At 31.9% G+C, this 70,528-nt stretch overlaps 9 protein-coding genes and 3 long non-coding RNA genes across 22 annotated transcripts in view; 6 read left to right on the plus strand and 6 right to left on the minus strand.

Annotated features, from left to right (window-relative positions):
• Window positions 1–152, plus strand: part of LOC108547379 (zinc finger protein 227) — a 9,279-nt gene extending 9,127 nt beyond the window's left edge. Inside the window, exon 7 of the mRNA XM_017899881.1 lies at window positions 1–152. This exon is cut by the window's left edge and continues 320 nt beyond it. Coding sequence (XP_017755370.1) covers window positions 1–152 — 152 coding nt within the window.
• A 2,196-nt stretch (window positions 153–2,348) lies between these two features.
• On the plus strand, window positions 2,349–4,363 carry LOC108547398 (estrogen sulfotransferase). The gene is made up of 6 exons (XM_017899901.1): window positions 2,349–2,556; window positions 2,807–2,906; window positions 3,391–3,586; window positions 3,665–3,791; window positions 3,875–3,969; window positions 4,055–4,363. Exons 1-6 carry the CDS (start codon window positions 2,349–2,351, stop codon window positions 4,361–4,363), a joined length of 1,035 nt encoding a protein of 344 aa, XP_017755390.1.
• Window positions 4,364–4,614: 251 nt separating this feature from the next.
• LOC108547370 (GTPase Era, mitochondrial) lies at window positions 4,615–5,816 on the minus strand. Its single transcript, XM_017899865.1, has 3 exons — window positions 5,589–5,816; window positions 5,079–5,513; window positions 4,615–4,983 (listed from the first exon to the last, which is right to left on the minus strand). Exons 1-3 carry the CDS (start codon window positions 5,814–5,816, stop codon window positions 4,615–4,617), a joined length of 1,032 nt encoding a protein of 343 aa, XP_017755354.1.
• Window positions 5,817–6,499: 683 nt separating this feature from the next.
• LOC108547397 (uncharacterized) lies at window positions 6,500–8,096 on the plus strand. Its single transcript, XM_017899899.1, has 4 exons — window positions 6,500–6,909; window positions 7,095–7,299; window positions 7,507–7,702; window positions 7,803–8,096. Exons 1-4 carry the CDS (start codon window positions 6,819–6,821, stop codon window positions 8,094–8,096), a joined length of 786 nt encoding a protein of 261 aa, XP_017755388.1. The 5' UTR covers window positions 6,500–6,818.
• Window positions 8,097–10,279: 2,183 nt separating this feature from the next.
• Window positions 10,280–13,712, minus strand: LOC108547382 (protein HID1). Its single transcript, XM_017899884.1, has 12 exons — window positions 13,565–13,712; window positions 12,969–13,328; window positions 12,838–12,891; window positions 12,543–12,766; window positions 12,209–12,450; window positions 11,891–12,121; window positions 11,684–11,809; window positions 11,372–11,628; window positions 11,048–11,291; window positions 10,834–10,973; window positions 10,585–10,751; window positions 10,280–10,502 (listed from the first exon to the last, which is right to left on the minus strand). Exons 1-12 carry the CDS (start codon window positions 13,628–13,630, stop codon window positions 10,280–10,282), a joined length of 2,334 nt encoding a protein of 777 aa, XP_017755373.1. The 5' UTR covers window positions 13,631–13,712.
• Window positions 13,713–14,030: 318 nt separating this feature from the next.
• On the minus strand, window positions 14,031–15,534 carry Mettl2 (methyltransferase-like protein). Its single transcript, XM_017899902.1, has 6 exons — window positions 15,425–15,534; window positions 15,076–15,228; window positions 14,683–14,997; window positions 14,496–14,609; window positions 14,250–14,422; window positions 14,031–14,164 (listed from the first exon to the last, which is right to left on the minus strand). The coding sequence occupies exons 1-6, from the start codon at window positions 15,532–15,534 to the stop codon at window positions 14,031–14,033; spliced, it is 999 nt and encodes a 332-aa protein (XP_017755391.1).
• An 8,624-nt stretch (window positions 15,535–24,158) lies between these two features.
• On the plus strand, window positions 24,159–60,600 carry shep (RNA binding motif single stranded interacting protein alan shepard). Of its 7 annotated transcripts, none has more exons than XM_017899920.1 (11): window positions 24,159–24,726; window positions 51,782–52,234; window positions 53,571–53,785; window positions 53,921–53,979; window positions 54,098–54,243; window positions 58,311–58,468; window positions 58,588–58,741; window positions 58,820–59,008; window positions 59,258–59,350; window positions 59,450–59,610; window positions 59,703–60,600. In XM_017899920.1, exons 1-10 carry the CDS (start codon window positions 24,670–24,672, stop codon window positions 59,594–59,596), a joined length of 1,671 nt encoding a protein of 556 aa, XP_017755409.1. In that variant the 5' UTR covers window positions 24,159–24,669; the 3' UTR covers window positions 59,597–59,610; window positions 59,703–60,600. The 7 variants fall into 7 exon arrangements, with proteins under 7 accessions (XP_017755409.1, XP_017755406.1, XP_017755408.1 ...); XM_017899917.1 differs by having other exon boundaries at window positions 24,161–24,726; window positions 58,820–59,014; XM_017899919.1 differs by having other exon boundaries at window positions 24,161–24,726; window positions 58,317–58,468; window positions 58,820–59,014.
• Window positions 40,344–41,388, minus strand: LOC108547413 (uncharacterized). The gene is made up of 4 exons (XR_001890201.1): window positions 41,283–41,388; window positions 40,988–41,150; window positions 40,850–40,917; window positions 40,344–40,657 (listed from the first exon to the last, which is right to left on the minus strand). It is a non-coding gene; the product is annotated as an uncharacterized LOC108547413 (long non-coding RNA).
• On the minus strand, window positions 42,358–48,045 carry LOC108547412 (uncharacterized). Of its 2 annotated transcripts, XR_001890199.1 has the most exons (6): window positions 47,928–48,045; window positions 47,629–47,858; window positions 47,457–47,511; window positions 47,239–47,306; window positions 42,581–42,963; window positions 42,358–42,512 (listed from the first exon to the last, which is right to left on the minus strand). It is a non-coding gene; the product is annotated as an uncharacterized LOC108547412 (long non-coding RNA). The 2 variants fall into 2 exon arrangements; XR_001890200.1 differs by lacking the exons at window positions 42,358–42,512; window positions 42,581–42,963 and adding an exon at window positions 45,774–46,027.
• Window positions 48,344–48,985, plus strand: LOC108547414 (uncharacterized). The gene is made up of 3 exons (XR_001890202.1): window positions 48,344–48,403; window positions 48,500–48,616; window positions 48,683–48,985. It is a non-coding gene; the product is annotated as an uncharacterized LOC108547414 (long non-coding RNA).
• Window positions 60,601–65,926: 5,326 nt separating the features above from the next.
• On the minus strand, window positions 65,927–67,910 carry LOC108547386 (ribosome biogenesis protein WDR12 homolog). The gene is made up of 9 exons (XM_017899887.1): window positions 67,843–67,910; window positions 67,620–67,705; window positions 67,331–67,541; window positions 67,111–67,251; window positions 66,848–67,023; window positions 66,705–66,775; window positions 66,380–66,626; window positions 66,177–66,309; window positions 65,927–66,107 (listed from the first exon to the last, which is right to left on the minus strand). Exons 1-9 carry the CDS (start codon window positions 67,908–67,910, stop codon window positions 65,969–65,971), a joined length of 1,272 nt encoding a protein of 423 aa, XP_017755376.1. The 3' UTR covers window positions 65,927–65,968.
• Window positions 67,911–69,409: 1,499 nt separating this feature from the next.
• The window catches only part of IA-2 (tyrosine phosphatase IA-2), a 14,417-nt gene continuing 13,298 nt past the window's right edge, over window positions 69,410–70,528 (plus strand). For 3 of the 4 annotated variants that reach the window (XM_017899871.1, XM_017899874.1, XM_017899873.1), the window contains exons 1-2: window positions 69,410–69,556; window positions 70,251–70,528. The exon at window positions 70,251–70,528 is cut by the window's right edge and continues 54 nt beyond it. The gene's annotated coding sequence lies outside the window, so the exon portion shown is untranslated. Of the gene's footprint in view, window positions 69,561–70,250 lie in introns of all 4 variants that reach the window. The other variant, XM_017899872.1, reaches the window with a different exon arrangement.

Genomic DNA, 70,528 nt, shown 5'->3' on the forward strand with positions numbered 1-70,528 from the left:
CGTGGAATTCTGATAACATATACAATGAAAAAGAAGCTACAAGATCTGCTGAAGTTAATATAATTAAGTTTCCAAATGTCAATGATAGATTAGTTTCAGATACTGAAAATATATCAGTTCTTGAAAACGTTTTAGAACCAGAAAGCTATTAACAGATTTCGATAAGTGCATGAATGAACTTAATTGATTTGGAACAATCTTAATTAAGTATCTTAAAAATCAATGACAACAAATTATGAAATTAAAAAATTTGTTGAAATCGTTACATGATTAATGAAGTTCATTAATTGAAAGTACTTAAAGTTCAATGAATACAAAAACAATTTTATAATTGATGCATTTAAATAATCATTCCTACATTTTATTAAGCTAAGATTTTAATTAGAATTTAAGGCTTAATATTAGACGATATTTTTATAACGAAAACATATATTATATCTTTTCACGTTCAATTATAAATTAGATTGTATAAAAATCGATTTGTACGGACGGTAACTTTAATTGTTTATATCTAAAACAATATTTAATTTTGTTCGTCGTTATTTCATTTTTCGTGCATTTCGATTTTTTTCTAAAGAGTTACTTACCTCGTCTTGATGAAAATTTAAATTCTACGACCAAAGAAAACTTTACTATTATAAACCTGTTATTTTTTTATTTAACAGAGCAGTGTTTCATCAAGGTGAAACGGGATACTCTTACGCTTATTCACTCATAAATAAAGAGATAAGACTGATAATCGATATATATTTAAATTTGTAACTAGATGTTTCTATTTAAAGCAGTTAGGCCTCAAAAGTTTATTCATTCATATGGGAAAAATCTTTAAAATTTTTGTCGTGATTAGTAGTCCTATGGTAACAAATTTTTATATTGTTCAATTTTTTAAATCAAAATGATAAGTGAAACAAAATATTTGCCATTTAAATCAAATGAAGTATTAAAAAGAAAAAGATAAAAATGTTGTATTCTTCATTTAACACATCCAATACATCCTAAAAATTTAATTTATGAAAATTACTTGTATAAATTCCGATATTTAAATACTGTTTAAATAATGTGTTTAGTAGAGTTTATCTTAATTTAAATATTTATAATTGAATTTTCAAACTAAAATTTATTATTTAATTTATTATTAGAGAGCAAACTAATAAGAAAAGAAGAAAGAGGACGATTGACTTGAGTGAAAGTCTGTTAACCTGAATTCCTGTTAAATTCTTTTTCAGGTTTCATTCAACCGCAACATTGCTTTCGTCAGTTGTACGTTCTATTTCGTCGCGTAAACATCTTTATTAGAGAACATATAATTTTTTAATTTTGTAATGCGTTAACAGAAACCCATATTTATTTATTTTTTAGTAAGTAATCACACTTAATTATGAATTAGAAATAAATATGTCTTTTTTTAAATAAACAACACTAATTTATTTTAAACTTCGACATTAACATGCAATTTTTAGAATATTTGATTTAAATTAAATAAACAAAATTATTTCGGATTCTTTTGTAATATGTCATGAAAATTTTCAGTTTTTTAATCAATTTTAATTATTTATAATAATTTAGAAAAACTTTTCAAGAGATATAGATATTCATGTTTCCTCTAGTCAATATATCGATTAATTGAAGTTGATCTACAGACTGACAGTTCGATATTTAAAAGAAAAAATACAAAACGTAACTCTTTTTTCGCGCGCTTTGACTAATGGAAGAATTGAATCATAGAATTATTGATGTTTAAATTCATTATTATACAAATAAGAACTTCTTTATTACTTGAATTAAAAACAGAATAAAAAATTATTTTATATTCTAATTTTTTTTCGATATTTGAATCATTAATGGTTTCCACAGAGAAATTTACCTATGAATCACCACATAATATTTGTGAAGGTGCAAATATTAATTTTATTAACAAAAATTATGTAACAAAATGAGAATAACAATACAGAATACAAAATATTGTTATTTTACAGTTCAACTTTTTACATGTTACGTTAACATATTCTTTTATATTTTTAACGGTGCTTCTTTATATTTAATAATTCGTTCTCTAATATAATTAAAGTTGCGTTTTCTTCTTTATAATTTCTATGTCATTTTTATCTTTACATTGTGTTAAATTAATTAATTATAATTAATTATAGGTACAAGGAAGTATCGTATAACAATAATCGTATAATCTTTAATAATAATAGTTATTGATGTTCTGAGGATTGATTGATGTTCTATGCGATACAGAATTAATTATTAATTACATATGATTCTCTATTATTTACCGTAAACCTATTAGTCATTCCTTATATTTTTATTGACTTATAATTTATTGCAACAGGAAATACGCAAAGATGACCCTTGAACCACCAAAATATGAATACTTAAATGAAGAAGATACGAAAAAAATGTTAAAAATATTTAAGGGTGAAAGAACAGGTTGGGTGCTCGTAGGTCCTAAAAAATGGTTTTTTCCACATAAATATACAAAAGAAGGTAAAGGATTTTATAACTTTAAAGCAAGACCAGATGACACTTGGGTTTTATCTTATCCAAGATCAGGTGAGTAATGTGCTTTTAAACTTTTGATGTAACCATAATGTAATTGTTATTCTTAATTCAATTTAAAAATAAAATATCAAGAATAAGAAATTTAAATGCTTGTTTGCGCATGACAATGTAAACGATACAACTCGATTATTTCGGTTATCGATATTTTTATAAATACAAATATTAAGATAAAGTATAATGCAACTAGTTACTTGTTTTTAAAATAACTTTAAAAATTTTGCATCCTCTCGCTCCTTCTTAGGTACAACGTGGACTCAAGAATTAATCTGGTTATTGTCAAATAACTTAGATTTCAAAAGAGCAAGGACAGTACTCTTATCGGAGCGATTTCCATTCCTCGAGTTAGTATAATTAAATATTATATTTGGGCTAAACTAAATTAATTAAATATCACAAATCATAAGATATATTAAAACTCAATTTTTATTGATAATATAATAACTTTAAAAGTTTGTTATATATTTTTGTGGAACGATAGTTCATAAAATAACAATGCTAATACTTATATAATTTTTAAAAGCTAATAGTTATATGAGTATGTCACCCGTGAAAAATTATAGTTTATTCGCAATTAATGTACGATATTTCATAATCAACATTGCGTGCAAACGACTTACAACTATACAATTAGTAAGAGATATAGAACATAACAACTTATCTTATGTTTTCCAATAAAAAATCTTGAGCAAAAAAATTATAAAACTATAATGTTTTCATGATTAAAATTTAAAATTACACAGAGATAAATTAATATATAGTAGATATTGTAAAACTATATTTTTACATAACAAAAATTATTAATATAGCTACAAATATAATCTCTAGATTTAGTATGTTTAATCACCCAGAACTAACACATGAAATGTTAAAAATAAATGAGGGAAATAAAGACAAAGAAGAATTGTGTAAAAAAATTGCAGAATCAGGGTATGAAGTTATAGCAAAAATGCCTTCTAAAAGATTTATAAAATCACATTTTCCATTTAGTTTGTTACCTGATATTCTGAAAAGTGGTTGCAAGGTAAAATTATACTTATAAAAATGAGTTGTATCATTTATTGTTAATATAATTCTAATAAATCATATTGTTTCATAAAAGATAGTATATGTTGCAAGAAATCCAAAAGATGTTGCTGTTTCTTGGTATTATTTAAATAAAGCAATCAAAACTCAAGGATATACAGGTGATTTTGCAACATTTTGGGATTATTTTCAAAATAATCTTAGTAAGTATTACATAAATTTCAAATTATTAATATGAAACATTTTTATATACAAAATACAACTTATATTACACAAAATTTGTTAGCACCTTGGAGTCCTTATTGGGAACATCTGAAAGAAGCATGGTTACATAGAAATCATCCAAATGTTTTATTTATGTTTTATGAAGAAATGCAATATGTAAGTCAAAATGAATATTTTATAAAATGAAATATTTTAAAAAGATTACTTTGTGTTCGGAACTTCTCTTATTTGTATATCGTAGGATTTTCCGAAAGCAATTCAAAAAGTTTCAAAATTTCTTGGAAAAACTTATACTCAAAAACAGATAGAAGAAATAACAGACTATTTAAATATTAAAAATTTCCGAAATAATCCAATGGTGAATTCTTCAGAATTAAAGGAATGTGGTATTATAACACCAGGAACATATGTTAGAAAAGGTCAATGTGGAGGATGGAAGGAAATATTCACTAAAGAACTTAATATTAAAGCTGATAAATGGATAAAAGACAATTTAAGAGGAACTGATTTTGATTTTCCACATTTTACCATTAATAATAACCACAATTGATATAGTGTGTAGCTACATATATTATACAACTAATCCATTTAATATTATTTTTTAGTAGCTTTTTAAAACTTAAAACATTGTATGAAATGAAATAAAAAGTATTGTGTTTATTATAAGTATTTTTATATTAAAGGAAATAACATTCTTTATATTATATTAGAATATAAATAAATAAATTTATTGCATGAAGTTTATTACAGTTTATAAAGTAATACGATATATAAAAGAAAAAAATAAGTATTATTGTAAAATTATAGTTTTATTGAATTAGTTTTTGTACAAACATTTATACGAACAATCACAGTAGTTCTAAATGCATGACGTAATTCTTTTTCTACATAATATGATAAGCATTTAATTTTAGCAGCTTTTGCTTTCAGTAAAGATTTTACAAAACGTTGTTTAGGGCAATTTAATGTTACATAGGCATTGATAGTACCATCATCACCTATAGTGAAATGTTCTATTTCTATTTTTACTTTGTATGGCATATCATGTGGAAGTATATCTAATAATTTAGCTCTAACTGTTTGTTCTGTTATAGTTTCAATTTGTTGATCAGTATAATATTCCTCTTCATATTTCCAATCTTTAATTTTACTTGAATCAAGCAGATAATTCTACAACATATATTTAAATGCAGATATAAATATTAAAATATAACATATAATAATCATTAATAACTAATAGTATTACAATATTCATTATATATTACCCGAAGATCATTTACACCATCTCCAGTAAGTGCAGATACCATAAAAATATCATTAAATTTTGGGTAATTTTTATTATTTATTATCATCCTTGTAAGATTGAGTAATGATTCCTTTTTCTTCAATTTATCTACTTTATTAAAAATCATCAATAGTTGTGTATCTTCTCTTTTATTATTTATATAATCAAGGATAAAATTATCAATTTTATGTCTAGTATAGATATTAGTTACATCTTGTATTATTCCAATAATATCTGCTTCATTGACTGCAGTTTCAGGATCTTTTTTGAATGTTTTTGATAGTTCATATTTTTTTATTTCGTGAGAATTTACTAATCCAGGAGTATCTATAAATACAATTTGTGTATCTCCTTCTGTATATATTGCTTTTGCTTTATGTAACGTAGTATGTACTTTTGAAGATGTAGGACAAACCTATTAATCAAAAACTTCTTTTTAATTAGAACTATTAAATAAAAACATTGTTTTTAAATAAACAAAAATATATACAGATCTGTGTATAAGTTTATTTATTAATGTACTCTTCCCAGCATTTGGTAAACCTAATATTGCAACATTCAACAGTTTTTTATTTTTTTCGTGTAATTTTGTCTCATCGTTAAATTGTGATGTAACACTTTCTTGATTGTTAGCATTTAGAATAACAGAGTAGAAAAAGGATCGTTTTAAAAAATATACATTATTGTGCACCACATACTTTCTAATTGAGAATATCATTGTGAATACCTATATTGTTTAATAGAATCATTAACAGCATTAACATTAATAACAAATAAAAAAGTTGATAGGTTAAATTAACGTAAATATAAACTTGTAAAAGTTAATTTGCTAGCGATATTAATTTATCGGTTTACAAAAATATTATTTTTACGTTATACAAATATTACTATTATTCAAACATTACTTTATCAAAAATATTTTAAATGTAATTTAGCAGTAATATGTCAATATAAAAAAGTAAGTTGTCGATTGATTATACAGTTAAATCATATATACGTAGTATTTGTTCACAAAAATCTTTATTAACTTGAAATTTTAAACAATAAATATATATAAAACACGTGGTATTTCTTTTTATTTTTACAAAGGATATAATTATTTATTATTTATATAATACAAATCTTTTATGTTCATATGACACCATATAAAAAAATAAAAATTAAAAGATAATAAGAAGCAAAACTACAAATGGATTATAAAATAATAAATTTTTCATGTAATAAAAGAAATCGTTCATTTTGAATCATTTTATTTCAAAAGATTATTTTTTTATATCAAACTTTAATCATGCATTAAATATATACCTACACGCTTCATTGGGGTTGGTATACCTGATTTTAAATTGACAATGACAAAAATCAAGCTGCAATTCAGTCATGTATTGACGTATATTATGCGAATAAGGATTGTTGTTAGGTGTACGTTAAATTTGTGTATAATGTTTATTAAATGTAATTGAACTTTTTAATCGAATGAAATAGAAATTTATTATTATTAAATATTTCAAGCATTTTCTTTATAAATGATGAGTATTAGAAATGCGTTGATGCGATGCATCGATTTAAAATGTACTGGCAATGGTACTTGAAGTAGAACCACTCGCAAGCTTGTTGTGAAGACATTTATGAAAGTGATAAAGGAAACAAAATTTTGTATAGTAATTGATTTTCAAAAAATTCCATAAATAGCAATAGATCTCTAAAATTATTCAAACAGAGCATGCATTTCTGGATTAATAAACCGGCGGGCAGGTATTACGGTTTTACTGGCCGCCGATACCCCGCCACACCTTTACCAAAGACACGCTTCAGTAAGATAATTCAATATATTTTCAAATTCTTCTCTTTGTTTGATATTCAAATAAATTTATTATCTAGTACTGACAAATATTTTTAAAGATTTTTTTAAATCTAAAAAAACACTAAACTATTTATTTTAATAAGTAAATTAGAGAAATGTTTAACGATTTATTGCTTATATTTATTATGTTTACAGATCAATGTAGATACAATGCAGATTTGAGACAAATGGTTACTTCACTTCATCGATTCCAAAATTTGAATGCTATGGGAAATATAGCTAGTTCTAGTAATATGAATAGTTGCAGAGTGATAAGAACAACAATAAGACCAAACAATGAAATACAAAACAATTTTCCAGTTGGCTCTACTCAACATTCCCAGCTAAACAACATCTCCAAGTAATTAAAGAAAAAGGTCTACTAAGAGGATTCTAAGGAACATGTTCTTCTTATATACAGGGTGACTCACTTATACATGTCTATCACCAGAAAGTATTTATAAATGACTCGCCCTTAATGATGGATTGTTGCAAATAAGGATATGGATGTTCAAGTTAGTGTAATGAAAATAACAATCAGAATATCAATCCTTTTTTATGTTTACAGCAATGTAACAACTGCTGGAAATAATCAATTAATATTGTCAAATACTACACCAAATGTAACAAATAGAAGTCTTCTAGATTTTTCTGAATTTAATGATGCAGAACTTGCAAGTTATAAATTACGATGTGGTGTTTGGATAACATTTGTATTTGCAACAGGATTTGTTGCTGCTGCAAGATTTTATTTTGGTGATAGAGTAAGCTGAAACTAAAGCATTTTTTATAAAATGAATATTTTAACTTTTTTATATAACATTTAAATCCTTTTATAACTAATACTGAACATTTTCTCACTAGGATCAAAGTATAGAAATATTTGTATTTTGGGGTCTATTAACATTATCATTATTTGCATGTTTATTCTCTATTTTGTATTGTCGAAATCAACGCAACAATCATCAAGAGCATCAAATTCAAGAAGAGCATATTGCATCTGTAACTGCTACAACTACAATGGCCAATGAAAATATTAGATCTATTTCTACAGTAAGACAGAATCCACCACCACCTTATCATATTGCTATTTTGATTCCACCAAATAATTCATCAGATGAAGCTCCACCACCGTCTTACGACAAGGTTATGCGATAAATTAATATTATTAGATTAATATAAAGTTGTATAAAATTCTATCACTATTTTTTCATATACTACATTTTTTAAACATGAAATGCCAATACTCGATATCATTGCGTGATGATATTATTACTAATTATAAGTATTTCATCATCGAGCTTTTGATTTGTGCAAACAAAGAAATGAGACAAAGTTAATGAAGGTATTAACACCTTTTCTAGGCTAGGTAAACTTTACATCTGTGATACAAATAGTGAGGTAATATCAGTGTCGCTCTTGATAACATTTGCACTTCAAAGAAAGCATAAGAATACTATTGTGGGCATTATATAATATCTGAGCCAAAAAATAAACGTGATGTCCGCGATACTTTATGTTCACTGCAACACAAATATGTATTTTCCTTTTATATACTTGAATAAATGCTTACAGTTTATTTAAGAAAAAAACAAATGTATAAAATAATTTACTATGTGGAAAAAAAAAAATTTTCTTCCATAAAATATTAGCTAAAACTATTAATTACAAAATATTAATAATAAGAGAAAGCGATATATTACAATTCAACTGTATTTCATACAAAGTTAATATATATATTTATTTACAATATAAAATGACTTTATGCAATAAAATAAAATTAAAATTTGAAATTGTAGACAAAAGAAGGTTGATATAAAAACTTTTGATTTTTTCCACAGTCTATCAAATTTAAAATAAATTTGAAATCTTTTATCATGAATTAAAATACACTAATTATATAGTATAGTAATTAATAAAAACATAGGTTAAGCACTATATGTGTTTTATAATACTTAATTGTATACTTGTACATAATATAAATAAATGTATACATACATACACGATACGCATAGATTTTTATGTTCAAATTTTTGGCTATGATGGAAACTGAACTAATATATAATTTTATATATTTTTTTTCTGTTAATATTGAGATTGTTTACATATGTAAATGATATTTCATAATAATTTTGTTTTGTATTTGAAACAAATTTATATAATATATTATATAGAATATTATATCTAATACTTATAACTAACAATAATTTGTAAGCTATACTTTTACATATCAAAATGTAATTTAAATCAAGGAATATTTTATTCAATTGTTTGTTTTATTAACTCTTCAATTTGATATACTAAACACATTACAAATTACTAAGCTACACTACACTTGTATAGTTTTATCATGAATATAATTATTATGTATAGGTGTTCATTTTTTATGCATAACATGGTTCAGTATCAAGTTATTAAGATATTCATATTACATATTAAAAGATATATAACTAAGATTGTGTAATTGCACCAGTATATAAATAATGTATATGTACAGAAATATAAAAAGCATAAAAATCTTGGACTTTTAAATAATGTTATTCTTTTTATATGGTTTTATGTATATCTACATTATGAAAGTAAAATATTTTTATGAAAAATAGTAGCATTAATAAATTAATTTGTTAAATATTTAAAGTTGAAATAAAACAAAAATTTATACATATATATATTTACTAAAAAAGAAATTACTTTTCTAATTAACTGTGTTGGTAAATAAACAAATTCGTTTCTTTTTTTATGTAAAAATATGATATAGTTGGTTTATCTCAAAATAAGAAGTTATAATGGATAATATTCATAAATTTAAATGTTTTATTATGCATTAAGAAGCATGAATTATTAAGTTGTCTTCCAAGAATATAACTGCTACTATACAGATGTACAAAACCAGTATTTTACTCTTAGTAAATATGTTCTGATACGCTCAACGATAAGAAACAAATAAGTAAATAGTACTTTTTTAATAAAAGAAAAATGTTTTAAGAAAAAAAAAAAAAAATATTACTAATTAAGTGAATATGAATTCGATTTAACAATTTTTTTATTAGTAAAAATCCAGAATTGTAATACTACATTATCATAGTTAATCTCATAATTAATACTTGTAAAATCAGTTTTGTAATTCTGTGAAACAGATTTGTAAGAAAGACTACACTTGTAAAAATGTTATTCATTACTTAATGAAATAATAAAGCTTTTTATTACCCAGTGCAACTTATAATAAGAACAGATTACTGAGATTTCTTTTTTCATAAGATGGAATGATAGTTCTTGTAAGAATAATATAGAAATTTCAGTGTTAAAGCTAATAATAATTTGCTTGGTAATGTGTACCGCGTTTAAACTCTTTGGATTTCAAATAACTTTACATCAGTATCATACCAAATCGGTGGTTCGACATTTCTTAGGTATATTACGCCCCACATATATGTTCTGAACCATGCAGTTGTTCCAGCATTTGCTTGGTATCTCCTGATAAGGATAGGGTGTGGTACTGGTAATAAGCCAACTAATGTACCATGTTGTAAAAATTTCAAAATTTCGCTTTCATCTGTAAGACCCCTAAAAAATTTTAAAAAGATAATTATATCTTTATAATTAGAATAAACTATACAAATCAAGCATATTAACAAATTATACTCACTTATCAATGCATATTTTTTCTACTTGAGGTACAAGAACTTGAAGCAATCGCATAATAGTTTGCAGTGGAAGTTTACTTTTCCATTGATATACCCATTCACTGGAAGGGACCCACTGATTTACATTATTAGGAGAATTCATATGTTCTGCCACCCTAATTCCTCCTTTCTATTTAACCAATAAAGTAATGCATAGATAATTTATAAATGTAAAAAAAATTCAATAATTATTTACACCATAATAGTCTTACTGGTATAACAGAGTTTTTAGTAGAATTCATTAAATCTTCTGTAGCGCTCACATTGTTTTGATGATTAGATTTTCCTACATCAATATTTACTGAAGGACTCAATGGATGTGCAGACTCTTTTTCAGTCATTTTTTCAATACCTTTGGAAAAATTAATCGTAAAGAAGAGCTGTAACTTCGACTTTTAAATAACATATAAAATAACAAAAATTTACCAGGGGTTTCTAATAAAGTTGCTTTCAATGTTCCAGGTTCTGCAGGTTGCGCTGGATGCGAACCTTCCATTGCTGCTTCATTAACATTTTCATTAGATGTACTAGCAGGTACATGTCGACGTTGTCTTTTACTGAGAGATTTCGCGATCGTGTTACAGTCACTTGGTAAATTTGCTAATGTGTGAAAAACTTGCCTTTTGCGTATTATGGTATAAACCAAGTTACTGTTTCCATCAAATTGATACTAATAACATACATAGTTTTTCAAATTTTCTTTCTTTCCTAAATTTAAAAAATTCTCTTTTCAATGTATATAAAAGTTACCTGAATGATATTATTAAAGATTTCCAAAAGAACAAATACTAAATGATGATTGGTAGGTGCTGAAAATAAAAACCATGGAGTGCTAAATGCTTCGAGTAAATGTAGCAATTTAGTACTAGCCACCATTGATAAAGTTTTAAGGTACGGAGATACATTGACTAGAATTGTTAGTAAACAATCAAATAATGGCTGCAATCTTTGGTGCCCAGTTGTGATTATTTTGTGAAAAACAGTGACTAACAAGTCAGCATGTGTACCTACAAATATTTAATAGTTAGATATTATTTTAAAATGGGATTAATATTACAATACCTGTAAAAACAGGAATGTCCATAGGTACTGTAGCTGTATATGGTTTATTTAGTCTAACGCCAAAGTTACGTTCTCCACTCAACAAAAGTAAAATAAATACACCAATATGCATCAATCCAACACGAGCTACAAAATTATGCTGTATTATTATACATAATAAGATTATTTGTTTTTATTTAGTAAATTTTATACGTTATAAAAATTTACATTGATCTGCTCGTGAATCATTTAAATGGTACAATATGGGTACCAATACTTCAAGAACATCTGAACTTTTTAGTACATAATATAAAAACTTTTTATTGTAGTCACACATTTTCCAAAAAAACACCAATAATTCTTGGTGAAAATGTACTTTCTTAGTTGAATTTGGTAAGTAAGTTTGCATTAATGGATTGTTTAATAATCTGGTGATACCTTTCAACACAAACTGAAAATCTAAAAGTAAGTTTTTTAGAAATTATGCTTTTATTCAAATATTTATTTAAAATGTATCCAATTAAATACAACGGCAAAATTTTATACCTTCATCGCGATGAATCCGACTTAAATAATTAATGAACAAATTATCTCCAATACTTCCTTCTTCTAACGGAGTACCACCACTAGTATCATGATCTAGTGTTACTATAAGGATTTGTAATGCAACATCAACTAGTGGTTCTAATGAATCAGTAAATAATAAGTGATTATATGGTACTCCAAGTCCAACAGGATCATATGCACATACTGTATTTAACAATGATGTGAACATAGGTAAAACATGTCTGTATTAAAACAAAAACATTTTTACTAAAATATAAATATTTTTACTAAAGTATAATAGTAGTTAATATTAGAAAAAACAATTTTGATTTACCTGTTTTCAGAACTGGTTAAATGCTGGATCCAACGGTTTGGAGTAATTGAAAGATCTAGAGGGGGATTATACATAGTTTCACTAAAGCAAGTGAGTAATAATTTTAGTAATTCGGTTCTATTTGAATCTAAAATTGGATATCTGGGTGGTGAATGTGCAAATCCTACACCTGCTTCCCAAATATATTCACAGCTATCTATAGATTGTAGTTCTTCTGCTTTATCCTAAATAATTTCAAATACGTCTATAATAACTTTTTGCAATTGCCAAAATTGTTATATAAAAGAATACTTACAGGACCAGATTTTCTGTTTGCAGCTATTGTAAAGTCAGGACAAAATAGCAAGTCCTAAAATACAGATATGAATTATAATAATGTAACATGCTTAAAAATTTTTTTTTTTTTCTAAATCTCACACATCTTACACAGAGTGCATTGAGTAAAGAATGAGCCAATGGTACACTTTCTTCATCTTCTTTACCAGGTAAACTAGACCAAAAAAATCCTTTCCAATCCGGATCTTCAAAGATATAAGGTAATAATCGTGTTAATAAACGGCAACAATTCAAAACTGTTTGTTGTTCTCTCTGTGTTCTACAACTGTTATCAACTGCTTTCACTAACTTCTCCACTGCTTTATAACATAACGTAGCTAAATTAGAAGGTGCTTCTTCCCTTAATATACGAATTTCAGGTGCAGGAATTAAAGTAAAGATATCTTGTACATTAGTCACATTTTCAGACCAAAATTGATCCCAAAAATTATCATCTGAAGCATCGATTATCTATAATTAAAAGCAGAGTTTGTCTTTTAACCTAAACGATAAATCGTAATTATTTAAAAACTTTCATAAAATTATGGGAGACGTAAAATTGAAATTATTTGATAAAAAATGATATATGAATATTAATTTAAGTCACAAATGATGTAAATAGTAAAAAAAATTGTATCTGTCTCGATGTACCGAAATGTCAAACATATCATATGCTGTTACATGAAATAATAAACATCAGTTTTTACCTGTGTCTTTGATGTCAGTTGTACAACTGCTTTCCGAAAATTTAGTTTTGTGTCAGCATTTCCCATGTTGTTTTATTTTTTGTTAATTTAAATTGAAAAGTTTAGTGGTAAAATATAAAAACGACTTGTTTCCTTTTACACCAGAATGACGTCGGTCATCGCCATGTTTATGTCGTAATAGGCAGTGTTACCAATAGAAGTTTTTTCTTTATTATTTTAATTGTAATTTTATTATTGTGATGATTTAATTAACATAAAGATTATAGAAAAAAATGTGACATATTTTTTAATAAAAATGTTATTTAATTTTAATATTTACAAATCACAAATTATTAATATAAGTATAATTAATAGCCTAATAAGACTTTATTTTATTATCATATTCACATAAAAAGCATTAAAAACTAAAATATTTTGTTTCGGAATTCTATAACTATTCTTATATAACAATATATTAAAGAAAAATTTATTTTCTATATTTTCCTTGTATCCATACTCTGTACATTTTAAGTTGCTTCCCCCTATTAATTTGTAATCTTCTATCTACAAGATTTTGTTTTTCTGTAAAACCACAACTTGTAAATAATGTTCTAACTTCTTCTGTAAATAGATATTTTATTTATTTATTCTTTAAAATAAATTAAATTCACTAATATAAAAATAAGAAAAGTATTAAATAAAATACCTTGTGTAAAAAAATATACTCTTGTTCCATCTCCTCGAACATAAAAATTTTTTGCAAGGCAACTACCTTTCTTAAATCTTAATTGAGCTAAGTCATATCTACCATAATCTCGAAATAAAACTAATCCACCAAATTTTAAATATTTGTAAATTTGTCGAATAACATGCTTTATCCTGCAAGAATATAATATTTCATTACATTTGTATCTTTAATTGTAAAAACATATATATTTAATATAATATTTACTTTTCAGGATGTATAGCTGAAAGAACAAATACCAACACTATAATATCCAAACTTTCTGGTTCAAAAGGTGTTTCCCAATCATTTTGAGTTACATCAAGAACAAATGCTTCACACCTTTGAAATAAATATAAATGTCTTATCTATTACTGTTTTAGCATATTATGTCAAAATATAATAAGTTTTATACCTGGATATATCATAACTAGGATTTTGTTTCAAGATATCTATTGCTTTTGTAGAAAAATCACAACAATATACAAATAAGTTTGGATCTGTATTATACAAAAGTATTGGAAATACTGTGTTTCCTACACCACAACCAATTTCTAGAATTTTATTTCCATTATTACTGGGTAAATCAAGGATTTTTATATGTGTTTCTTGAACATTTTCATTTGTGCTTTCAGTCATAGACCTCAAAGGCTGTTTAATATTTTGATTTATAATAACTACAGCTAGCTCTGGGAATTCTGTAAATAACCAATGTCTATCTTTGAAAAATCTGCAACATTGAAAGTAACATTTTTTTCTTATATGCATTTAAAGTAGTTACAAAATTCATAATTGATGTGTTATGTACTTATTTTCGTGTATTCCATAAAACTTGTCCCAATATTTATCAGCCTTACATTCATATTCTTCAATTTTTTCTTCTGATAAAATTATAGTTGAATTTTCATTTACTTTTTGTTGTGCTAAGTTCTGTTGCTCCTCATCCCATATAACATTGTCCCTTTAAATTGTAAAATAATAGATAAGTAAATATATTAAAATTTGATATAACGAATGAATTATTTCTTTAATTAAAACTGATGTTTTTAATCCATAACAATAATTTCATTCAAAAGGTTATATTTTATAGGTTAAGGTTTTATAACCCTAGTATTATAATTGTGTCCATTAAATATTAAAATAAAGTATATATATACCAAGCGTTATGTTGAAATACATTATCACCGCTCGAAAGAATTCTGCTACCAAATTGTGGTCTTTTAGTATTTGTTTCATTTTGCTCTGAGTTTGATACATTTTCCGCCATCTTTATATCACGTGCTTCTAAGAAACACGTATAAGGACACATACAGTATTATTAAAGGCGAGTGATATGTTAGACAAATCATAACAAAAATAAATTGATAAAATAATAATAAAAATGATAATATAACTAAATACATTATTATATAATATTTAAAAACTTTACGAGAAAACAATGCAATTAATTTATAAAATACTAGAGTTATTATTTGAAATATATAATGTTAGTATAAACAAAATGGTTATTTTTATGACACATTTTTTTTAAGTATTTAAAACTTCTTTTTTCACAAATCGTGATAAATATTCTAAATATCTTAAGTATAATAGTACCCTTGCAGATCAACGACCTAGGAGACAGATATAGGTTGAGGGCACGTGGTATGCGGAAACAGGATGGGTGTGACGCAGAGGGTGCAGGTTGAGGGTGGTATGTTGCGTCATTGGATGATTGGTACCACAGGGACGACCGTACGATTACATTTACCTTTTTCCATCTGGAGACCAATATCATTAAAAAGATATAATAACTATATGTATTATTCGTGACATTCCTTGATACGAATATGTAACATATCAAGTAATGATATATAGGTATTAACAGTTGTAAGTACTGAAACAATACAATTCTTTATACGATCTAATATCAAATGGATGTCAAATCTTTTATAACATTTTTCATTGTCACTATTAAAACAAGCAATATTTTTCGAACTATTAAAATTAATAAATAAATTAGATATGTTAAAGCGTGTATAATTACATAAAAACTCTTTCTCACAGGGTATGATAAGTTATTTGTATTTCCAATAATATATTTTAAAAGATTGAACTAATTTTGTCTGTTAAAAGGAAAATTAATTTATATGATAAAAATATGATATATAATCACTAAAAGACAATAATTTGAAAGTAAGTATTCCGTGGCAACATGTTGCTAAGGGCTACAGGCTTCTTCTTCCGCTACTGCATGATGCTTCATGGTTCGTCGTGGGTGGCTACCGTGATGTCCTAATCCCACCAAGTCCCTAGGGGTGAGATCGATACATCCATTTCTCTTTTCCTCATGTTTTCACGGGGGTTAGTACTCATTGATTTCAACCGACTTAAAAGAAACTTGAGAAAGATGAAATCGAACCTTTCCCTTACAGACTTCTTTTTTTAAAGGTATGAAAAAAAAGAAATAAAAATATACTAAGAAATTAGTATATAACATAACATTTGAAGATATTAATGTCAAAAAGAATATTTTTTCATAAAATATAAGTTATAAAAAGGTACTTTCAATCAATAGGTTTAATGTTTATTCTAGAGAGAAGTGGTAATTTAAAACAATAAAATGACAACAAATCATATATATTTATCCCCTACTCTTCAAATAAAACACTATCATTACACAGGTATAGTATAAAAAAGAAGAAAAAGAAAAAAAAAAAGAAATAATTTTTATTTTATACAACCATGTTTTTAATTACAAAATCCAAAACATAAATCGAAAGTTAGTAGAATGACAAAGAATATAAGTTTCTCATTTTTTCTTAGTTTCTTTTTCAGCCATGCTCACAAGTATCGCGTTCGATATATTTAACGCGTACATTAAACTTGAAAGCGCCATTCGAGTTGAGAAATTTGCACGAATGAAGGGTACCGCGTTGACGAGACAAGAATGAGAGAAATATATACTCATATATACATACATATACAAAATACAGGCACATGTATACACATGCGTGCAGACACATAGGTACACGCACAGATCATGCATGCTATACGCATACACATACATATATATACATTTCTATACGCATACAAATGCGTACACATGAATGCGTGGATCACGCATATATACACACACACGTGCACACACGCACACAATAAATGCATACATGCATAAACATATATATCCTACATATACACATACATACATACGCATAAACATATATATTCATACATATACACGTACATACATATGCATGCATTCATATACGTGCACGCACACTACCACGTATACATATATGTGTACATATTAGAGTAGAAAGGGATACAGAGAAAGGATGAGAAGAGGTTGTGAGAAAGAGGGAGGCAGAAAAAGAATGCGACAGAAAAAGATAAAAATGGGGATGGGGCAGGGAGAGATGCAGAGATCGGACAGAGATCGGACAGAGATCGGACAGAGATCGAGTGAACAGAGAAACAGGGAAAAAGGGGGAGAGAAAAAGGGATAGAGAACGTGAAAGGGAGAGAAGGAAGAGTGAGTAGAGAACTCTGTGCACCGCAGCGCTACGGGGTGGTTGCCCTCGTCTGCGCTTTGTGGGAAATGCCCGCTCAATAACGCGTAGGTCCTCGTCTGCCCCTTCTCACCCTCGGAGGCATCACAGCAAGGGCCACTGCCCCAAAAGGAACGGCCACCCATCGAACAACCCTTATCCTATATCTCCCTCCTACCCATAAGACACTTCTTGAATCTCCCTCCTTTTCGTCCTGTGCTTCTTCCTCTTCTTTTGACCATCTTATACGTAGAAAAAGATCGAATCCTCGCCCTTGCATCTCGATCTCTCACCGTTACCCAGGATACAGGAGGAAGTGGTGAACATCACTGCACCGATTAATCTTGTGATCAAACTTATGATCTTTAAATATGAGGCTTGACTTCTGGAGATTAATCAAGCTGAAGATCATAAAGAATACTTAACTTTTCATATTATCAATAATATTACTATAATTATTAATACAGTACATAATATCTACTTTAATCAGAATGAAAGAGTTGTATTGTATATACATATGTACTAAATAGGAATTAAAAAAGAGAAATGGAATACCTCGGAAATTGGATGTAAATAAATAATCATTTGTCCTATTGTACCTTTTTGTACAACATATTTTTATAGTTAATATTAACAAAAGTTTCTTTATAGTGTTCTCTTCTGGAACAAGAGAAGATTAAAGTAATGAGATAAATTAAATTTGGAATGAAGAGAAAATAGAGATTGGACTACTTTTAAACTATGTAAGCTGATGGGGGTATCCATCGGGATGTAAAAAAATCCTCAGTTAAGTATACCAATGGAAGCAGCTCTCTATTTATTTTATTATGCATTTCTTTTTAATTAACTTTTATGTATTATATAAATAAAACATGTAAAGATGTTTAATTGAATTCTTGCATTTAAGCTTTTGGGGGAAAGTGATCGATATCTGCCCAGTATTCCGAGTTACCTCACCCTCATTCCAGGCATGGTGGAACCCCCAAAGATCGTTCGGGCAATGACCTCGAGATTATATATTCTGCCAGTATAGGGTGGTACAGGGTTATTCCCCCTGAATTTATCCGCCATGCTGTGTCTTTTTATCAAATACTATTGAATCCTTGGCGTAGCATGAAAAAGAATTTAAATATTCATTAAAAATGGAAGAAAATAAAACAAAGGCATTAAATAAGAAGTATATGTTCACACAGGTAAAAAAAGATTGGAAAATTGGAAGCTGCTTAGAATAAAGATTTTATGAATTCAGTTTTATATTACTCTTAAGAGTTTGAATTCTAACAAAAACTAACATTGGATTTGAACAATCCATCCCGATATTCCTTGCATCTTCCAACATCGAAGAATACAAAATAGCCGGTATCGTTAACTGATTTATTTCATCGAATTACTTGATGACCCTTCTCGTAAAGGATCAGCCTGCATAATAATTCAACGTTAAAGAGAGTAAATTGGCATCAGTTATAGTTTTCGTAGCGGATGGCATTTATAAGCCATGTTTGCTACATCTACCACCTACCGGATCAATAAGTACTCTTCTTGTTTCATAGAAACTGTTTCCTGCTGTATGATCTCTCAGTATTGTGATGATATATGGCATTTCGTTAAAGCGACGTATCATTCAGTATTGATACATTTTCGTTGATTTCAATGTGACATTCTGAAAACTGAAAATTACGTTATCTTTTCTCAAAATGACGCATCTGTTCTTAAATTATAGAGTAAATCGTGTGATGAATTCCTTGTAAGCATGTATTTCGGATAAGCATAACGGGAATAAAATTCAGGAAGGAACTAACCAGACAAATCGATTGTATGTTATTTCGTTGGAAATACCAAAGCTCAGGAGACTATGGTCTATCGCATATAATTTCTACTTCGCGAATTTAATTTAAATACAATCAGTGATTCAAAGTTCATTCATAACATTATAAAAATCGTTTTGTTTTTATAAAAAGATGATCTCTTCATTACCTTTAATTTTATTCTCAAATTGTTGGGAACGTTAACTTATACAGCAATTAAGGAATTATTATTTTCCATTCTTCTTGTGTCTCTTATTCGGAATGGTGTCGACTGTATATTTATAGAGGAATATCTGAAAGAAATTCATTCCTTTCATTAAAGGGATATTAATAGGAATAAACAGTTAGGGGATTCAACGATCGATACGTTCATTACATGCCACTTTATCAATGGGAGGATTCTGAGACGCGTTGGAAAAAAGTCCATGGAAAGCAAAAACCGTCTATACCCCGGTCGGAATAACTCTGATTCGAATTTTACAGCATGCGTGCAAATAGATGCGTAGATACCGACCGCTCGTATCTATTTATAACGGCGACGGATCGCGAGGCAATTGACCGCGTGGCCTTGACTTCCTGTTGACCCGAGTGCCCCTAGGGAATTTTGGCGTACATCGTGGAATTTCTTGCCACGATATTCGAGCATCTCGCCTAACTACCTTTTTCGATACGATTTCATACAATATCTACGAAAAAATATGCGCAATCTTACACACATAAATGTACATCATCCAACTCCATGGTTATCGCAATATGTATGTACTTGAATGTACTTTTTAAGTTATTTACGAAATGGTCAGAAATGATAATTTTAATGTACTTATTTATTTACAGCCACTGAATATAATATTGGTATACTAAACTTGCTATTAAAAACGTTGATCCCTCCCAGAAGACTATTCCATATGTAAAATTTGTTCAAGAATATTATCGACATATATATCCAAAAGAGTCAGGACGATCGACTTACAAAAAATGAAAATGGAGATGCTTGTAGATTTCTTTCTTTCCATGCCGAAATCGGGCGTATCGATTCTCCGCGAATAACTTTGTTTAGCTTACTCGGGTTTAAGTGCTTTTTTTCTGCAATCGGTAGGAAACCTGTTCGTACGAGCAACGGAATGTCTGAGTGGCTGCCGTCCTCTCATCTCCGTGCAATTCCACGCGTAGTAGACCGAGTCGACCAGGTGAGATCGTTCATTCTGCAAGGGACATTTTTGTTTCAGCCTCCTCCTTCGTCAGAGAAGGTCCGCCATGACACAATTAGTGAAATCGAAGATGAAAAATGGCCAGACTGATATGGAAAATACAAAAGGGAGCGTAATTATATTGAAAATGAAAAGAAAAGTAATAGGACAGTGGAACATGTATAATACAGCTTTAAGAGGTCTCTGAGAGAGAGAGAGAGAGAGAGAGAGAGAGAGAGAGAGAGAGAGAGAGATAAAGATAGAGATAGATAGATAGATAAATAAAGAGAGAGGGGGGGAGAGAGAGAGAGAGAGAGAGAGAGAGAACTTGTAGGAGGTTGTGGAGGATGTCGAGAAATGAAGGCCAACGGCCTTGACCTTGTCCGTGACTTCGTCGCGAATGAGAGGGAACGAGAAGGAGAGATACAAGAAAAGACATCGGTCAAAACAAAGTGGCCTGCTTTCTTGTTCGTCGAAGAAGCGGTGCGTGGTCGACAGACAGGCAGGCAAATCCAGGTAAACGGCCAGTCGATGTTAATGACTAAGCCGCCGGGTCCCCTTGGCCTCTTCCAAGTGCTCTACAGAACCTTAGTTGTTCCGTCAACGATTTAAGGGTAAAGAAACTATGTAGTCACCAATCTATCAGTTCTGAATGTGTTTGGACAATGACGAAAGTTATTAGTTAAGATACATTGTCGCTGCGAAGCAAATAGCTTATGTCATCTGTGAAGATGATGAGAAAAATGTAAGTATGAGATACTCTTACTTGGGAATTGTGTCTGGAAAATGTAAAGTTTATTGAACTATAACGAATGGTTTTAAAAGTATTTCTTATTTAATACATGACCTAATTATTATTTATATACACTATGTAAATGCATGTTATTTAGTTATAATGAAAATGAAATAGTTTCAAGTTCGAAAAATTTAACGTTCGACTGAAACGAATTTGAACGATATTTCATATACATATATGTATTTGGAATGATTTGTTGTATTGTAGAGACTGTAAGATAAATGATAAACACTAAATTCTAAAGTTACTATATCGAAATAACTTACTCGTGAAAAGTATACGAATATAAGTGAGAAGGTAGTGATTTGTATTTACTTTTGCAGTTTCTTCAAGGTTTTCGCGAAGTAAAAGCATATACCCGGACATCTGTTCGATGTAAAGTCAATATTGACGTTACTGAAAGTAGTGTTTTGATAATACATACCTCCTTGTGATTGTAGATGTCCACGATAAGCTTAGTAACAATATAATTGTAACGTATGTCCGATTTTCTTATACCTTCTTTCTTTATATATTGTAGAAATTATACATGATTTTATAACCTAGCTGTTCAATTTGCATTGGCAACATAAATTGTTATACAGTTGCATATATGATAGAATAAAATATACCAAACTAACAAATAAAATTTTCTAATTCTTACGCCACTGATCGAGAATTTACAATTGCAAATGTAGAGGGCATCATTTGTGGTCAGTATGTTATGGCCATTAAGCAGTAACTAGAAAGGAAATTTGATTAGAAAAAAATAATAGAAATCAATCGTGAAAAGTACAAGTGAAAGATCGATCGAAACCATGATATTCGTTGCTTGCGCACGTTTCGATTGATCTGATAGAAAATTGCACATTTATCGAATAACATTTTGGTGAATGAGAAATGTCGATGACCGTAAAGGAAATTACCGAGATTTGCTGGTGAAAAGGAAAAAAAGCGATGAGAAAATCTCGTTTCCTGACCTCGAGGGAGTAGGAGAAGTGAGTGAGGTCGTTCCACGATCGATAACGCGAGTCTCTCGCGAGAAGGTGCGAAAGAAGCTCGTCGGGCACCAACGAAAGGGCCGAAAGAATCGATCTCATCTTATGAAAAGAAAGAGAGAGATCTTAATACCTACCGGTTTTTCTTCTTTAGTAAATGCTTGGTGAACAAGAAGAGAAGAGTTGGCGGTACTATCTCAGGTAGATTTCTACATAAGAGGGCATATGGTACACACGTTTATTGCCGTATCGCGAAGGGTCGCGTATACGGGGGTGAGTATACCACCCGCCACTGTCTGTCGTCCGTTTTCTCTCTCTTCTTTTTTCATTCTCTTCCCTCGTATCGTCCTTCATTTTCGGTCTTCGTCTTTCGCGGGGAGCTGTTGCTAGCGGTCTCCGTCGTGTTCGCCACTCGTTCATTCGCATGCCTGCCAACTGCGCCACGCCGAAACTCGTCGAGAAAACCGCGGTGATCATAGCCTTCTCTCCTCTACGTCATTCGTTTAGGCAGTAGGTTCCATCTTTGTCAAACAAGTCATAGAGACGTTAGTTATCTCTTTGTCGCGCTTGACGAACTCGTAAGATATCGCTCGTATATCCGCGATACGTGAGTGTGTGTTGAGTGGCGGTCGTGCAGACAGGTGCGGCCGCTGGAGCCCCACCGTTGGTGGTGGCGTGCATAGCGCCTCCAAGCGGCGACTCTCCTTAGTTTCGGGCAAGATGGGCGAACCTCGCCGGGCAGTAGCTTAGACTCTACCTACAAGACAACACATACACTAAATGTTTCCTAACCACAAGTAACAATTAATTGTACATTTATTTTATTTAAGGGAACACAAACTCTATTTTTGTAACATGCTGTATTAGTAGTGCTCCGTGGAATTTGTACGATAGTAAAAGGTGCGAGGCCACGCGCGATATAACGGACGAGAAAACGACGACGGAAAGTACGAAAAGATAGGAAGGTTTCGCGGTAACTGGAAGACCCAAGTGCGAAAGAGGAAAAACGAAGTAGGAGAAGAAGAAGAAGAAGAAGAAGAAGGAAACGGTGATCAGAAAAACGAGCAAGACGAAGGCGAGGGCTAAGAAGATAGCGACCGAAACGACGAGGACAACGACAAAGGGGACAATCTCGACGAAGACGGTAACGAGGTGGATAAGGACGATCGTACCGCAACAGTGGCCGCCACTGAGGCTGAAAACGACAGCGAAGTAGGTGATAATCTCGCGTAGTCTCTTCGCTCGTTGACTCAGCTCGGTGTAGCTAGCTGATTTTCTCGGTGTGGTGCGTGTTTTAATAACGAATTACGACGTGGAGAAAAGTGTTCGACTGATAGTAGTAGTGAAGTGTATAGCCGACACACCCTCTTGACACTCGACATCCGTCTCATATCGCCATCGGTTCAGCTCTCTACCCCCTTCTTTCCTCATCTTTCTCGCTCTTTCTCACTCCCTCCTTTGCTACATTTACGTAGTACCGCGTGTACATTCGGTCACTGCAACAGAAAGCCGCACACACCACGTCCCTCTTTCTCTTTTTCTCCTCTGCTCTTCCTCCCGTCTCAACCCCTCGGCTCGTTTTCTCTTTCTCTTTCTCTCTCCCTCTCTTTCTATCCAGATTGTCCTACCGTCTTCTTCTCTTTCTTTCGTGCAAAGTGATTTATCGTTGCGCTTGTCGCATCGGGTTTCGTTGGTGTTAAAACCATACTGACCGACTGGCTATCGTGTCCCTTTGCGTCCATAACCATACATACTGTACTTCGTCCTAGCTCTACCCCCTCCCGACAACTCCCCTCGTTTTACAAAGCGTCTCACCCACATCTATTCATCCTCTTTCTTCCTCGCTCTTTTTCTGCCTCTGCTCCACCCCGGTTTATCGGCCGATCGGAGTGCAAATTCGTTCGTGACCGTGCTGTGTGGGTTCTACATCTACCAGTGTCGAGAGATACGAAAACGCGAGTGACGCCGCTCTCTTGGCAACGCAAGACCAAAAATCAGCAACAACGTATAAATACGAATAAGAGAAGAGAGACACGCTTTCCGTAGTAATAGGACCGACGGCACGGTATCGTTTCAAGCAGGCGCCACAAGCGATAACACCGCTAACATGTCCGTGAGAATGGAAAACGTAGCCGCGCCGAGGAAGCTCAACTATAAAATGATGGTAAGTAAAGAAAGCACGATATTTTCTGTCATTTATTACATATTTCGATATTCGACCAATCCATGCCGGTCGTTTTCTGCATCGAACCCTCATGCTCGTTCCTGAGTATGCGTGCATATTTACTTGTGTATACACACTCTTGGAAAACGTAGCATTACCATGGGGACGGCCGATGGCCACGAACCTTGCGGAACCGGCGTAGTTTGACAGTTTGCCGCGGGGCGTCTGCTGCCCCACCCAGTCTCCTCTTTCTCTCCCCCACCTTAACCTCTGGCGGCCGTCTTCACGTATTCCTTCTTTCTTTCGTTCTTTTCTTCCTTCCTTCCTTTTTTCTCGGGTCTATCGTGCTGTATCCGGGGAGGATTCGTCTGAAATAGTTCAGAATATGTGCGTCTTCATTTCTCTGGTTTCTATTACTTTTGATTATCAGTCATAATTCTGTTAATAAATTTAAACGTTTAAAGAAATTATGAATGATAAATTTGATGGATTGAAATCTGTTGTGAAGTACTAGTTGTTATAACGCGTTAATATTGTTTATTGCAGTAGATACATTTCTATTAAGTAACTTTGGTGTTGTAATTTTTATTGGCATATTACTTTCAAAATATTTATTTCGTACTTTTTATGACGTTTAGAAAAGTGCAAGTTGATTGATTAGAAGAAGAAAAGTGCCGGTTATTATAAAGTGAATGACATATTTGTTAAATAGTGAATAGTATTAATTTATTGAACTATTAATAACACTATTAATTTATTGAAATTTTGTAGAGAATGTAATTATATAAATGTCTGTATAATATTGATAAAGCTGTTTCTTTGTTAAGTGAAAGTATGTAAAAAAAATACATTTGATTAATTAAATTCTTTAAAATGTTTAACAAAACGATCATGTGACATTCTTGTGATTTTCTTAAAGAAATGTTTCAAATAATAGTTGTGACTGTGCATGTGATAGGCTCTTGGTTTAATGTATACGGTCCTGGCATTCTGCGCAGGCTCTTGTCGTCTCTTCCTGTTCTCTGCGTACTTTCAATTGCTACGCTTTTCATGAAATAATTTTATATTTTTTACTGCTTCCAATACAAATATATATTTGTTTTATTTATTTATATAAAATAAACTCAATATAAAAAACTAATAATATGCTGAATATCAATTGCAGTAAAAAGTAATAATTCTATATAAGTGTATTGTGAATATTTTCGGATGTTTTTTATTTTATTGATTGATTGACAAAATGAATAAATAAAGACGATGTAGAATATTTCTTCCATTTTGAAGATTTTTTATATATTTCGATTTTGTTAGTTTTTTTTATCTCAGTTTTATTACCAAAATCTTGATAAATATAATACTAGTTATAAATTTGTATCGAATACGGAATTATATTTATTTTATGTTATTTGGATAATATCTCGGTCACTATTTAACAAAAATTTTGTTGCTTAATAATATGATATTTAGTTGCTTGTGAAAGCGACGTGGAGCCACTATCCGGAAGCATTCTTAATCTGCACATTGAAATTCGACCTAACGCTCGTCAGTGTAGCCAACCTCGTCGTATGCTTTTAGTGACGTATAATGATATTTTCGTAGTTTTTGACGATGTCTAAATATTTTCGAAATTGATCTGGTTTTATAACGTAAACAAAAAATGTATTAAAATGATTGCAATTGGTGTTTGTGAGTTTTTATTTATAGTTCATAATGATTAAAATATTAAATGTAATTACAAAATATCATTTTATTATCAACAATATCGACAATTCAATGTTTTATGCTCTTCTGAAGTTTGCTGATTGCTAATGTAGTCAATGTAAAGGTTATCGCATGGCAAATGTGTTCAAACAGATTGACATGCAAACAGCTGTTCGTTTCAGTGTTGCCAACGGCAAACTCATATCTGAATATCAGACTAATGTAAAGGAAACGCGACGTATTAATATGCAGCATTTATATTTTTTTTTTTTACTAAACTACTTTGTAAAATTAGTAGACTTTCAAACACTCCCTCAAAAAAAATTTTTTCATTCATTCACACGTCAAATTTATCTAAAATTTAGGTTGATAAATATGGGAAACGTGTTAAGTTAAAATCATTGAAATTGCAGTGATCAGTTAAAAGCAACCACGGTTTATTATTCACGTACTTTGAACTCTATAATCTGAAGTGTTTAATTAATAAATCAAATATTGTATCAAGATTATTGAAACCTATCTATAATATACATATTTGTTTGCTGGTTTCTGCATCTTTAGTGAATTTTTATGTTCGTTTCTTTTTTATATCTTCATTGATTTATAGCAAATTTATCAATAACAACAAATATCGAGTTTCCGTTAAATCAGTATCTTTATCAGATATGAATTTCTTTTGAGTACTTACTATATCTAGATTTATATACTCCCTGTATAATTTTTAAATTCTTCAATATATTTTATTAATTTCTTTAAATTTATATTGTCCTATAATCCATACTGTTTTCAACCTCAAATCTCTTCATTGGAGCAATATATTAAGATGGAACACTTTAGAAACTCAACGATATTATTAATGACCCTCACACATAATTTATCGTGACTGAATACAAAGTTGTCGTCTAGCACGAGCTAAGCATGAAATTTATATAGTAAATTCGCATACCTTTAACTCACCGGTTTGAACGCGTGTAAAAGTTCTGTACATGTTTCTCACACCTGTGTATAAGCAACCGAACATTGTTGAGTTTAATGCGATTTAAACGAGTTTAAAATACTTAGTGTACATAGTAGAGAGGCTGAATTTTGGTCTAATCATTTATCATTAGACCAATCGTTAACAAAGAGAAATATTTCAAATTGGGTAGTACATGTAATAATGTTATCAAGGTATATAAGATTAAATCAATTTTTGTATCACGTCTAAATGAGCCTTAAAAACTTAATGATCTAAAGAGATATTCGATCTCGCTATCAGGTTCTATGTTCTAAGCCAAAACAACTTTCCTCCAACATCAATAGCTTGTGGTTTCTGATTGGAACTGCGGGTTCTTTAACAAAATTCACCTAAACATACGCAGTCTTGCGAAACGAGAGAACCAATAACAGCCAACGAATTGTTCCGTTTGTATGTGTTGGATCGACGATCTACGACGTTGATTAGGCTCCCTCGGAGATAACTGTCGAGTTAACTAATGTTGCTTGGAGAACGAATTGTTTTGCAATATCAACGCACTTGAAGATGTCAAATTTCAGATTATAATTTCTTAGTTGTTCGCAGCTGATTATAAATTACCTGATTATCACTTTTTCGTATTTTCATATCTCGCAGTATCTCCATTATTTTATACTTTTACAGTTCTACTCTTCTACACTTTTATTCCATTTCTGTATTCCTATATTTCTCTATTTTGATATATTATTGTTATAAATCGCCCCAACACTCGTGAATTGCAATATTTTCTTCAATGTATGTAATACAGATTTTGTACAAATTTTTGATTCTTTATACTATCGAATCTCGGAATTCTTTTAAATAAAATCCTCTTTTTGTTTGCAATACAGTATATTTAAATGAAATAAAATTTTTATGTAAATTTTGTGATGCATGTTTAGTGAATTTTGGAGTACAAATACAGCGATATCTTTTCTCTGGTCCAACATATACTAGTAGAAATGTTAGACTATGAATAATATAATCAAATTCGTCCAATCTTCTTTCTTTACTGGTCAATCCTGAAATATCAGAAATAGATTTTGTCCATAAAATTTGTGATATTCTTTCCTTTTATCCTCTAACTCTGCGTATATACATTATATGCAATAAAAGAAGAAAAATTGTAACAATGAAACGTCGATCGAAAACAATACAAAACATTCACAAGACCTATCTCGTTCCCTACATCTAAGAACTCGTTGATCATAAAGTACTAATAATAGTTAATCGTACAGTACTGGCGAGCGTTGAACGCTATAGTATCGCATTTCAAGCTGCCTTTGACCATGATTCAACGTCCTTATGAAAACATTGCCCTTCAATAATTAACAACTAAATTGTAACAGAACAGTTACGTCCCTCCGAGTTCTACCATTCTTCTGGTATTCTTTTTTTGTTAGGTAATTTCTTCCGTATTTTATTCGCCAAGTAAAATAGAAAAAGGAAAGTACGCTGTACTCGGTTAGGTTTGCTACTCGACGCTGTAGCAAGTGCGTTTAGTCGATTGACGTTGAGAATTCATAACGATAATTGAACCGATTTGTTTCAATCGCGATTACATATGCGAGCCCGTTCTCGCGAGTCGCGACCACTTCTGACGATCGTCGTGATAGATTGTTTACATCGATCTGCGTGTCTTTGGTGATTTCCGAAGCACTATTGGCTCTGGTGTTGTGTTCCGTCGTAGGCATAGTTGTTTTTGTCCTAACCTCCTAGCCAAAGTTCTGGCAATGCGTGAAATACCTTCCAACGGCTTACAGCCTTTGTTTTGAGGTTAGGAAATCGATTCGTAATAATTCCGTTATTACAACGATACCTTCCCAGATTCTTGGGTGAAAATCTCTGTGGAAGGAAAATTCACAAAGGAGATTTCGACCTGGCGCCATTTTTATTAAGAAATATACAGTGTTAGGTTAAGTTAATCGATAAATGGAATCCGTAAGAATCGAAAAGAAGTGCAAGCAGGAATCGTTAAAAATTATCGATCAGGAATATTTACTTTCCATTAACTCGAAGAAGTCGTTTAGAAAATCGATATTTAGTATGCTTTAAACTTTCAAATTTTTAGAAGAATCGGTAGACTTACGATTAACTGGTGGAAGGACGAAAAGAAACAAAGAAAGATAATTTCGTGCAACGAAACGTATTTGTAGAATGATGAGATTCCATTTACCAGAAACAAGACAACCACATCCGCCCCCTACTTCTTTCCATCTCGGAAAGAATAAAACAAAAAAGCGAAGGCTTGGTCGTCCCCAAAAACCGAGAGCCTTTCAGGCGGCTGAAAGGCGGAAAAGAGGTGGCGGAAATTCGCGTGTCGCGGTTTCGTGGATCGTTTGAAAAGGAAATACGCGACAAAACGAAAGTTTCTAGCGTTGAGAGAGATTCGCTGCAAAAGCAGCTCGTGGGTGGATAAAAATTGCAGGCGATGAAAATGCAAAAACGAGCCGACGCGCAAAGGATAGACAGAGATATACATATATATATGTAAAGAGAGAGGGGGGTAGGTGGGCGAGAAGGGTGGGGGAAGGGCGAGTAGGCGAAGGGTGAAAGGGCCAGGTAGGGTGAAGAGAATAGACGCAGCAAGGATATCGATTATTTGCGGTTGCAGCGGCTGCAGGGCTCCGCTCTCCTCGTCAGAGCGCGAGGACGAACACCCGGAAATCTCGACGATACACCGAACCGAGATTAATCTCATTTTTGCCTTCCGGTTTTGAAATACTTCTCAATCGAGTTACGTGAACGAGGGTCTCCATGGACGGAAGGGAGAAGAAGGTAGTTAGAGAGATGATACCGGCCTGTTACCGACCGAACGTTCTCCTTTTTCGAACCTCTTCAGGGATACCTATGCGAATGAAGAACACGGAGAGGAACATAAGTCATATTTTTGTTCATGTTTTATGAGAAAGAAATTTTAAATATGTTCTTTTTCTCTTTTCAGAAAATTTTTGTTTTCCTTAAATCTCAAAATTTTATGTTCACAACCAGTTTCTGGAGATGTAACAGGTTGTTCTTGCTCTTTTTAAATATGTTTTATTAAAATACTCCTTTTAGCTAGCATCAACACTAGGAAATCAACAAAAGTATAACTTATGTCCTCCTGTGGCCTTCATATGTATGTAGGGTCTTACAGCGAAGGAATAGATTTGGTATGAATGTTATCTCTTAACGCATGTATATCGCAGGAAATAAAAGTCGAGTCAACAGTGAACACCTGCCGTGGACTCGGTAAATGGGTATATTTATGTAATTAAAATTATATTATTTATTATTCTTATTATCATCACTATTATTATTATTAAATAAAATATTTTATTAATTAAATATTTATTAAAGTACCCTGGTTTATAAATTTCATATGTTTTGATGATTTTAGATGAGTCTGTTTGGAGACATGGGTTGATCTCTCTAATAATTGATTTCTAATAATTGTGAGAGGACCATAGGAAGTCATAATATACACCGTAGTGAGAATGTTTTATGACTAAGTCACTGGAAAAGTGAAGAACGATAAGCGAAAAATGATTCGTCAACTGCCAGTGCATTAACCGAACAAAGGTTTTAAACGTTTCTCGCATTAATGTACGCCAAGACAAAGTACCTCATTCTTTATTTTCATACTATTATAGTCTCGTTTTAATACTAAATAAATTAATTCTGTCGTTAACATTTTGAGAAATTAGGAATCGAAATGTTTTATTGGAAAACGATACCGCATACACAGATAGTCTGCATCATTCAACAGCCATCCTGCACTGTTTCCACATCTCGTATTAACCGGAGGCGCGACAGAGGAAACGCTACAAGTGTAAAAGTATTTTCAATACTATGAAGTATCTTATTTCTGGTTAACACTGCAAATCAAATTTTTAATAACAGCTGAAGAAACTAAGAATCGAATCGCTAGGCTCAAAGATGATACCAAGTTCAGAACATATCTACACCACTTTCTTCTTATCAGAAAAAAAGAGAAAACATTGTTGAAAATTCGGTTTGGAGAAGAAATATCTGCGACATCGTGGTCGGTATCTTTGTCGGCGCCGTGGCCATGATTCCTTTACCATTTGTCTCAATTTGCCTTCTGTTCCTTAGGGGCAAACCAATTTCGTGATTACGTAATTACGGTGATTCCTGCGCTGGTCATAACTGGCCAAGCTATACGGTTAATCGTCTCGGGAAACGCGTTAGACGAGCAAAGCCACGCGGAATAAAGAGACAGAGGAGAGGAGAGGTGATAGCGTAAAATCGAACAAGGGCCTTGATTCGTCGATAGTGAAAGAGGAGCCGTTCTTTTTCCTTGGCTGAATCGAAGGATTCTTCTCTCCGTCACAACGTAGAGATTGTATCTTCATCGAAAGACGCCCCCGGGCGGATTCACCGCTTGGGAAACCTGCAACTAGCCGTTTTTATGCTAAATAATTTGATTGCCTTTATTGCTCGCGCCTCTTAATGCCACCGACACCACGTACGTCTGACATTTTCTCGAGGATCTTCGCGCATGTACTCCAACGAGATTCTTCGTTCATCTTATCTGACAAGATTTTAGATCTGCTTGCAATAATTTCTTTCAAGCAGATCATTTTGTAAGAAACTTCTTTGAAATTGAGAAACAATTTATAACGGAAACCGAGATATCTTTTTGGAAAATCAACGATTATTCCATAGAAATTTTAATCCTCCTATTGTGCTTATGAAAGATATATGGTAACTGTGTAAATTATGGCTGCGTATAACAAATTTAATTAAAAATGTATTCTCTTACTCTGAAATAGAGATACATGAATAATGTATATCCTACTTCATGTATGAAGGTAGAGAATACAGTGTTATTAAAGTTTAAAATGTAGAGTACTTGATAAGAAGATAAGATTATATTAATCTAATGGTACATAATTATATATTTGTAGTTTTGTAGGTATGTAATGAAGAATTGATCGCAAAGATTTGAACAGAAGTAAAGTGAATAAGATTTCGATATAAGAAGAAATTTTGATGGAAGAGATGAATAATTTAAAAAAAAGAAATGGGTATCTTATGAGAAGAAAACGTGTTTATAGTTGTTTATATTGAAAATAAGTGAAATTTTTTTATTTGACCTCTTGCCAAATATGTTGGTCGTGGTTATTGTCTTGTTAAATTTGCGAGATAATAAAATGTCTCGACAGAGCTAATGTATATATTTTTCATTTCGTCCAGCCTATAGTTCATTATCTTTGTGATCCAATTATTCTTACATAGTACATTCTCGCAGAATGAAATTTTCATAAATGAGAAAAAGTAACGCCGAAAAACGAAGAATAGATATCTGAGGAATATAAAAATAATTTTCAGAACTTATTCTTTAAAAAGACATCCAGAAGGAAGAGGAAAGCAAGCAAAGACACGTACATATTGTCGGAAATGAGTCATGCTCAAATGATCTGTGCGGCTGTTTACATTAACGATGTGTCGTTCTAATCTGCTCCTCGTGTGTTTCACTTTGCTTCCAACAAAGTAACTTATCACACTATTCTCTTCGTTTTCATCCTCGCAAATATCAGCAGTCGTGAAATTTAGTAGACATCGGAAACTTTCTTACCAGCACCCTCCAATTCTGGAACGGTAAAGTGAAATATTCAGTTGAAATTTAATGAAATATATATGTAAATGGCGTAGTAATGTCACGTACATTTTCGACTAAGTATTATATACGGCTGTGCATGTTGATTCCAATTTAACCTATTAACTGGGTCGTTTTTCAATTAGCAGCTCCTAAACGCAAAGTTAAAAGTGACTAAAGGCAAATTAGCTTTAATTAAGATTTTTTACCAATGTAAATCAATTCGAGTGTAGTTTTAACGCAAATGTAAGATTGAATTAAAAATCTACAGCCCCTTCTAAGTAAGTTAAGTCCAAAATATTATGCTGAAGTTGTATAATTTATTTTTCGGCTGGACCATTGATCTTTTCGGTCACTATGATTTAAGTCACTAGAAACCAGTTGTGCGAGGAACAAATCATCGGCGTCAAAATAAAAAGGGGAAAATTAGACGATATAAGTTAAAAGGACTTGAGAAATATTTTTTCTCGTTTCGTGAACGATAAGCCGAGTCGTGATAGTGAAAGGGAAAGGAGGAAACAACGAGCGTAACTATCAGCGACTGAATCACCGAGACAAGGTAGCAGACGCGTGCAAAAGTTCATTTGTTGACATACCGCACGCATTTAATGGCTATACAGACCGTTAGACAAAAGTGGCGAGTTCTAAACGGGGAAGGTACACCCACGCGAACGCGATATGTGCGTGTAATAATCTTTGTCATTGTCTACTTACGTGCGGCTTTCTCGTGGCCGACGCGCACGGTCACCGGGAAAAAATTTACTAGACGGACAACGGTACCCGATGTCTGCGCAGAGTCAAGGTCGTACAATGTCCAGTACTTCTTGCAAAATTCCTTGCGCGAGAAGGCTTTATGTTCTCCACGTGGTACTGACATTGAATAGCACTCGATTTTTGTATATCATAAGTCTAAGAAAAGATAAAAAATTGTAAAAATGTGTTTTACGGAGGTAATAATAAGATAAATAAGAATACGTGAAATTGGTACAGGCATTATTGGCAAAGACAGATACGTAATTAGAGATGGCTATAACTATTTTTAGAGAAATAATTGAGAGTGCTTACAGTTGGTAGAATATTTTTGTAGAAGAAACATGAAATAATTAGGAGTAATTAGGATTGTCTTTATGTATTGAAATTTTATATATTTTGGATATTGAATTGTATATTATTATGTTGTATAGTTGCTACGAAAATGTAAAATAGGAAATTGAAAGTTGAAGATGAGAAAAAACTGTGAATTTAATAGTGTTAGAAGCAATTAGAGATTTATGAACTTTCTGAATAGAGATGAAATTATAGGTAACATGTAATAATAGTTTTGTTCGATTTAGTCTATTAAGTCTGTTACAGTTTAGTAAACTGAAGCTTTCAAAGAATAGGATATTTTAGCAAACGATAAAGGTATTTAGATAAGTGAATCCCATATTGTTTGGAACAGTATAAAGATCCTTTGTAGTTATGAATGCTTGTAATTGTATGCAACAAGTAGATTCTTCTTTTCTTTTACTTCTTTATCATCTGTTACTCTGATCAATCTTTGTTTACAACTAAAATCTAATCTATGAACGTATGTATTAGCAAAATTTATGTAAAGTTACGTAAAATATTAATTGATGTAAATCTGGTACGTTCAGAAAGATTTAAAAAAATATTCTTCGCATAAAGAAAGGATTACAAATAATTTATTAGCAGTAGAATAATATTCTAATTTAATTGCAACATTTAGTTCCAAGGAAAGTACCGGTTCGCATTAATCAACCAAATTCAATATTCTACACGACCTAGCCTGCTAGTTCAAGGTCATTGGCCTAGATGTAATGTCAAGGTTCCCTGTGTACTGAATACTTTCGTTAGCCATCTCACTATCTAGCTGAAGAAAAAACTAATTTCCTCTCTTTTATCTGTATCATCTACAAAAATGATGGTAATTCGTTGAAAATTACTGTTCAAAGCATTTTGTAAAATTTATTTGAAAAGTGGCGAAATGCATATTTTACAAAATATACAAATATCTGTATATTATGATTAAAATCATCAGCTTTGAAATTAATGAATTTCCAAATTCTGTTAAACATGTTTCCAATAAATTCCACTATAAAGGAATTTCGGAAGAATTTAAATTACCATCGCAAGCAAAATATTAAGATAGTCATTCCTAATTACGATGTATTCCCAAATGAACCTCATGGAAATACGTGCAAATTATAGACCCACTGTATATGTCGACACATATTCGAAACTTGTCGGGTGATGGAATATGTTTTGCTTGTATTTTAAGAATGGAGCATATCCCTCCATAATATCTACTCAAGTGCCATTACCAAATCTCCAAAATCCACGATTCTGTTCTTTAGCTTTGCCACCATCGTCATTATCCCATTGAAAATCGTCTTTGATCTTGTTCACATTTTGGTCTCGTTCGGCGTAGAGATAATACATCATCCGGTCGCATGGCAAGTTCAAGGAGACTGGTAACGGGTTCGTCTAGTTCAAGGGAGAGAGAGAGAAACAAAGAGGAAAGGAGTATAAGAAAAAATGAAACAAAAGAAAAGAAAAAATATCAAAATGATTGGATTTCTAAGGGAGAAGAGAGAGTCTCGCGTGAGCTCGATATACCGCGACCGCAGAACAGTCTGGCGCATATCTTTCGCGGACGATCTCATTGTTTCATGAGGTAAGGACACGGAAGCACGCGATCCTGGCTAATAATACTCACCGTCGGCCTAAACTCGGCTAAAGGGTGTCAGACTCGAGGCGACCAGGCAGTCGGCCAGCCCCAGCCCTCTCTCTATTTTCTTCTCCCTCTCATTACTCTTCCTAGCTTCGTCTCTTCTAGTCTGGTACATTATCATCATCCTGTTGTTTCGTTCTGACTAGTTTCTTAAGAATTTTCACTGGCACAATAAGTCTTAAACGTGAAGTTTTTATTGGAAGAACAGCAGAACGTCGTCTTTTTTTCTCGATTGTCTTGATAAGTTAAAGTGGACCAGAGTGCCAAAAATCTGATATAGCACACATCTCCACTTTCCTAATTTTTTTTTAATATCCTAACTTATTCGTTGTAATTAGCTGCTTAAACAAATGAAAGATATAGAGTATTATTCGTTATTGTATTTCCCTTATTCTTCATCTTCTGAGTCGTACAAAATTAACGTCTTCATTTCTGGTTCAGATTCATAGAGTGTTGGATGCTCCACGTAGGACCACTCCATTTTCTAGTGCGTTATTATTTTAACCTTTAGCATAACAAAATGGGGTTAAGAAAAGACTCTTTAAAGAATCACACGGTTTTATGAGACGTACATATCCGTATATATGCTATATAGGATAGTGTACTAAGAATAATATTACTTACAGAACTCTTCTTATAAATAAATTCTTGCATACAACGTTCAGCAGTTTTGTAATTCACATTCGTCTTTATTATAAGTAAAGCTATCGTGGTAATACAACGACACTATTCGATATGAAACCATAGAATCGCGATCATGCTGCCTGCTACTCAAATAGCTGAGGTTATTATGCGTCTCACGTCCACTCTACGTGTCGTACATGTGCTAGACAGAGAGAGAAAGATGGCTCGCAAAATGTCTCCTCTTTGGTGCGTGCACCTGCGAGATCGGTCAACGGATCGGCCAGAAGACTCGAGCCATAGATGTATGTACTGTGAAAAAGCGACGCGAGAATCGTTCTTCCTTTTGGAGCCTCGACGACCGAGTTGGCTAGATAGAATCATCGATTGGTTTTTTCTTCTTGCAGAAAGATAGGTTTCCGCGGGTTGGGCTAGGTTTAATTTGGTCGACGAGGATCTCTTCTTTCAGATGGTTTTTTTGAGTGGCTGAGTGGGAAAGGGAGGTTGTAGGATTGGTCTTCTGCCGGTAAAACTTCACCAGTGATCATGGATCAATATATTTTCGTTGGTTGTGTAAGCTGAAACTTTTGAGGAAATTGAATTTCTTATTTATGCTACTTATACACACAATTGTACATGTCAGTATAAATCCGAAACTTACATACTTATTTTTTTCAAGATTAATATCTCAAATATTACATTCGGCTTCCTTAAGTAGCTTCTTTCAGTTAAATTCAACAATGATTAATAACGATAACCCCTTGATGTATAATATTTTACTTTCGTATGATGATTCATTTTTACTTACACGTACTCTGGACAATTTTTTCCATATTTTTGTTCGAATATTTATCATTAAACTTTACTTCGCTCCAAATTATCGTAAGGTACAAGAATAGAGCATGCTTCACTCTTGTAAGTGCAAAAGGTCACCGATTGCTTGTACTTGAAGGGAAAACGTGGAAATTGACGGCCGATGAATGTGAAAGAGATTTCACAATGAAAGGTGAATCCCAAAGCGAGAAATTCCCGAGCTTTAAGCAAATAACGTGGTTGCATGTCCGAAGCGTAATTCGCTGGTTGAACGCAAGGAGAGATCCATGTCCTGGTGGTGCGTATGTAGGTCAGCCTGACGATATTGATGACGAGCCATTAAGTGACCATCTGCTTCGGAAGATGTTGAATAAAACCGGATTTTGTCGTGGTTTCTATGCCAATAAATTTGCAGTTTCCCGGTGATCTATCTGTTCTTGAAAACAAAGAAATTCATCGTTAACCTTTCATTGGATCAGTTCTTATTTGGATCTCATAATAATCAATCAATGTAGTGATTTTGAGAAATTAAAAACTGAAACTTACGTTAAACTTATATTTATAGTCTTCTTTGTGATTAGAGATTCCAAGCTTTTCAATATACACTGGTATTTTCTCCCTTACGAATTTTCTTCCAAATAAATCAGATCACAAAATCGGGAAACAAAAGTGTCCATCGATTAGTATACATATTTATATTTTATCTCTTATATATTTCGTATTTCTGTATCATTGTATTTTGTTATTACATATACCACTGTGTTATCACCATGTTGTCTACTCCATTACAGAAATTATTAGTTCCCATTTCTCTCGCCAGATGAAGGGAGCTGTCAGGAATGCTAATTTTTTTCCCGACAGCAGAAAAGTATTTAACCATAGAGGGCCAATGTAATGCGAACCTAACCTGAAACGTACGACAAAAAGCGAGAATAAATATAATGATTTAAGAATTTTTTAACTTTTATTTTTCAAACAAGATGCATTATCATGTCATTTTCTATTGAATAATTCTATGCGTAAATCACGCATTTCGCACGATACTTTATTGACCATAAATTTCGTGAATGGAAGTCGCAAAACGGATTTTTTCGAACGTAAATCAGAAAGAATTACATATAGCTAGTGACACGCGCAGGCTCGATCTATGAAAAGAAAATCCGTAGAACACACGTTAACGACACAACATAATACTTTCTGCTTAATCGTCGACGTGCGTGTGCATAACGCACGCGCAGCGTGTGTTACGTATTTGTGGTATGCGAGCAATCATTCTATTCCAACCGGACCGAGTTCTGCGTCGGGTCTTGAATTATTACGTTAACGCGAGTGTAGTTGGATCCTAAATGCCGGTAATAACTGGTGACACGTGCATGAATCGGAACGTTTCTGAGTTGAAATTCTTGCTTCATTGTAATTAGATTTTAGAATAATAGAGGGCCCTGCACCGCGGTTAACTGTTGATAAATTTGAAAAGCGCGCTGTTAGAATTGAAACTAGATAAAACGGGACATATGATATAGTGTAAACGAACTGTTGGTGTGGATTAAAAGAGGTTAGACTAGGAAAAGAGAAAAATGAAACATTATGGTAATTTTTTTTTGCACCAAGATTTGTTTTTCATTAAAACAGTGTTGAATATTTTGTCCAAGATATTGTAACCTATCATTTATTTTCTTATATTTGTTTTTGATGCGCTTCTTATGCATTTTTTTCAATAGTCATTTATTCAATAGTCATTTATTTTCTGAATTATCCTAAGTATTGAACCTTCCTTTCCGTTTTTATTTTTTCTTTTTTTTTCTGTTTCTGTAATTAGTTCGAAGAACTAAAAGAAAATTATGAAGAGGTACTTCGTTAAATATTATCAAAAGCAATTAAAACCTTTATAAATCCCTGTTGATACTTTACTAGCACTTAACACCATGTTCGATTTAAAATGCCATTAACTTAATTACTGTACGATCGTCAATATTAATGTCGCATTTATGAGTCGTAAGCTTGACTGCAATTTAGATAGGGATAATTAAAATCAACTGTTATATTCGTTTGAGGTAATTGCGGAATCGTTTACTCGAATAACTGTACTCGGCATACCGTGAAACTTCTAATATTCTATGTGAAGGCTGCTTCGATTGTTTATTCGTCATTGCTTCGAAAAAAATTCGAACCTTGAGTCGAATAACTTTATCATTGGATAAATTACCCTGCAATTCAATAACTGAATTCTGAATGATCAATTTTTACGAATTAGAAGTAAAAAATTTTAAATAGAAGAAATTACTTACGAAATATTTTACTAGCATATTCAGATATTTCTTTAGACATCCACGCGAAGTATGACATATGAGAATTTATGGGATATAACATTTCTCTACAAATTCCTTCTCGATTCATCCAAAACCCCTGTAAACAGCTAGGGAAAATGTTATGTGTGAGCAGTTTCTGCCAAGGCAGTAAAATCGAAGTACTGAATTTCCGAAATTTAACTATCTAACTCGGCGCCAAACAGTAGAATTTATGTAATTGGTACTTCTCCCTATTATTGCCGCGAGTTTCGATCGCGCGAAATCCGTATTCGTTTTCAACGCGAGCCTGTTATTTTTATGATCGAAGTTAATGAGCAATAAATAACCTCGTTGCGCTTCCGTCGCGAACAAGAGTTAGTTTTAACACAAAAACAAGCTACGTCGCAGTCGAATTTCATGCTACGAAACCTGTTGATCTGGGAATCCATCCAAAATGTCGAAGGACATGAGACTGTGGTACGAATTTATCATTTTCTTTTTTATTCCTTGGTCTCAATTTGCAAAGAACCAACGTAACGGAGATTTTCTGCTGTGTTCTCTCTATATTTTGATTAACTTCTGGTAGCAACAATCATCATCGAAACCGTGAATACAAGTCTGTTTATCATCAAAAACAACACTTTTCATGTAAAATTTGTTAACTTCTTCGACTTATAAACTACTCTCATAATCAACGAAAGATACGCACACCATTATTCTCTTTTAAACTAGTATTCGAATATGTTTGTATCAGACAATTTACTCAAGGAATTAATGTCGTACTCGTAACTCGGTCCACTCGTAAACACAGCAATAAATTCACACGAGTTTTTCCACCAACAATAACGATATACGATCGGCAGCCTTAGAAACGAACGGTAATTAACGATTTCCACGATTTGCTGGTTCTACCCCGGTAAATTTCGCATAGTTTCCATGTAGCCGGAGCGCCATTAAGGCGTCTGGAAGGAAACGTTAGCGGTCGAGTAATTAATTTCGTATTAGTCATCGGAGTCAGTGAACTTGGTATCTCGCCGGCCGACAACGACTGCTTTTTCATTTCGAACAAACGGCTGCCTCTGCTCTGACCATTTTCTTCCGCGTCTCTTAACAAATTGCCGATCGAAGAACTACTTCCACTATCCGATTTCCTCTTGAATAGTTTTTCCAGATGGATCCTAAAAAAAAAGGACAAATTTCGTTAGAACCTTATATATCCTGAGAATTAGTAACGCGAAGTTTTCCATTAAAGTCTATTATGTTTATTCGAAATACTGTCTACGTTAACTAAGATGAAGACGATAGAGACATAACTATTACTCGTATAATAGGTTAAAGAACATGCTGCTCTTTTGTAACTATAATCTTACTATAAGGTAATCCTCAGCAGGTGTTTCATTTTAGAGTCCTCCGGTGGCCACTAATTTTTTTCTTCGATCTGAAACCAATGTCAGTTTTAATTCTCATACCCTTCTTTTTATTGTTTTATTTATAATCGTATTACTTACTGGCAACGATTTGCGTAATGAGTGGTATCAATTTCTTTTCTTAAGACATACGCAACATCATCCTTATTTTTTTGTATCAAATGGATGCACAGCGTAGGTTGCGCTTGGTATGTCACCAAATACAAATGGATCAAAAGATGCGCTGAAGTATTAAAAATACCACCTAATTTGAACACAAACCTGTGAGAAAGACTGATAATAATCCATGTACTAGATATGCAATTGAATGTTTCTCATCGATATTTAATATGTTAATTTAGAATTCTAATGTGGAAAAATATTCTCTTTTATGTACCTTATTCTATACTACTGTGGCAATTCCGTAGAAAAATGAAAGTCAATTTACATAAAGCTGAATCCGCTAGTGGAATTCGATTAGTCAAGAATTCTCTCTCCTTTTTTAACTTTTTAATTAAAGCCGATAAAAATCAATCAACGTGAACACGCATCGTGCGTGAATGATTTCTTCGTAGACAAAGAAAGAACCAATGGACGGAGGCCACGATCGGTGTTCACCAGCTTTTGCCGTTTGCCGACTGTGTAATTTCAAATAAACCACCACGTCTTTTGTAACTTTCACTACGTACGCCCATGGCTCAGTACGTTCTTATCAGATTGACTTTCCGTTCCACGAATCGCTGGATCGATAAGAAAAATGCGGATGAAAATAGTCGTAAACAACCAATCATTAGTTAGGTATTTTATTTCTGAGCTTTTTCTACTGGTATCTTGATATATTATAATTTTTCATATCAAAATTTAGAGGTAAACTATAGACTTTTATATTTGTATTAAAACCCTTTGATTAATTATATTTAATTAATGTACTTACGTGTAAAAAGAAAGAAGAAATAGCGCTTAAAGAATGGCTTGTAGATTGTCCAATAGTGATTAGTATAACGCTGAGAAAAATGATTTCTAACAAGATGTTAAGAGTATGAGAAATCTATGTAATAGTGCATTTAACATATTAATATTTTTTCAATATGTATCCTGTACAGTATTTTAGAGCTTTTTTCTCATTTTTTAATATCTCACTGGGTGATTTCTTTTTATCCAGCAATATACATAACTCTTAGTTAATATTTTCATGTAATATAGTTTACATTTTATTAATCCGACTCTCTTCTTTTTGTTTCAGGTAAGTTTTTGACCATTCAATCGAAGACAGCAAGTATTTAATTATTCGACCAATTACATTAGGTACGCTTGTATCTTTACTTACATCTTCCGCCATGTTTCGATTTCAAAACTATTAAACGTTCATCGTGTTAATATCGTTGAAGTAATTTTTCAATCTTAAAAGCGTTACTGGAAGTCACCTCATGCGTTATAAAAGTTGCAGAAATTTCTGAACGATAATGTTGTTCTTGTGTAATAAAGTATTCAAATAACGCCAGCCAATCGGTCACGATACGTGACTTCATTAGTGAATGTTGAAGAGAAAATATTTTCAACGAAGACTCTTATTAAAAGCACGTTTTCTCTATGCAAGCGAACTGCTACATAGCGAGCATACTTTTCCCTTGATGCGCAAAACGTGAACGTAAATCTCTCTATGTTGAATCTGCCATAAGAAAATCATTTACTTACGTGCTTTTATCGTGACAAAAGTTTTCAATTTCTGACATCAGTAAAACAGTTCCATCGAATTTTAATCGAGTTTTCGGTACACGTTAGATCTTTACAACCTTCTCATAAATTATCCTCATGCATTTTGTACTTGAAACACAGACAGGGAGAGAGTACGGTCAATCGGAAGGCAAACGTGTTGGTATTGTGCACTCGCTTGCCTCGAGGTCGACCTTGTTGGTACAACGATCTGAAAGTAATTAATTGTGTTTTTCGGCGTGAAATCCTACTTTGTATTCAGCGGCTTACTCGGTACAGTTGAAATTGTCCCCGATTAGCGAGCCTACGAGCGTTTCCGAAAACATATGGCCGCCAGGATATGCACGTTTCCACGATCTGTGCGCCTTAAATTTAATATTAATTAGGATTTACATATTTTGATGTTTACAACTACGCAATAATAGATAATCGATTGATACAAGATGCTACTGGAATGCGAAATAATATAAAATATGAAATCGTATGTGTGCGAGTGACGGTTATGTCTCTCCGTGAAATACGAAAGGAACAGCAGAGCATGTCATAGCGTGTTGCGTGAGTGCGTAGTGTACGTATCTTCTCAAGGTGAAGAAACGGAATGTCCGGTATGCGCCGGCAAAGAGGAACTCTTTCGTAGAGGGATGAGCAAGCCTGACGACTGGTTCTCTCTTACCTGCTCCCCTCTCCCACTTTTCTTTCCCCGTCCTCTCTCGGCCATTAAGGCCGTATGCGCATGCGCCTGCGCATCCACGCGCATCCATCGATGCTTAGTGATGGGACCGATTTGATTCGTTCTTCCTGAGAATTACGACTAATGAAAGTTTGCTGAATTATTCTCTTGCTATATGCTATTTCCAATTTTTTCTGGATTATATTTATCCTAATAACTAGTACATCGAATACAAGTAAGTAAATCTATCATCGATGATTCATATTTTTTATTAACGATTGATTTAATACTAATTTTAATAATAGAAATTTTTTTTATGTGAAATTTAAATATTATTATTTTCGGAATAATGGTAAACGCATATTCCAAGTAAATAGACGCGAACAATTGGAACTCTCATCACATTGTTGGCAATGTCCACGAGGACATTGGTCCCATCGCTAGGTACATGCACGCCAGCGCCGCGTGAAACAGCCAGTGGCGTATCGGGCGAAACAACACTGGTAGATATCGAGTAGTTTTCAAAGTTTCGTTCCTTCCTACTTTAGATGGAAAAGTATGCTTAATTTTTCTAATATATTATATATAATAATGTCTTCTATACAACATTCATAATATGTTTCACGATTTCAGTGTAGAGTATTTTCCAAACATAATATAATAATATAAGTTTTGGAATTTACTTTTCTTTAAATATAAATTACCAGTTTGAAACTGTAATTTATGAACAAGTTAACGGTTCAACGCTGTTGCAACTTCATTGGACAACTAGTTAAGCGTATCGCGAAGTGCAAAGTTGATAAAGGAAAAATGAATTTCTAGTTGGAATTAACGGCATGTCTGAAATCGAGAAGTGGATACTGCGCCACTGCGTGAGAGTAGTTCGAGTACCTGTACGGTCTATATCTGTTACCATGTTCACTGACTGCATGTATCTTGGCCGTGAAGCAGTAAACGGGATTAAAGCGAGTTGCAATCCTAACGCACGGTAAACTTTATCGGCTCACTTCATCTACTCGCTACTATGATTCTCTTTTATGACAAATTTGTTGCTCCGTGTTAGTTACCGAATTCAATTAAAGTTGTACATATTCTATGTTTTGCGTTAAATCAGTCTTCAAAATGTTTAATGAAAATATTTTAAAAAATCCAATAATTTTGCGATTATTTTCAGTTGGACGTTTTAAATTTGCCGCGCTACAATTCCATTAAGGTGTCAGCAATGTGACTTCATTGAAACGTAATAATAATAATAAAAAATCCAAATTATAGGAATTAGGATTTTTATTCGAGATAACAAAAATATTAATTGTTTTTTACGAGTAATGACTATAAAAAAGTAAAACAATGGTTATTAGGTTATTTTAGTTGTACATGGATATTCCAAGAGAAAATATCTTCTCAGTATACCGTTTACAATCTACGGCAATGAATCTTCGATAGACCCCCTCTGGTCCAAACAAAAAGAAGAAACTTTATCGTATTTGTAACGCGAGTCCGTTTACTAATAGAGCGTAACATTCATGCGAGTTCGTACAACTGACGCTGTTTGCCCTGGCATGGTATGTGGGACATCCTGATTCCTCTCAGGACCTGCTTTGGGATGTATTAACATAAAAGAAAGTTCAGTCCAAGCCATATCCTGTGAGGCCGTTTGGCCTTTAATTTATCTTGCACCGTAATTTCTTAGCGAAAGTATGTCCTATTCAATACATTTTGAAAATTTGAAACAAGAACTACAAAGTAAACGGTATTCGAAAAATAATCCATCGGTGTAGTCAAAGAAATTTTTGTTCTAAATTTAGAAAATTTATTATATTAGAAATTTTTGTCATATTAGGATTAGTAGTATTTCGATTATGTTAAATAGTATACGAATACAGTTAAGAAACGAATTTCAAAAGATAGAAATATATATACCTGAGAAAAGAAGGTATTGCTTGAAACAAATTACTAGTTAGAAAATTAATTAGGCTAAATATTTGAAATGACAAGATGTTATTAGACATTATCAACATACTGCTAATGAGTAAGACACATTAATATCTCCCCAGCAGTCACTATTATCTCAGAATGTATCTCACGTTGCTATCACTCTTCTATAAAATAATCAACTTTTAAAAAATTAACTTACTGGATTGAAAGTAAACAAGAATAAATTACGAATGTAAGAGAAATCAAAATAATTTACTAGAAGTTGAGAATAATGAAATTTTATACAATACATTCAAAATATACGAAATCTTAAATCGAGATTTCAATACTCCAGTAGTACGTGATACATTTACCAAAATGCTGATTCTTTTCTGTATATAAAACCTGTTAAAAGAGAACTTAAAATCAGAAAAAGAAATTTCGAATAAGTAACATTATAATTTCTTAAGGAACGTTAAAGAAAAGTCAAGCTTTTATCAACGTCATCCGGTGAAACGTATTTTATGAGAAATTAATGTAGATATTTCTATCACGGTGAATATGATTTAAGTTGATTTATCATCGCTGGGAAGTCTAATTAGTTATCAGTTCATTGGCTTCGAAGTTACTCCATAAATCTTTGGATGTTAATTACCTCGAACAGCTCCAATAGGAAGTAGATGCTCGAATTTTTCAAGAACAGCTACTGGTACGCGGTTTTATACTCTCGTGGGCTTTCAAACGTGACGAATATATGTAACTGTTCATTGTAACACGAGATCTTGTGTTCCTCTATAAATCTGTCACTCGATTACGTCAACTTATATATCAAAACATTGCTGACACTTTAACAGAAAGAGGAAAAACATATTGTATAAATATTAAAGTTTCCAAAAATATCAAACTGAAAGAGAAATTAGAAGGTAGGATTATCGTATCATTCGCTTAAAATGTTCTATGTAAATCTGAGATCACAGATAGAGTTACGTCAAAACAAATTAATTCGCAATAAATAGTTAGTATCTATTCAGATGCTGACTATATAACATTCTGTTTTATTCAAGCATACGAGACAAGAATAATAAGATCACAGCCAAAGAAAATGTGCATAAATTAATACTAAAATAGTGAGTTAATTTTTTATAAAGAAGAGTAATTTAAAAAAAATCTAAATTCTTACTATTTTATACATACTAATTTTTTTGATATAATACATCAGTTTTTGAACACATTTATGATTTAATTAGGTACAAGATCGAAGAAGTCGATGATTTGGCAAAAAGAATTAATAAAAAAAAAATAAGATAAAAGACTTTTAGAAAATGATTACGAGAGTGTAGCTTCACGTATTCTGGACAAGTCGATAGGAAATCCCCACCATTATCATTTATCAGTGACCTCGTGCAGTCACGCCTCTTTGATAAGAAGAAAGAATTGCCAATCTCTGTATTCTTCTCCCTTTATTTCTGTTCTATGCACTGACAGTCTCGTACGCTTTCATTGACTTTAAGAAAACTTCTCCTTCCTCACAAAAGAATTTTTTACTTCTGAATATCTGTACTCATGAATGAAAGTCCTGAACTCCGATTACATTATAATGTTTTATAGTTTTTTAAATATTTAAAAACAAAAAGTCATAAATTATTAATTTAACAAGATAAGAAGAAATACAAAGGTTAAATCGATGATTCTAATTTATGCAAGAATTCAAATTGCATATTCAATTTTCTGTTTCTAGGCTATTCTAGTTCCTCCCTCTTCCCTATTTTGAAAGCAAAATTAATCCAAGCCGAAGACAGCTTTACTCGAATGTTGATGTGTAAAGTGGATGATAATCAAAAATATATCATAGGAAAACGATTAATTTTATGAAGTCAAGAGTGCTCGAAATTTGTGATAATATTCTTATAAACTTAATTATTCAGCTGAGTACTCCACGACCTCGTTAAGGTTTGCAGTAAGTGCATTTATCTTGCTACCGTTGATCATAAGAAGTTTATGAAATTACGCCAATAATAATGCTATTGAGATTCATTGAGAAAGAAAATGTAGTCACCTCATAACGCGTTGGACCTTTACTTCGTTCCTTGTTTCATAGGTAGAATCCTTAACGGGTTTTCACAACTATTTATAAAAGAGAAAATGTAATTTAGAAATCAAAACAATACTAATGCAGGGCTCAGATTTTAATTTTTCCGCTATTTTCTCTACTTTAAAATTTTGTTTTAGAATCTCTAACAGTAAAATTTACAATAAATAACAAATACTTATTACCATGACCTGTTAGCATTAAAAATAAAATTACAGTCGAAGTGCTTTACTCGATATCCTAAAATGAAAATAAAATTATATACTATATGATGTATCAAATACAAAATAGTATCTTATAATTAACTGATATCACTATTAATGTCACATTAATTTCAAAACAAAATTGTATACATACTTCTCTTAACTATTCGTATTAGCAATTAACGTCAATGGAGATCCGTAACGAAGAATGGAAAACACATGGCCAAAGGCACACAAGACTCCAAAGATGGGGGAAGCGTCGTAGTCGTGACAATAGAGGACCGGTATCGTGGTGCTTTAACGGAACGATAACGAGACGGACGATTTACCCGTAGATGCCGCCGGTTCAATTGAACGGCATGCAGACAACGTGGTCGTTGGTCACTGCGAAATAGAGAACGACGTGTGAAATGGGTATCGTGATGTACTGACCGGATGCCACTTCCTGCTTACCACGTCTGCGCATCATTGTAACATGCATCGTACCTAGCGATGGGAATAAGACGATTCGAAGTCTCTTGAGATTCGCTCTCACTTATTTCCATCTATATCTGCGGTGAGACTTTGTAATTTTCTTATTACTGATAAATCTGTAAACCTGTAGTGATCTTGAATCAGATGATTTTGAAAGAAAAGGAGTATTTAGTGGATGATAAAGATATAAAAGTAAAATTGAGAAGATAAAGAAAATTCAACATAACCTAATTGCTGGCTTCTGTCAAAAATAGTTGCCTGGTTTTAGGATTTATATGGTAATTAACGAACTTTTGATATCTATAAGCGTTGAGTTCAAGAAATCTGAAAAAATTAACGAAATGGAAACAATTTATTTCAATTTATACCTATAATAATGACCATTACCATTTCCCATTTTATCCAGTCTTCGTTTTCACTCGATATCCTATGGAAAAGAAAGAACATGGAAAACGGTAGGTAATGCAGGAAGTAACATAGTCGACGTGCGAACGTATCGATAAGCGGTTTCCAATAGTTCTGATCCATTAATGTTTCCTTCTCCTTACTAGATAGCGTTTCATGTCTCTAAAAAATATGTAAATTAACTAAGCCTTAAGAACAAAACGGCTGCGGAGAAGCATAAAACAAGATTTCTCTGTATTCTTTAATAAGGAAGAAAGAGATCGGTAAGTAGTACAAGAACCAACAAAGTTTGAGTTTGATGATAAGTGATTTACGGTCGTGATTTTCAGCTCTAGTGTGAATTGCTGACCGTGTGCTACCCTCTTTCTCTCTTACTCCCCTAGTCGGTTGACTTTCGTCTTGTTCTCCAACAAACGGTAAACCGTGTTATCACAACTATGCCAAAAATGCAAATCGACGAGTGAGGCCTTTCTAAAGAGGTAGGAATGCAACGCGCTCGAAAGTCCTGGAAAGGCCTGTCCTGTGATTGCGACAGATGCAATGGCGGCCGCTCTACTATAAGGAAAGTCCTTCGTGATCTCGATGATGGTTGATTTTTTATGTTGCATGGCAATGTGTCCAAAAAAATATTCCCACCATAAGGAACCTTCGAGAAAATAATCTACTCAGCTAGATGATACTACATGTAGCATCTCGCGCTAATTAAATAAGTACTTAATATAATTATATTTATTAATTAATATAAGAACTATACTTAAATAAAATATGTATGGAAAGGTAATTAATTGACTCAAAAGATAAATTTGCAATGTTTTGTAACATTAATTACTAGTGAGGAACAAGTACCTTCATAAGAAGTAAAGTTTTGCATATTCATAAAATTATTGTTATACTAAAATATTTATAATGTGAAATAGTTGCTTGATATTTTATTTACTTGTTCATGATTATGATGCTACAAACTAATATTTTGATGAAGGATTCTTATGAAGTTTTTGTTAACTGCGGTTTAAAACTTGTTATAAGTAAAATGTTATTATCTTATCGTTACATAAGTACTCGTAATGTTGTTTTGAATTTACGTCAATAAGACATGAACTAGTGTCGAATGAGAGAAATGTGTTTACGATTGTTTGTAATGAAGCTTCTGTACTATTAATATTTGACAGTACCACTACCCAGAGGTCAAACACGATAGATAAAAATTGTGCTTCTAATCATATTCGCATGTATGTAGGTCCGAACGTCTTATATTTCGTTTCTACGTGAATATACATATCTTGAAAGATAAATTGAAAAAAAAAAAGATTGATTCGATAAACGTCAAATCTCTCAACCGATGTTATTTGAAGTATTTAGCAAAATTACGATTAAAGGATGACATCATTTTCATGACATTTTCGAATTGAAATAACTATTCTTAACAGTAGTTACCAGAAATAATATTCTTTGTTTTATATAAATTTCTATTGCGCTGTAATAAATCAGTTATATATTCTAATCAATTTGTAATATTATATAGAAAATATATAATTAAATTAAAAAGACAAATATGGTCCTAGGTTATAAAAGTATAATTTTTTACGGGAAAAATTGAGATTGATCACAGAAAGAAATTAACGACCTAAGACATTCAATAAAAGTATAAAGATGTTTCATAAAGAACGTTGTTACTTAACGCAAAACTTAAATATTTCAGGAAATATTCTTTAAAAATCAAGATATTTTCATATGATAATGCTGATAAAACTGTAAAAGGTAGTAATATTTATTCTAATGAAAATATAAAGATTTTAGACGTTTAAAAAATATCGAATAATATTATTTTGTGAAGTGGGAAAATAATTTGATATATATTAGACTAGTGATGGGAGACCTTCAGATTCACTGATTTTAACTGAACACATCTCGAGGTCAACCTTCGCATCTCCCTCTACCTTGCTTTATGTATAATACGTTCCGAACCCGTACGTTGCAATTAAGGCCTATTTGTGAACAAATTTATCTGGCAACAGACCAACCGATTGTGCTTACTAGTGGTACGCGGACTTACAAGAGTCGTTGTAATGTGTTTACTAAAGACATTAACTGACACGAATTTACTGTGCAAATGACTCTAATTAGGATGGCGTAGCATAGCGACTGAGTGTTGCCCGTTTGGATGCGCGCGCACGTGCGTGTATGTATATATGCCCGTGCGCACGTGCGTAGATATGTACCACGCAGAATCATTTGCGAGCGTAATGCAATGATCTTTACTCTGAAATGGTCGAAGAAAATTAACATAGATGTGATTATGATGAAAAAAGTTACGACTCTCCCGTTTTAATGGCAAATATTAATTATTATCGTTACCATACAATATTTCAAATGAGATGCATAAGCCTCACGTTTTCTTTCTTCTTTTCTTTCTGTAACGAACAGTTGCCTATTCTCATTCTGCTGCCTAGCAGAGGTACTCAAGGCGATATTAATCATACTGAACAGTTTATCTCTTGGGTGACTCGCGTAGTTCTACTACTGATGATCACGATCTTGCTGCGTTTTGTCACGTTGGGAAATGTGACACTTCGCGTGACTGTACCTTCAATTACGATTGTACGTTCTGTATTCCTGTATCGTGGGGCTAAATTTAGAGACCAACTGTGCCTAAAAAGATTCGTGTGCGGTATCGTGAATGTAATTGAATTCGATGTAACCAGATACATTTTCGTTTCATAAGTAATAAAAAGAAAATATCATTGTTAATAATTTGAGAAAAATCGGTGTTATTGAAACTTTTTCTCGTTTATGTCGCATACATATCTGCCTTGTCTTTTGAATTATTAAATGCGTAAAAACATAATTTGGCTTGAAAATGGGAACCCAAATATCTGTGACATTAATGCTTGCTTAAAAAATATAACATGATCGTAAATTAATTCTGTTAGTTGTCTAAAATAATAAATTATGCATTTTTAAAATCTTTTAAATTATACTACAAAAATTGTTTATATAGACATTGCAATAATAAAGCGAAATTAAAATTAAAGTAACTAAATTGAATTAATAAAATAAAAATGAGGTTTAATGTTCCTGCTTCTTTTTTACACCTGTGAAATATATTATTTCGATAACTGTAATATATATAAGTATTTTCTTAATTTTCATGAATTTATAATCAGATTATATTCTTTTTAGCAACTATACTTATTGAAATTTAATTTATGTCACAATAATCGACGCATCAAATCGTAGTATTAAAAAAATCTCGATAGTCTGTAATACGAAATCATTTTTCATTAATTATGAGTGCTTAGATGGGAGAATCAAATATTCTACAAATCAAACAAGTTAGTCCCACTCCTATACTTCGCGGAACATTGATAAATCAATAAACAGAATTCTCCAGTGAAGACGATCAAATCAACCTGTTTGTTACGTTTCAGGGTACGAATGGTCCGAGACCGGCGTACGTGGGTGCTAACAATGGTAACGCTGGTGGCGCCGGGGGCGGTGGCGGTGGTGGCGGTGGAGGCGGTGGCGGCGGCGCTACGGGCGGTGGCGTCGGTGTGGGTCCAGCGAGCGGCGGCGGCGGCGGCGGTGGAGGTGGAAGTGGTGGTGGCGGTGGCGGTGGAGGCGGGCACGGAATGAAGGGGAACACCGGCGGCGGTCCACGAGGCGGGAATCCGGTGCAGTATCGTGCGAGCGGTGCCGCGGCTTGGGGTACAGCGCCGCCCTCTCATGCGGCTGCGGCTGCGGCTGCGGCGGCTGCCTATCCGCCGTACACGCGGTATCCAAGCGCAGCGGCTGCAGCTGCGGCCGGCCAGATGCCCGTTGGAGCACAGCAACTACCGCCTACGAATCCTTACGCCACCGCCACCTACACACCGCACGCGTCGGTAAGTCCTCCTCTCCTTTCGTTCCTGACCAACTTGTGCTTTATACGATTGAAAACTTATGCCATTTTTCTACGGCAGTCGTTTTCGTTTTCAACATGGAACGATACTTTCACGGGTCGGTTTATAGACACACGAAGAAATAGATTTTAATTCATCGTACGTTAAATTGATTATTGTTTATCCGAGTGCAAGTGTGATTGGAACAGTAAATTTAGTTTTTTGTGAAAAATATTTGGAAATATTTTTTGTAATTTAATACCAAAATTTTTATCTTAAGTAATAGTCGGATTTTTGAATCGTTCGTTGGTAAATTTGATTATTTTATGAAGAAACAGAAGGGGTGGCACATTTTGTCGGCTTACGTGCGACATGGTGGTTAGAGAATGGTTGGGTAGTGCAAATGTCTTACACGTTTCGTGTGGTCAACAAGGTAACCTATAAAGTGTTCTGGGAACGTAACAGTGTTTCGTTCTATGTTGTAATTCTGATCATGTTTCTTTTCTCGTATATAAAAGATTCAGTTTAGATATTTATAATTCTGTTAGAAAAATATGAACGCGGACAATAGCAAAGTTAGAATTTGCACAGTGAGAGGGTTAACCCTTTCGTAAACCGGGTGGGGCCATGACAACGCAGCAGACACTTCACGTAGAAACGATGTGCGAATTTTTCTGTCGTTCGTTCTCTCGATCTTTTATTAAATATATTTTTCTTGTTTGCTTCGCAGTGTAGCATTTCAATTGATTTTTCAAACTACATATACATTTATATACTATGACGTATAAATGATTTTTTTTTCCTTTTACCGTATTATTGGTGTTATATTTTACCGGCATAATTATAAAGTACAAGTTTAAACTATAAAAAAAGACATTATTCCGGCAGTACATAGATAGATGGTGTGATAAAATTAAAAAAATTTCACATGTATCATGATAGTCTTATATCTCTTCTTATGCCGGGTGGGGCTAGAATATTTAAAATTTTTTTATTACGCTCAATATTCTTTTTTTTACTAAATGATACGTTCTATTTTTTTCTAAAAGAATAATTTGTTCTTTGAATTATATTGTCTTATATATTAATTTTTATATATTTACTTTTATTTTTACTTATATTACGATTTATTACTTATCTTTTTAAATCAGTGTGAAACTCTACGTTTTGTTCATTGAGAAATTATAATTATTAATATAATTAAAAATTTTAAATTATTTAAAATATATTGTAAGGTCTTTCATAAGATAGTAAAAAGTAATAATAAAAAATAATAATAGTAAAAAGTATACTCTTTTGTTTATATATTTATTAATACATATTTTTAAATATATTACAGTATGGTGGACAACGGGTGCCTACAGCCTCATCTCCAGCTAACACTAATAGTAGTTCTAGCAGTGCTACCGGCAGTCGAAGCGGGACAATGAGCACAAGTCTTAGCAATAATGCTATACAAGGACAACAAGCAGAACAACTATCAAAAACAAATTTATATATTCGTGGCCTCAACCAAAATACAACTGACAAGGACCTCGTTAACATGTGTTCTCAGTAAGTCACTCGTATAATTACAAATATTTGAATCAATTATTATTGTAACATCAATTTTTAATAAAATTCACTAAGCACTGAAATTTTGTTTATAGTGGGAGAGTGTATTGTTCCTAATACATTGTGTTTTTGCAGATATGGAACTATTACTTCTACGAAGGCAATTTTGGATAAAAATACAAATAAATGTAAAGGTAATTAAATTTTTTGCTGTATCTTTATTTTTGTCATGTGTTATTCATTAGCTATGACAATATTCAGTAGTATTACTAATTATTTTTATTAATTGATATTGTAATTGTTGTGTTATAGGTTATGGATTTGTAGACTTTGAGTCACCAGTGGCGGCAGAGGGTGCTGTGAAAGCACTGGTCGCCAAGGGCATCCAAGCGCAGATGGCGAAAGTGGGTATCTGGTTGCTCCCTAGACTGCCCAGTGTACGTTGGTTGTGCATGCAAGTACAGTAATACCAGAGTAACAGTAAACCCCTCTTCTCTCTTTCTTTTCTTTCTTTCTTTGTCTTTTTCCCTCTGTTCCTACTTTTTCTGATTTTTTTTTTTTTTTTTTTTTTTTTTTTTTTTTTTTTTTTTTTCACGTCCTATATTGAATCCATCTATAGTCCTCTTATGTTTGATCATTATTACAACCCATTTACCTTCTCGTTGATATATAACTATTAAATGCCATTAATTTGAAAAAAAGTTTTTATTCCTGTACTGCTGTGATAAATATGTATACAGTACAGTACTTCCATGCATTATTTATTACATAATGTTGAATAAGGAAGTACTGAAGTTTTAATCACAGTAGATACCGTGGTTGTCTTTCAGTGACCACTTTTACAGCTTTACAAGGGAATAATTTTAAAAATTACTTACCAAATTATTTTGTATACAATTGTTCATATTTATTCTAGATAACAACAGTATTTAAGTTACATATTTTATAGTTATATATTATAAATTATTAAAGATTATTATAAAATAAATGTTACGTATTTTATTACTAGGTTAAATAGTATTTATTTTATTAGTTATGTGACAAAATTTGATTAAATTGTTAAGTTATTATGATAAATTATAAATATTAGTTTATTTTGTATATACTGTACATTTTTTTCTCTATTGTATTTTCAAATTTCATGGAAATTGGTTTTAATAAATAATATTTAATAGCATTATAGAATTCTATAAAAGGTTATTAAATTATTCAATTTTGTTATAATAACTGAAAGACAAGCATGGCATCATCGTCTTGGCATCATTGCTCTGCTCTCAGCCCCTCTAGAAATGCATAGAATTTGTATCTTGACAAGACTGTTTAGTATTTTGTAATCATTGCGTAGAAGAAGTATTTTTAGTATAGACATGTCAGATTAAAAGAAAATGACAGGTTTTATAAAGAACATTTAAAAAGTTAGAAGTAATTAAATTTGCTGACAAGTGAGAAGGGATGTAAAATAATTGTATAAACTTTTATATATTTAAAATCTTTTATTTTTTAACAATAGAGAAACATTGCTACTAGAGGGGTGGTATTATGCATGAATTATATTTTCATTGATAACAAAAATTGGAAAAAATTTATAAAAACACAATTTTATTTGTAACATAAATATATATAACAAAAAAATTGTAATAGTTAAATGTAATGTTTATAAAAGTGTATTATCAGTGAAAATATAGTAGCAGGCAATTATGCATAGTGAGATAGAAAAGAAATAATACAAAGCTCTTCCTAATAGAACCTGTCTCACTTGTCTGAAAATCTCTAGTTTTCACCAGTTCTGTCTATCATTCTGTCTTACATACCTACCAAACTATCGATGCTTGTTGCTGTACCTCGGCCACAAATCGCTGATACTGCTGTGTCAACACATTTACAATTCGTGTCTGAAGATTGCATTCATTTCAGCACTGATTCAAGCCTTTAGCAAATTATTCTAATGTACTAAAATGTTTTGTGTCTGTGTCCTATGTAAAAAAAAGATCGGTAGCTCTTTGCAATACTAAGAGAAATCATAAAATTCTTTAGAATACTCCTTTGAAATTGCTTTTAAGTGTGGCAGTATATACTGTACTACATGAATAAAATATGGTATATTTCATTTTGTTTTCTGTGCAATCTGTCAAATGTTATGTGTTTGTCTCTTAATCTAACAATGTGTAAATATTAGAAAAAATTGCTTATATTCAGTTAGTTTTAAAATTTTTTCAACTTTGAATTTTTTTATTTTTATCTACGTATGCACATTGCAAACAAAAAGTATTGGTTCCTGCCTATATTTATTGCTAAAAAAACTAACTTGGAATGTTTCTTTTAATCTGGCCGCGGTAAAAGCACGGGGTGCCATCAGCAGTTGTGATGATGTCAGTCGCATGTGATATGATATAACTAAACAATGTACCCATTATTAAATGTATTCAGGGTACATGGTATTTACTTACCAGTTAGTGGTGCTATGCGAAGATCAGGTGCTATCTTAATCCTGGGGTGTTGGTTGACTCTGATTGACACACTTGGCTTGATTAATAAAGTTTAACCGGCACACCAAACAAGTTTAGGATGTGTATTTAGGAATTTCAAAAAGTCTTTAGTATTGTAACCATTTAACACACTTTAGTTGTAGAAAAATTTATTACTATATTTTGCAATTTTCAGACTCCTTTATACACATTCGCACTTGATCAATTAAATCATTTTATTAATGATATAAATCCATTAAATTATATTATGGTTTTATCATACATATATGTATACGTGTTTATATGTGTACATATATGTGTATATGTATATCATATTTTTAAAAAACAGATATATATATATACATATACCGATGCCATAAGCTTAGCTTATATCATAATGTTTTCATTATTTATTTTTTTGTTTTAATGCATTCGCAAGATTGAAGTAAATTGTCGTAAAGTATAAGTATATTCAAGTAACTGTAGAGTTGATTGATTTTTGAGAGAAATGGTGGATCTCAAAATATGCTTGAGGGTGCATAAATATCAAATTCAAATTCGAGTTAAGTTTAGTGTACATATATCTTTTTCCTTTTTATTCTCTACATATGAGAATCGTAAGCAAGGAAAATTTGAGCATGAACACATGTATATGTATGTGCATATATTTTGGGAAAATATTTTTTTGTAATATTGCAAAATAATCTGACTCACTTTCGTTTCTATCTCATAATATAACTGTATATATGTGAACATGCCTGTGCTTTTTTGTCATGCTTGTCTCCAACAGTGTGTCATATGTGATTGAAATTCTATTAATGCTTTGAATGGTTATCCTCAGTATTATTTATTATAAACAATTAGCTAGCTTGCATTACTTGCGGTACTGGTTATTTATGATATAAGAATAAGTAATTGCCAAAATAAAAATTTATGATATAAAATAATTGAAGGATAATGCAATTAAAAAGATTTTTAATGTTATGAATATTTTATATACTTAACTAAAAAGAAGCTATCCTAACAAAATTATGTTCCAAATATTATTTAATATAAATGACTGAATAAGAAAAGAATAAATTAGTAATAAATATGTTCTGGAATAATAACAAATTTATTATTCGCATTAAATAAACAATGTTTGCACAGGCGAGATTCACTATTGTGATTTTTTATGAATTATTTATTTGCTTGTCTTTTAGATCATTATTATGTTCTACTAAATTTCGAATGTAATAGGTATATATAGATGTAAACTTTATATTCAATTTAGTAAAAAGAAAGTTTTGTTATGAAAAACCGAATGTGTGTGAGCATGCTTTGCACATAGATGCAGAATATATTTGATGTTAACGTTTAGTACTAAGCATCCGTAAAGCAAATTTGGAGAACCACCACAATGTGGTAAAGTAATGCCATGAAGCATGATGATTTTTAAGTATTGAAAATAGCAATTATTTTAACTTAAAAAATTCTCTTAAGTATTTGTTCACTTATACATTTAATATTAGATTAAAACAATTGTTATAGTTTAATGACCTCTTTAGTAGATTTCATTGTAGATTTATGCAATTTCTTTTATTAAAAAAACATCGATAAGTTATATAAAATTTTTGTTTACCGTATAAATTGCCGTTTTTTTTTTTTTTAATTTTTTGCATCATTGCATTGATATGAAATTTAATTTTGAATTATCATTTTAACATTCCATGCGAATGTGTATATACAATGGAAATGTATCATTTAACATTTTAAGTAAACAGTTATGTTGAATATGATCATAAACAGTATAATAAATATAAGGAACTTGTAATATTCATCTTGTAAATTAATATGAAATTCAATTATATTTATTAAAATTATTGATTTCTCATTGTAGTGATCTCGTCTGTGCATTCATTAGTAATCATAGTTACACAGGAATATGTAAATACATGTATCTTAATGAATGTTAAAATGATAGATATGAAGCTTTTTTGAAATTTATATACATATACATATATATACAAATCCAGGAGTATACTACAATAAGTTGCATAGTATTTTTACTCTCTTCTCAGCAACAGGAGCAAGATCCCACCAATTTGTATATTGCAAACCTGCCACTGAGCTTCAAAGAAAATGATGTTGAGGGTTTACTTGCTCAGTATGGGCAAGTTATTTCAACGCGTATATTACGTGATACTGCTGGACAGAGTAAAGGTGTTGGATTTGCAAGGTTAGTATTTTTTTTACATTGTTGTAATCTATAAATTATTATTTAAAAAATAATTATCAATCATTATGAATTACTTTTACATTTAATAATTTTGATATTTTATGTAATTTATATTTTAGAATGGAGTCCAAAGAAAAATGTGAACAGATAATTCAGATGTTTAATGGGAAGGCGCTACAAGGGGCTAAAGATCCCTTATTGGTAAAGTTTGCAGATGGTGGTAATAAGAAAAAATCATTATATAAAAGTACAATATGGAGAGAAACTGGAGAGGTAATTTATCTAATTATTGAAAAGTGAAAACGGTAATTAATGTGCATATATTTATAATTATAATATCCATTTTTGTAGAATATGACTTTGAATTACGATACAAGCGGTGTTGGTCAAAACGGTGTTGCAACTACTCACATGTTACCCGCAGCCACTTTAACACAATATAGTCGTCATTATGGTCAAGCTTTACCTGGTTACAGTGTACCAGGAACGCCTTGGGTGACTCCTTACTTGGTGCAGACTGCCCCTCCACACATGCAACAGGTCGACGTGAGTTTTTGTACAAATTTTTAGTTGCTTTTATTTTTCTCATCTTTATATTATTTATATTTTATTTAAAATAATTTTATTCTTGAAATGTTATACAAATTTTTTAAGTCTCGTGTAGAATTATTCTGCATAATTAAAAAACTTATTAATGATGGTTTTACGTTAACATTGCGTTAACGTAATAAAAATATTAGTAATAAAAATATTTAAACTTAAAAATTTAATACGATCTTTATGTTACAGATGATGCCATCAGCTGATCCTAGTAACCCACAGTACAGTATGATTCCTCAACTTACTACACAAATGTCTACGTTACATCTTGGCACTGGTTCCGTATGTATATTATATTTTCATTTCTTCTATCTTTTGGAATCTTTTCTTTTCAATATTAATGTTAAATAAAAATTTTAATTAAAATATTTTATTTTTCAGTACATAGCAGCAAGCCCACATCCTTATCCTTATACTTATCCTCCTAGCATTATTCATACCATGCCACTGGGTGACTCTGAACAAACAAGTAATGCGGCATCTCCCGATGATTCTTATCAACAATACCAAGCTCAGCAGCCCAAGTAGGCTACGGTTTTTAGGTATATACGGCATTTTACAATTATCTTTTTATGATTATCAACAAGATTTTATAGATAAAACTGAACTACTTCTTGGTTTTTCAACATTTTAGATACGATTACACCGAGGGTTATGTAAGTTAGGAGAGCCACACCTGTTGATACGAAGGATTATATTAATGAAGAATAGATGAGACTAAATACATTACATAAAGTCAGATAAGATTCTTCCTCATGATAATTGACTTGCCAGCCATCTTTTATACATTTTATCCATCAGATAAATAGGTGAAAGTAGTTAATATTTTCCAACGATTAGAGAATGAATGTTGTCATAAGAAAGGGGTACGAGTGCTCGTGTCATCTACATTGTTCGGCACCAGCACGGCTCCATACGCTGTAACGCCAACACATCATTACGACAGTGACAAAACTGATATTCTGCGACGGACAGTTTAGTGTCAAGCTGATAGGCTTCCAGGATTAACTTTAGGTATTACATTTACTAAGGAGACGATAAGTCGAAGCTGAACGCTTGAGAGTGTGAATAAAATATTTTAACAAAAACTGTAAACTATAAAAGAAACGCTGCTCAGAAATATACAAAGGAGAATTCTTCCCAAGAAATAATAATAATAATAATATACAGAGAAAAAAGCACTTCCAAATGCTAGAGTTGATAAAAAAATAACATTCAGATTCAGTTACTTATAATCAGTACCTACCGGACTTTCGTGCCAGCTGGCTGGCCGGTGGCTGGGCTGCAAAGAGAAGAGGCCGTGGATCAGTATTTCTCTTTCACGAAGATGCTGAAAAGAAGCTCTTCCTTAACAGCACACACCACCCCACCCACTAACTGCACTCTCATCATATTATTTCTTTTTGTTTTCTTCTGTTTCGTTCAGACATTCCAAGCCAGGCACATATATTGTATGTATGTATTGCCACGCGGAGATTTTTATCTACTTTTACAAGTACAGTTCGCGTTCTCTTTTTAATCACGGACGAATATATTTTATGGACGAAAAAGAAGTGAAGATTTTAAGAGAAAGAGAGAAAAAAAGATGAAGCTTTATTTCTAAAAGAAAAAGAAACTTCAGGATATATGTAATTATTGTAACAAGAAGGAAAGGAACATAGTACTTTTTAGAGGATTTATATTTATGAGTACAGTTACTACGAATCGATATCAGTTTTAATTGTACAGTGAATACAGATATTTTTTTTAGAATTGTGCCTTTTCAGACAAATCCGCTAGACAGGGATATGCTGAAAAATATTATAATATATTTTTACGTCGGTATGTAAATGCGAAACTTGAGCCAAATTTTGATCTTCTAGTTAAGAGAATATAATTGTTTTTGCGTTGTAGCCAGTTAAATATCACTACGTTTGTTTTTTGGTTACGAATTCGAATAGATTTTGTATGTGTATAGTTGCCACTAACGGGATTGACGGACCGGAAACATCTGTACGGTTCGTGCGGAGTTTAGGAACAAAAAATGAAATCAAATGGCGGATCATTGTAAACCAAGAGTAATTCACACCGCCCGAGAGAAAAAAAATGAGAGAGAGAGACAGAGTAGGCTTGTTACAACGGAATACGATAGATAGAGTGTAAATTAATTTATTATATCGAACGAACGAATAAAATCGCGTTGCAAATGAAAACGAAAAAGATAATGGGACTGGAGCAGAACGATAGGCGAGAGGATCGAACGCGAGGAAACAAAAAGAAACGTAATAAAGATATAAGTCGAGAAATTTCAATCTACGTGATATCTCGAGAAAGAAAAGAAGAAACAAAAGATAAAAAAAAATCACCCTCCTCTCCTGCGTTCCTCTAAGCCCGTTTTTACATCCGGCACAGTTTTCACGTTGTCTGACTTAGATCGAGTCGAGGAACGATTAGCAGAAAGCTTTCTACCAAATATTGCGAGCTCTGGGCTCGAAGTGGCGGGCAGGTAGTTAGATAGAGTTAGAGGCGATCGTAGCTATTATTATAATATTACAATAATATGCTGTATTATTATAATTAATGATTACTATTATTGACGTCATCTAAAGTATGAAAGATTTTTACACTGTTGAGACTTGAAGTAAATAATATATTTAGTTTATTTTGGTACATCACGATTTGATGACAAGAGATAAAAGATGAAAAAAGTGGTATGAGCTATTTTTTAAGAGACCGATTATTACTCGATTTGAGTCCATGCATTAAGGGAGAAAAAAAAGAATAAGAGAGCGAGAGAACGAAAGAAAGAAAGAAAGATAGAAAGAAAGGGGCGAAAGGGAGAACCTATTTGCGAGTGTGTAAATTGTTTGCACAAGCGATTGTCACCATGACTGACAACAAAAATCACATGTGATTAAATAGTGAATTTTGAAGAATTTTACTAATAGACTTGTACTAAATAACTAATTATTATTGTGACGACCAAAACAAAAGAGCAGCATTTTTATAGTGCTGACCGAGCGGAAGAACGATGGTTCGGCCGACATAAAACGCCAGCTCCCGCAGATACGGAGCCGCACTGGAGAGCGGGCAGAGAGGAGAGAAAGAGAGTGAGGAAGATCAGAATGTAAGGGATAACGAGCGAAAGAAACGTGGAAAGATAGAAGGCGAATGAAAGTGCGAGAGCGAAAGATAAAAAGAAAAATGTGTGTAAAAAGAAAAAAAAAGTTGAATGACGGGAGAAAGGTAGAAGATAGAACGCGAGAATAAGAGAGAAAGGAAGAGAGTGAAAGTGAGAGAAAACAAGAGCGAATGCGTCGTAATCTATTGTATAAAACATGCGAAGAAAGAGGACACTGCGAGATGTTGTGTAGTTAGTGTTGACTATGAATATATAGGCTAGGTACCATTTTGGATAGGAAGTAATCAATTAAGTGATTAAGTTTAGGTAGATAGTTAGCTGATAGTTAGGATATATATACAACTGCCTCTCCTTGTTAAAAAAAGCAAAAAAAAAAAGAAGACACATCAGGCGAGGCACCGTTCAGCCTATGCACCTCGCACCCGTCAAGACTGACTGGCTATTCATATTAATAATAAATATATATTATTCTACAACATATTATCTACTGTAATATAAATAGTAAGGACTGCTTGCTGCGCACCGCGGGTCGGGTGCTTGGGCTGGCCGGGCGTGGTTTACGAAAAGAAACCAATCTCTTTTTGGAACATATGTTTCCAAGCAATGCTGCTTTCCGTAAGCTTTCTCTAGAATTTCTAGCGTAGCCTCTTTTTAGATTAGATCACAACTAGTAGTCGTAGGCTGATGATGTAGAAAGATGAGAATAAAAAGGAAAAAAACGTAGGATGTTTTTAAGTAACGAAACAAAAAAAAGTAATGTAATGTTAGTCGAACGTCGGCTTAAGCGAAAAAAAAAAAAAAAATGATAAGAAAAGCGAGTCCGAGTTGACTTTGATGATGCCCCGATATGTGACGCGCGTCATCGTACTTCGACTTGTACAGTCCTTAAATTCACCGAGGTTTTAAGTCATTGTTTTACATTGTTAAGCGAGATAGGTTTTTAGCTATAATGAGAGAGAGACGAACATTTTTCCATTTCTCCTCATGCTCCTTTTCTTTTTTTTTTTCTTTTTTTTTTAACTTTGACCCTCCCCGTATCTCTTCTGATCTGTTCTCCAAATTCCCCCACCCTCGCTCCATTCCTCGTTTTCATTTTTGCTCCCGTCGTCGCGTTTGAATTTCCTTTACGTCGCAAGATGAACACAGCACGACAAAACAACATGTGTAATTATCTAAAAACAATTACCATTACCGTCTGCTTAATTTTGTTTGTTTCTTCTCTCCACAATATAATTAATTGTTATGCGGTGTGTAATCAATGAAAATACATGAAAATAAAAATTCCGTAAATTTCAAGAAAAGAAAAAAGCAGTGAAAGAGATAGAGATGGAGAGAAAGAAAAGAAACAAAATGATGTTGGGGCATTAAGTTAGGCAGTTCGCATCCGTAAACGAGGATTAAGAAGGGAGGGGGAAAAAAATAAAAATGAACACATTAGGTTCTCGGATACTTTTAAGATGGCGAGGCATAGCACGTAATGAAATTCTTAGATTAAGGCAAGTGTGTCATAGCTAGTTAAGAATAGGGACTATTAGAAGTCGATAGGTGCTGTAATAAAAATGATGAAAAAAAGTAACAACAACAACAACAAAGTTTAACAACGGTCAGAATTAGATTTTTCATGAAACTCGAATAAGAACACAGGGCATACGCCACTAAAAGTGCCCTTAGTTTATTTTGGATCGTTTAAAAACGCTAGTCTTTGTGTGAGATAATGTGGGGGTTATAGATAGGGTCTTCTAAAAAAGAAAAAAAAAAAAATACGAAAAAAAGAAGAGAAAAACGAAAAATGAGAAAACACAAACAGTAAACAAAAAGAGAGAAAGAGAGAGAGAGAAAGAGAAAGCGAGAAAGAGAGCGCGCGAGAGAGAACGTGAGATATAAGTAGTGTACACGAATAAACATGTGAGATGCGAGAAAGTGCGAGACGAGTGTGTGGTGTGTAGGTTGTATGCATAATTTATAATGCGTACTTTAAAAAAACCATCTGCCTATGACACGACACAGACTGCAGAGACACACTGTTACTGTAAACTGCACACTGCGTGTGCACGCTCTGAACGTTACACACTTCTTACACTTTGTATGTGGAGCGTGCACCGAACAGTTTTTAGAGTTACTTACAAGTATGGTTTGGTATATTCAAAGTGAAAGAATCAAATTCTTAATTATTATCATCCCTTATTTTTGATCAATAAACGATCTGTTTTGGGGATTTATTCGAATAATTTTCTTTTCCTTTCCTAAGTTTTTATAATGGCAGGCCAATTATGAAAAGTCTTCAACAGAGAGTGAATCCCCAAATTCTAATTATATAATTTTTCTTCTTAGATGTTTTTCATTGTACTTCTCTTTCGTCTATATTAAATTTCGTTGAATTTCATAGAAATATCTATAGATTCATTTTCGTTCTTTTTCCTTTGTTGTGTCGAAGAGTGAACGAACATTTTTGCGAGGAACGAACAAACGAAATGTAAAGTCTGTAAAATAAACTTACTCTCGTACAAAATCAGTGACTGTATTTACACGTATTCCAACACTAAAAAAGATATGCCTTCTATCGAATCAAGTAACGATTATTGTATATGCCTTTTTCAAGGTTGGAAATAAAATCCTCAGATTGTTTTTTGATATTCTTTAGGACTGAAAAAGTGAGCTTAAAGAATTAAAAAAAGAAAAAATAGAAGAAAATTCAAGAAAAAAACAAAAACTACCACGTTTTCTTGATTGAACATCGGTTAACGAAATTATACTTTTACTAATATGTAGTAGTACAGCATGTGCAATAGACTGAACATTTGTCCTTTGTAAGTAATATTAAAACAATAAGTCCCCCACATTATCCCAACTAATTATGTAATAATACATCCAGCGTCCGCCTCTATATTAATCGACGATAGAATTGTTTTTTGTGAGGTAATAAGACTATGGAAAGTTGACGTTCGATTTTTGGTAATATAAAAGAACGTAACGAGTCTTTTTCTTAATATTTTTAACATCTTACACGCTGATGCAATTTGTACTATTTTGAGTAAATACTTTTGATTTGTGCGCAATAAAGATCATTCAAAATTATTAAAAAAAAAAAAAAAAAAAAAAAAAGGTACGACATAAATGAAATTTATGCGATAATGAAATTTAATGAAAACATTCGTGCAAATTTTCAATGTCATTATCATCGTGATAAAATAAAAAAAAAAAATTAACGCACGAAAGGTACTGGCAATGTATGAGAATGATTACTAGATCTCCTCTTTTGTCAATTAAGTGGTGGTTTTATAATAATGTAAAATAGAAGGGTAAAATTAAAGTGGAAAAAAAAAAAAAGAAGTGACACGCCGTAAAAAAGAACTCATTGAAATAAAAAAGTACGAATTTTGATTTGACGCTGAGAGGTTTTTCTTAGGCCATTCAATACTTTTTTGTTAGGATCGTATTTTGTCTCTTTAATTTCGTAGACGTATTTATTCATACGAAAATACTTGTAATTCCTTTGTAAACATCACCTCAATTTGCATTCATATATTTTATTTCAAGTTACGTTGTTGCAATTAAGAGTTCGATCCGATTCTTTCGATTATTTTACAGTGAATACATGATTTCGTGACTTAATACGTTTTATAATAACGATACATTAAATTTTCTATTTGATTTAGATGAGTACATTAATTTAGGGTATAATAAATATGATAAAAAAATCCTTATTCTTATTAATTTGCACTATACACAAGGTTCCACTTTTCTGTTACACATGAAACTTATAAAATAATGATTTATTATTAATGAACGATATGTTTCGATTTAAATATTCTTACAGTGTTATCAGCACCACCAGATACCATAAATTTGGGATTCGACCAATTACAACATAATACTTTATCTTCATGCCCAGAAAGATCAAATAATGGTGCCTTAGGACTGTAAAAAGGAACCTATATCATTATACAATGTTGAAAATGAACATTATGGAATTGGAAATCATCAAACCTTCTGGTATCCCACAATTTCATATCATTATCATATGCTCCTGAAATGAAAAGGTTTTCTTCTACTGGTGACCATCTCACAGATTGTACCCATTGTGTATGAGAAGTAAATATTGTTTTTACAAGTGTCCCCTCTAAAAACCGAATATAATTTCTATGTATTTCACAATGATTAGAAATTTATAAAAAAATTTTGATCGAAACCTGTAGATCTTGGATCGTATAATCTAACATGTCTGTCGGCTGACGCTGTTATAATTGTGCGGCTTAATGGAGAATAATCGAGATCGAAGAAACTTTTATTTCCAGTTAATTCGTGTTTAATTCCTCCTAGTTCTGAATCCCACACTTTTATCGTGTGATCCCATGAAGACGTTATAATTTCGGCTTTATCCGACCATACTACACCACTAATAGCTTCTTTGTGACCTTTCATTGTTCTTTTAGGTACCTTCATAATATAGTCATACATATGATAATAAATTATTTTTTCGTTGAAAAATATTTAATTTATGTTTAATTTATTTACCCTCGTTTTGCCATGTTCTGACTTTAATCTTTTTGAAGTGGATTCACCATCTTCATTTTCATCTTGATTAGCTAAAAATAGAAAAAAAGGTAAAATATGTTTTTATAAATGAAATATTTTCTGTTATTATGTAAAATATTCACCTGTAGACCATATTTTAAGCATTGTATCCCATGATCCAGTTGCCATCATTGTTTTGTCATAATTGATATTAACAGCTTCTAATCCACGTTCATGGCCTCTACATACATGAATACAATCTACAGAATTTTCCATAATATTCCAATCCCATATTATAGCTGTTTGATCTTGGGATGCACTGTAAATTATAAATAAATTTAAATAAAGTAATTATAAGACTTACTTGAAAATATTTAATTTTATTTTTCTTAGTTTTAGATAGTACCTAACAAAAGTAGCTGTGTCACTAGTCAAAGATATCCATGCTATTGCTTTAATAGGCGAAGTATGTCCAGGGATTACTAAATGATGTTTTCCTTTAGATGTCCATATGTGTAACGTATTATCATAACAACCACTTAAGATCCTATCAAAATATTATTTGATATAAAGTAATAATTTTTAAATAACTTATTTGAGTGATAAATAAATAATAAGAAAGTAACCATTTCTCACAAACAGCAACTGCAGATACCCAGTCATCATGTATAAGACAATCTTGAGGTTCTGGTGGTGGGTATTTTTCAACATATTCAACAGTTATAACTTCCTCTGTAGAAACATTTTTCTCTGCTAGGTGCTCAATCAATGAAGTACGTAAAAATTGTGAGTGTACCAAGAAATCAAACTCTATATCATTCTCTATATCGTTTGATTCTAAAATTAAAACAGGTTACCTTCTGAACGAATTTCAGGTACTCGAATTTACTAATTTGAAAATAAATCATACAATACCTTTTAAAAGTTCATTTACAAGAGTATTCAATTCATTTGGTACGATGGATATATGTACTGATAATGGAAAATCTGGAACAGCATATCTAAAAATTAAAAAAATTCATTTATTATATATATTAATATTTTTCATATAATAAAACTGTTACAAATTATATGAAGCAAATACAAAACATTAACCTCTAATTGCAGTTTACAAAAATTGGTTAGAATGAATACTTACTGTTCTTGCTTGGTAAGAAATTTTATTTGTACTTGTGGAGTACTATTATTTATATTTGTATTAGCCATTACAGTTTTTGTACAATTTCTATCTTATTATTACTTGAATTGAGAATTAATAAAATTACACGTGTACACTACATTTTAAACTAGCTTCTATCGACTGTAATAATCGATTACTTGGAATGTTTCAGAATTGATATATCGTACAATCGATACTCATCTATCGAATATTGTTTTACATGTTATCGAAAAATTAAATTTTTTATAAATATCGGTTTATTTGTCTAGTTCTAAAACTTTTGATGGAATTAAGAAGGTACTTTTTGATCATTTTTGATAGATTAGAAGGTGTAAAGTGAAGGTTTTTGTGACAATCTTGAATTAATGATGTTTTAATTCTTCAAAGTATATATCTTATATAATAAATAAAAATATAGGCTTTCATATATATCATAATCTAGAAGGTAAAAGTTAATAAGGTTATAGTTATAGATATTAACAAGTATGTGTATAAATAGCATTAATAAATATTAATATTAGATTTTTACATAAACGTTTTTAATTATTTAATATTAATTTTTAAATGTATATAATTGTTTTTTCAAATTTTTTGTCATAGTTGTTTCCTTTAGTATATGTAATAATTTTGTTATTTTTATTTATTTATCTTATCATTAAATTTTTTAAATTATAGAATACAAGTTATTTTATTCGTTTTATATTTCACGTAAGTAATACAAATATTTCAATTGTCTAAAAGCACACAATTTAGAAAAAACAATATAAAAGCAAATACAATAAGTGGGTTATAATTTGTAGAGAATTAATATCGATCAATAATTTGCAGGAGAAAGTAAGCGTTGGAATGTTCAAGCGAATAAGCAGTTTGATACATCACGGACTATTCTACTTCTGTTCCTGTCTTCTTGATGAAAGAAGAGGATGGGTGTCACGACTTATATTACTCCTGAGCTCAAGTTCCCTGCAACAAGTGTTTCTAATCGATACTTGGATAAAATTATAAGAATCCATTCCTACGACAGATAAGAGAAATACAATGTTTCTTCTATAATCGTAAAGTTATTATTTAAAGCTTTCTCCATCTATCGAGAAAAAATATCGCCATAGTAAAGATTACGTTAACAGTTAACATTAAACAATATAATTCTGTCTACGCGTACAGAAAATGGAGAATTTACATTACGATTTAAAAAATCCTTTAGAAATTTATTACATTTATTACATTATAATTGCTACGAATATGAGAAGAGATATTGATCTTATCTACAGAAACAATTAGTGATGAAACATTTATATAATTTATAATTTATTTTTATGCTAAATAATCTTAAGTTCATTTAACTTTCAGTAACTAATACTCTTATCTAATTGATATCCTTCTATTCTGTTTCAGCGCAGAACTGGTTGTATGTAAGAAACCCAATGTTCAGTTATTTTAATAGAGAAACGCAATTCGCGAATAACAGGTGCTTAACAACAAAGTAGGTGGAAAACAAGCGGAACAGAGCGGGAAATGCGCAGGCGTTTGTTCGCTCACGAACACATCTTGTAATTTGACATTATCTAGAGCAAAAATCTTTTTAAATTGAAAGTTTGCTGAAAGTTCTCGAACTATTTGAGATAGGCTATGCAGCAATATCGGTCTCTTGATAACATGCTACACGAGAGGCTCCGGCTGTTTCTCTATTATTGTAGGTATTGTTATTTCTTTCCTTCTATACTTCTTTCTCGCCCCTTTCTAGCGATGGGAACGACCTTATACTCTTCGATAAAGTAAATTATGTTTTTACATATTTGAAATAATTAATAAACATGTATTTAAGATTCATGATTTAAAGTGAATTTATAAATGATTTATAACTTTTGGGAAATAGTTTTTGATACTGTTGTATTCTAATTGATATACACGAAGATTTACAATTATCGTATAAAGAGCATATTTTTAATTGGAATCAACAAGCTAGTGTAAAACAATACTGCTTATAATATAATATCACAAACTAACATTATTTGAACACATGTTACTAATAATTATTTTATTATTTCATTTCAAATAAGAAATTCTGTAAGAAATTTCTTCATTAATTCCGCAAAAATTTCATAATTAATTCAAATATGTTTAAAACATTAATTTTTACTATTGTACTGAGTATAAGTTTAACAAATTTCCGTGGGTAATTATGGGATACATTTTCATTCCCATCCTATATTTTGATTTAATAGTTCTGCATATCATTCTAGATCGAAAAATACAAAACTATACATTTTCTTTCAATAATAACAATCCAATTCAGATTGAATTACAGCTGTGTTACAAACATCGCTTTATCACGATAATTTATATCACAGGAAGCATTCGCCGTAAGGAAAACTGATATTTTCAAGGTCCAGATATTATGAGGGTATTGGTCCCATCACTATTCACATCCTTGGTCGCCTGGCAGCCGGCATGTGCGCGGTGCAATCGATTCCGTGGCTAACGCATGCCCTGCTGCTCGTTCTTAGTGGAAGAGTACTCAGTCGGTTACACTGGTGCGGTACAGCAGGACGTGCAGAGGAAGAGATGCTCTAGAGGTGATTATCTCTATTCGTCGAACGAGCAGCCGTATCCCGTTTTCTTATTCTATACAACGCAGTAGATACACCACAAGGGTCGAAGGACC

The sequence above is a fragment of the Eufriesea mexicana genome, unplaced genomic scaffold (genome assembly GCF_001483705.2).
Source record: "Eufriesea mexicana isolate 0111107269 unplaced genomic scaffold, ASM148370v2 scaffold1018, whole genome shotgun sequence".
NCBI lineage: Eukaryota > Metazoa > Arthropoda > Insecta > Hymenoptera > Apidae > Eufriesea > Eufriesea mexicana.

What these genes read in the sequence shown, in the direction of transcription:
- LOC108547398 (XM_017899901.1), top strand. Translation starts at nt 2,349, where the DNA reads ATGACCCTTGAACCACCAAAATATGAATACTTAAATGAAGAAGATACG. An exon ending in GAGCGATTTCCATTCCTCGA is followed by an intron (nt 2,907 to 3,390) that starts GTTAGTATAATT and finishes TATAATCTCTAG; the next exon opens with ATTTAGTATGTTTAATCACC. An exon ending in TTTATGAAGAAATGCAATAT is followed by an intron (nt 3,970 to 4,054) that starts GTAAGTCAAAAT and finishes TGTATATCGTAG; the next exon opens with GATTTTCCGAAAGCAATTCA.
- LOC108547370 (XM_017899865.1), bottom strand. Translation starts at nt 5,816, where the DNA reads ATGATATTCTCAATTAGAAAGTATGTGGTGCACAATAATGTATATTTT. An exon ending in ATAAACTTATACACAGATCT is followed by an intron (nt 5,514 to 5,588) that starts GTATATATTTTT and finishes TTTGATTAATAG; the next exon opens with GTTTGTCCTACATCTTCAAA. An exon ending in ATGGTGTAAATGATCTTCGG is followed by an intron (nt 4,984 to 5,078) that starts GTAATATATAAT and finishes TATATGTTGTAG; the next exon opens with AATTATCTGCTTGATTCAAG.
- LOC108547397 (XM_017899899.1), top strand. Translation starts at nt 6,819, where the DNA reads ATGCATTTCTGGATTAATAAACCGGCGGGCAGGTATTACGGTTTTACT. An exon ending in CAGCTAAACAACATCTCCAA is followed by an intron (nt 7,300 to 7,506) that starts GTAATTAAAGAA and finishes TTATGTTTACAG; the next exon opens with CAATGTAACAACTGCTGGAA. An exon ending in GATTTTATTTTGGTGATAGA is followed by an intron (nt 7,703 to 7,802) that starts GTAAGCTGAAAC and finishes TTTTCTCACTAG; the next exon opens with GATCAAAGTATAGAAATATT.
- LOC108547382 (XM_017899884.1), bottom strand. Translation starts at nt 13,630, where the DNA reads ATGGGAAATGCTGACACAAAACTAAATTTTCGGAAAGCAGTTGTACAA. An exon ending in CAAACAGAAAATCTGGTCCT is followed by an intron (nt 12,767 to 12,837) that starts GTAAGTATTCTT and finishes GAAATTATTTAG; the next exon opens with GATAAAGCAGAAGAACTACA. An exon ending in GAAAAAATATGCATTGATAA is followed by an intron (nt 10,503 to 10,584) that starts GTGAGTATAATT and finishes AAAATTTTTTAG; the next exon opens with GGGTCTTACAGATGAAAGCG.
- Mettl2 (XM_017899902.1), bottom strand. Translation starts at nt 15,534, where the DNA reads ATGGCGGAAAATGTATCAAACTCAGAGCAAAATGAAACAAATACTAAA. An exon ending in TATGGAATACACGAAAATAA is followed by an intron (nt 14,998 to 15,075) that starts GTACATAACACA and finishes TCAATGTTGCAG; the next exon opens with ATTTTTCAAAGATAGACATT. An exon ending in CCTAGTTATGATATATCCAG is followed by an intron (nt 14,610 to 14,682) that starts GTATAAAACTTA and finishes TTTATTTCAAAG; the next exon opens with GTGTGAAGCATTTGTTCTTG.
- shep (XM_017899917.1), top strand. Translation starts at nt 24,670, where the DNA reads ATGTCCGTGAGAATGGAAAACGTAGCCGCGCCGAGGAAGCTCAACTAT. An exon ending in CTCGTTAACATGTGTTCTCA is followed by an intron (nt 53,786 to 53,920) that starts GTAAGTCACTCG and finishes GTGTTTTTGCAG; the next exon opens with ATATGGAACTATTACTTCTA. An exon ending in TACATCTTGGCACTGGTTCC is followed by an intron (nt 59,351 to 59,449) that starts GTATGTATATTA and finishes TTTATTTTTCAG; the next exon opens with TACATAGCAGCAAGCCCACA.
- LOC108547386 (XM_017899887.1), bottom strand. Translation starts at nt 67,910, where the DNA reads ATGGCTAATACAAATATAAATAATAGTACTCCACAAGTACAAATAAAA. An exon ending in GCTTAAAATATGGTCTACAG is followed by an intron (nt 66,776 to 66,847) that starts GTGAATATTTTA and finishes TTCTATTTTTAG; the next exon opens with CTAATCAAGATGAAAATGAA. An exon ending in CAGAACATGGCAAAACGAGG is followed by an intron (nt 66,627 to 66,704) that starts GTAAATAAATTA and finishes TATATTATGAAG; the next exon opens with GTACCTAAAAGAACAATGAA.